The sequence below is a fragment of the Tursiops truncatus genome, chromosome 7 (genome assembly GCF_011762595.2).
Source record: "Tursiops truncatus isolate mTurTru1 chromosome 7, mTurTru1.mat.Y, whole genome shotgun sequence".
In the NCBI taxonomy this organism is placed as follows: Eukaryota; Metazoa; Chordata; class Mammalia; order Artiodactyla; family Delphinidae; genus Tursiops; species Tursiops truncatus.
This window is the reverse complement of record NC_047040.1, coordinates 102,215,488-102,286,492: the sequence shown is the minus strand read 5'-3', so window position 1 is coordinate 102,286,492 and position 71,005 is coordinate 102,215,488. Positions and strand designations below refer to the sequence as shown.

General features: G+C 49.1%; 1 protein-coding gene across 3 annotated transcripts; it reads right to left on the bottom strand.

Annotated features, from left to right (window-relative positions):
• Window positions 1–15,560: 15,560 nt before the first annotated feature.
• STEAP3 (STEAP3 metalloreductase) lies at window positions 15,561–58,955 on the bottom strand. Of its 3 annotated transcripts, none has more exons than XM_019931896.3 (5): window positions 58,550–58,955; window positions 34,592–35,091; window positions 32,128–32,655; window positions 26,710–26,874; window positions 15,561–18,188 (listed from the first exon to the last, which is right to left on the bottom strand). In XM_019931896.3, the coding sequence occupies exons 2-5, from the start codon at window positions 35,069–35,071 to the stop codon at window positions 17,907–17,909; spliced, it is 1,455 nt and encodes a 484-aa protein (XP_019787455.2). In that variant the 5' UTR covers window positions 35,072–35,091; window positions 58,550–58,955; the 3' UTR covers window positions 15,561–17,906. The 3 variants fall into 3 exon arrangements, with proteins under 3 accessions (XP_019787455.2, XP_073663894.1, XP_073663893.1); XM_073807793.1 differs by lacking the exon at window positions 58,550–58,955 and adding an exon at window positions 54,082–54,453 and having other exon boundaries at window positions 15,561–16,583; XM_073807792.1 differs by lacking the exon at window positions 58,550–58,955 and adding an exon at window positions 54,082–54,450.
• Window positions 58,956–71,005: the final 12,050 nt, after the last annotated feature.

Here is a 71,005-nt window from a genome sequence, read left to right as displayed (position 1 = left end):
CCCAGAATCCCCATGAATATTTTTATAGAGTTTATTGTTGTATACCTATAAGAATTTTTCTGAGTATACTTATGGGAGAAATTACAGGTTCTTAGGGCAAATATCTGATATTACAAGGTAATTGTAAATTGTTTTCTAGCGATGTTGTATCAATTTATGCTGTCATTGTCGGAATACAAAAGTCCTTGTTGATCCACATGCTTGCCAATACTTGGTATTGTCAGACTTCTTGATTTTTCATATTTGCTAGATGGAAATGGTTCATCTTCGTTTGCATTTCCCTGAATCATAATGAGGTCAGACATCTTTTCATATGTTTATTTATCCTGCATTCATTTTTTTCAATGAATTGCCTTTCATGTCTTTTGTCCAGTTTTCTTTTGGGTAGTCATTTTTTAAAATTAATTTTAGTTCTTAGAGAATATACTTTTCTCTGTTTTTACTTCACATATTTATGGTGCCTTTTGATAAGAGTTCTTGATATTTTACTCAGGTAAAATTCATATAACATAAAATTCACCATTTTAACATGTGCAATGCAGTGACTTTAAAAATTTTACTCTAGTTGAATATATCACTATTTTCTATTATGCTTAGTGCCTTTTGTGTCTTATTAAAGAATCTTTCTCTGCCCCTTTGTCATAAAGATGTTCTGTACTTTCTCCTTTGAAACTTGAGTCTTTATCTGGAATTGTTTTTAGTAAGTAGTGTGAGGTGGGATTCGATTTTTCCCTATATGTGTAACCAATTATCCCAGCACAATTTATTGATAATTACCTTCTTTTTTCCAGTAACCTGTGATGCTACTTCTGTCATACCATATTTCACTGACTCTAAGAAGCTATCCATGTAAGATGTAACATTATTTTGGTGCAGCTAAAAAAGAAAAATTGCTGTCAATTAAAAGATGACATAATGCTTTCTTATTACTTAACATGGTCTATTTTATCCTTTTTTGAAAAGTATTTTTATCATTTATCACTCTTTTGAATCCACATAAGTAAAATATATGTGAATTAAATTGGTTAAAGTAGTCCTAAAATTTATTCACATTTACTTCTGAATCACTTTCTTTTAATTGGGATATAATTCACACACCATGAAATTTACCCTTAGGGCTTCCCCTGGTGGCGCAGTGGTTGAGAGTCCGCCTGCCGATTCAGGGGACATGGGTTCGTGCCCCGGTCCGGGAAGATCCCACATGCCGCTGAGCGGCTGGGCCCGTGAGCCATGGCCGCTGAGCCTGCGCGTCCGGAGCCTGTGGTCCGCGACGGGAGAGGCCACAACAGTGAGAGGCCCGCATAACGCAAAAAAAAAAAAAAAAAAAAAATTACCCCTTAAAGGGTACAATCCAGTGGTCTTTCAGCACATCACAAGGTTGTATGACCATCACTAACATCCAATTCTAGAACATTTTCATCACCCTGAAAAGAAATCTTGTACCTATTTGCAGTCATTCCCCATTCCCACTCCCTTCAGCCTAGATTTCCATTCTGGACACATAATATAAAAGGAATCAATGTGATATGTGGCATTTTGTGTCTGGCTTCTTTCACTCAGTATAATGCTTTTTAAGGTTCATCCATGTTGTAGCATGTATCAGTACTTCATTCTTTCTTATGGTTGAATAATGTTCCATTGTACGGATATACCACATTTTTGTTTGTTTAGTCCATTTGATGGACATTTTGGGTGATTTCCACTTTTTTGCTATTATAATGCTGCTATAAGCATTCATATACAAATTTTTGTATAAACATGTGTTTTCAATTTTGGGGGGTGTATACCTAGGAGTGGAATTGCTGGGTCATATGGTAACTCTGCGTTTAACTTTTTGAAGTACTGCCAAACCGTTTTCTAGATGTCTAGGTCTTTTGCCTATTTAGATCCAAAAAACTGGGTTATTTGTCTTTTTATTGGTGAGTTGTAAGAGCTCTTTATAGGGGACTCCCCTCGTGGTCCAGTGGGTAAGACACCACACTCCCAATGCAGGGGCCTGGGTTTGATCCCTGGTCGGGGAACTAGATCTCGCATGCATGCCTCAACTAAGAGTTCACATGCCGCAACTAAGAGTCCACACGCTGCAACTAAGAAACCTGTATGCCACAACTAAAGATCCCGCATGCTGCAACTAAGACCCAGGGCAGCCAAAATAAATATAAATAAATAAGTATTTAAAAAAAGAGTTCTTTATATATTCTGGATATAAGTTCCACATCAGATAAATTATTTGCAAACATTATCGCCCATACCGTGGATTGTTTTTTCACTTCTTGGTGATGTCCTTTGAAGTACAGAAGTTTTTAATTTCAATTCATCTATTATCTTGTGTTGCTGTGCTTTACATGCCATATCAAAGAAACCATTGCCTAATCCGTGGCCATGAAGAGTCACATGTATGTTTTAAGAGTTTTATCGTTTAGCTCTTTTCTTTAGGTCTTTGATCCGTCTGAGTTAATTTTGATCTGTGATGTGAGCTAAAGGTCTAATTTCTTTCTTTTGTGTGTGACTATCCAGTTGTCCAAGCACCATTTGTTGAAAAGACTATTCTTTCACCATTCAATAGGCACCCTTGTTTCAAATCAATTGACCATAGGTGTATGGGTTCATTTCTGGATTCTAAATTCTATTTCACTGCTCTGTATGTCTATCTTTATGCCAGTCTTGTTTACTGTAGCTTTGTAGTAAGTTTTTGAAAGTCCTCCAACTTTGTTCTTTTCAAAATTGTTTTGGCTATTCTGTGCTCTTTGCATTTGCATATGAATCTTAGGATCTGCTTGTCAATTTCTGCAAAAAAAAAAAAAAGCTGGATGGAATTTTGATAGGGATTGCATTGAATCTGTAGATCAGTTTGGGGAATATTGTCATCTTAAAAACGTTAAGTCTCTAATCCATGAAGATGGGGCGTCTTTCTGCTTATTTAGGTCTTCTTTAATTACTTTCAATGATGTTTTATAGTTTTCAGTGTACTTAAGTGTACTCACACCTTTTTGCTAAATTTATTCTTAAGTATTTTAGTCTTTTTGGTGGTATTATTAATGGAATTCTTTAATTTTTGTATTGTTCATTGCTAGGACATAGAAGTACAACTGATTTTCACATAGTGATCTTATATCCTATAACTTTGCTGAATTCATTTATTAGCTCTAATTGTTTAGTGGATTCCTTAGGATTTCCTATATACAAGATCATGTCATCTGTAAACAGAGGTAGTTTTACTTCTTCCTTTCTCATCTGGATGCCTTCTATTTCTCTTCTTGCCTAATTGCCCTGGAGAGACTCCAATACAATGTTGGTAAGAGTGAACATCCTTGTTTTCTTCCTGATCTTAGGAGAAAATCAAGTAGTCTTTCACCACTATGTTAGCTATGGGTTTTTCATAGTTTCCCTCTATCAGGTTGAGGAAGTTCCCTTCTATTCCTAATCAATTGTGTGTTTTTTTTGTTTTTTGTTTTTGCGGTACACGGGCCTCTCATTGCTGTGGCCTCTCCCGTTGCAGAGCACAGGCTCCGGATGCGCAGGTTCAGTGGCCATGGCTCACGGGCCCAGCTGCTCTGCGGCATGTGGGATCTTCCCGGACCGGGGCACGAACTCGTGTCCCCTGCATCAGCAGGCAGACTCCCAACCACCGTGTCACCAGGGAAGCCCAGTTGTGTGTTTTTATCATGAAAGGATGTTGGGTTTTGTCATATGCTTTTTCTTCTCTTTATATCTAGTGAGATAGTTATGTGATCTTTGTCCTTTATTAATATGGTGTATTACACTGCTTTTCCACTTGGTCATGATCTATAACTCTTTTTTATACGTTACTGGATTCAATTTTCTAGTATTTTATTGAGAATGTTTTGTGTCTATATTTATAGAAAGGATACTGGTCTGTAGTTTTCTTGTGATATCTTTGTGTGGTTTTGGTATCATGGTCATACTGGCTTCACAGAATGTGTTGGGAAATATCGAAGTTTGCTAGAGCTGCTGTAACGAACTACTACCAACTGGGTGGCTTAAACAATAGACATTTATGTCTTATAATTCTGGAGGTAGAAGTCCAAAATCGAGGTGGCAGCAGTGTTGGTTCCTTCTAAGGGCTCTGAGGGATGGGTCTATACTAGGCCTATTCCTTGGCTTGTAGATGACCATGTTCTCCCTATGCCTCTTTATATTATCTTCCTCCTATGTGTATAACTATGTCCACATTTCCCCTTTTTATAAGGACACAATGATATGTTACATACAACTATAATAAGTAATCCATACATATTGGATTACGACCCACCCTAATGACGTCACTTTAACTTATTACCTCTGTAAAGACTATATCCTAATAAGGTCATATTCTGAGGTCCTGGGGGCTTAGAAATTCAACATGTGAATTTGGGGGGGACAGAGTTCAACCCATAATAGGAAGTGTTCACATATTTTTTTAATATCTGGGAAGAGTTTGTGAAGGATTATTGTTAATTTTCTTTAAACATTAGGTAGAATCCACTAATGAAGCCTCCTTGTCAGGGGCTTTTTTTAAAAAAAACTTTTATTTATTTATTTGGCTGCATCAGGTCTCAGTTGCGGCGTGTAGGATCTTTTGTTGCAGCGTGCGGGCTCTTCATGGCGGTGCGCGGGTTTCTCTCCAGCTGTGGTGTGCAGGCTCCAGAGTGTGTGGGCTCAGTAGTTTCAGTGCGTGGGCTCTCTAGTTGTGGCGCAGGCTGTAAAGCACATGGGCTTAGTTGCCCCTCATCATGTGGGATCTTAGTTCCCCGACCAGGGATTGAATCTGCGTCCCTTGCATTGGAAGGTGGATTCTTAACTACTGGACCACCAGGGAAGTTCCAGGGGCTTTTTTTTTTTTTTTTGTAGGAAGTTGTTTTGATTATTAATTCAATCTTTTTACTTGTTACGGGTCTGTTCAGATTTTGTTCCTTCTTGACTCGGTGTCAGTAGTTTGTGACTTTCTAGGAATTTGTCCTAGAAGGCTATCTAATTTGTTGGCATACAGTTGCTTATAGTATTCCCTTATAATTTGTTTTATTTCTGTAAGATCAGTAGTAATGTCCCTGCTTTCATTTGTGATTTTAATAATTTAAGGCTTCTGTGTTTTATTTTTGATCAGTCTGTGTTTGTCGATTTTATTGATCTTTTCAAAGAGCCAATTTTTTGGTTTTGTTGATTCTATTGTTTTTCTATTCTCTATTTCATTTATTTCCACTCTAGTCTTTATTTTTCCTTCCTTCTGCTTTCTTGGAGTTTTGTTTGCTCTTGCTCTTCTAGTTTATTCAGATTATTGATTTGAGATCTTCTTTTTAAATATAAGTATTTGCAACTATAATTTTCCTCTAAGCACTGCTTTAGCTATATCCTATAAGCTTTGGTATGTTATGTTTCTATTTTCATTCATCTCAAAATATTTTCTAATGTCCTGTGTTATTTTATTTGACTCATTGATATGTTATTTAATTTCCAGATATTTGTGAATTCCCAAAATATATTTTTGTTATTGATTTCTAATTTCTTTCCACTGTGGTTGGAGAACATACTTTGTATAATTTTAGTCTTTTAAAATTTATTGGAACTCGTTTTATAGTCTACTGTATAGTCTGTCCTGGAGAATATTCCCTGTGTACTTGAGAAGAAGGTGTACACTGCTGCTGTTGGAGTGTTCTATAGATATGTGTTAAGTCTAGTTGGTTTATAGTGTTCAAATCTTGGATTTTCTTATTGCTCTTTTGTCAAGTTTTCTATCCACCACTGAAAGTGGGCTATTGAAGTCTCCAACTATTATTTTTGAATTGTCTATTTTTCTCTTCAATTTTGACAGTTTTTACTTCATGTATTTGAGGGGTTGTTAGGTGCATATATGTTTATAGCTGTTATATATATTTGATATATTGACTCTTTTATTGTTTTAAAATGTTGTCTCCATTAACTAATTTTGTCTTAAATCTATTTGTCTTTTTTCAGAGAGTCATGCTAGTTCACTTCTGGTTACTGTTTGCATAGAATATCTTTTTCTACCCTTTTACTTTCAATCTATTTGTGGTTTTGAATCTAAAGTATTTCTCTTTCAGCCAACAGATAGTTGGGTCATTTAAAGAAAATCCAGTCTGCCTTTTAAATGGAGTGTTCGGTCTTTTTACATATAATGTAATTATTGATAAATTAGGATTTATGTCTCCATCTGGCTGTTTGTTTTCTATATATCTTCTTTTTTGTGCCTCAATTTCAGCATTATTTCTTTGTTTTGTGTTAAACAGACATTTTCTAGTGTACCATTTTAATTCCCTCGTCATTTCTTTTACTATATATTATTTTCTTACTGGTTGTTTTTAGAATTGTGATTAACATATTAACTTATAACAATTTAGTTTGGGTTAATACCAACTTAATTTCAGTATTATACAAAACTTTGCCCCTATATGCTCCTTTCCATCCCCCCTCCTTTGTGCTGTTATTGTTGTATAAATTACATCATTATACATTGTGTGCCCATCAATTCAGATGATAATTACTGCTTTACACATTGTCTTTTAAATCAGATGGGAGAAAATTACAAATAAAAAATACATTTTTATATTTACCTCTGTAGTTACCTTTATTGGCGTTCTTTATTTTTCATCTGGGTTTGAGTTACTGTCTAGTGTCCTTTCAGTTCAGCCTGAAAAACTTCCTTTAGTATATCTTGCAGGGCTGGTCAGCTAGTGATGAATTATCTCAGTTTTTACTACCTGTGAATGTCTTCTTTTTTCCTTCATATTTGAACATATTTATAATGGGTATTTTGAGGTCTTTTCTGTAAAATCTGATATCCAGTTGTTTCCAGAGGCAGCTTTTGTTGCTTTTTTCCCATGGTGTATGGGTTACATTTTCCTGTTTCTTGCATGCCTCATCATTTTTTGTTGGAAACTGGACATTTTAGATAATATACTGTAGCAACTCTGGGTTCTGGGTTCCCCCTTCCCACCACCAAGATTTGTTATTTTTGTTTGTTTTTTAGTGACTAGATTATTTTAGTGACATTTATTTTCTCCCTCCCATAAAGTGTGAAGCCTCTGACATTGCTCCTCAGGCAGTGAAACCAAGCAGGACCCTACAGGGCTCCTGGGCTCAGAAGCCTCTCTGTGTCCCCCATTCCTTGTTTGTAGGGAACAGAATCCAGCCTCCATGACCTTCCCTGAGTCCCAAAGGGCAGATTCAAACAGTTGCTAATCAGGGAAGGGAGGGGATGCAGAAACAAGGGAGGAACAGAAAAGAAACAATAGTGCAGCCTTGGGGCAGGGTCCTCAAGAGATACACATAACAATATCTTTATAGAACGGAAACCCCCAACAAATGGAAGATGTCAACATTCTTCATTCCAGAGAAGACCACCTGAGGCCAAATTAAAGGAACCAGAGAAGCTCATCAAGAGATTATCTGAGACCAGATTAAAGGAGGGCAGGCCCTGCACACACCCTAATCTTGTCAGGAACCCCACCCTTGAACTATTTCTATAACACTCCTCACCAAATCCTCCCAGGTTGGGACACACAGTTTTCAAGGGCAGGAGCCCGCTGTGTCCGCCTTTGCCTGGCAAAGCAATAAAGCTATTCTTTTCTACTTCACCCCAAACTCTGTCTCCAAGATTCAATTAGGCACTGGTGCACAGAGGCTGAGGAGGCCCAATTTGGATATTCCCACAGTCACCTTGGGATGATAGTGGTATTGGTAGGGTTCTCCTTCTCTCTTTCCCTGACCACACCCAGTTGTTAAACCCCACTCATTGCTAGCTTATTGATCTATTGTTTCCAATAATGCCCCAGGGCATAAATGTTCTACAAACTAATCCAATCAAAGTGTGGCTCCTTTGAAAGAATAGTTTCTGAGGTCTGTGTTTGATATTTGTTCTGACTCCAAGAGGGTTCCTCCCAGCAGTCTTATTCCATAGTTCTCTCGTAAACTAGCCACCCTACAGTCTAGGTTGTGTTTTCTTTTAATTTTTAAAAAAATATTTATTTATTTATTTGGCTGTACCGGCTCTTAGTTGTGGCATGCAGGATCTTTTTTTTTTTTTTTAGCTGTGGTATGCAGGATTTTTTTTTTTTAGTTGTGGCATGAAAGCTCTTTAGTTGCAGCATGTGGGATCTTTCTAGTTGCAGCATGTGGGATCTAGTTCCCTGACCAGGGATCGAACCCAGGCCCCCCTGCATTGGGAGCACAGACTCTTAGCCACTGGACCACCAAGGAGGTCCCTAGGTTGTGTTTTCTTAAAAATCCATGAATCTCTCCCTCATTGCATTTCACCTAAACCTTCACTGTTCTTGACAGTGCTCTTAGGTTTGAAGTTTTCCATGCTCTGTTGAAAATCAGTTCCTTTGGGAAGAGATTAAGAGCTACCTATTTTACAGCCTGCTTCTCCACCCAGGCAAAATCTCTGAGCCAGGGCTCTAGAGCTGCAGGTGGGGATGATGACAAGCTTCTCTTTGATCATACCCCTTCTCCAGGAGCTGAGCGATCACTGGAATGTGATGGCGGCAGCCTGAAATCCCTTTGTCTTGTCTCTCCTGGCATGAAGGCACCCACCTCATCAGTTGGGGCAAGGGCAGTTGGGCCCCAGTGTTCTCAGCATGCCACAACCAAGGTACAACCTCTATTCTATAAGTGGGGGCTGAACAGAAGAAGGGAGCTCCCACCTCTCAACGACACTTGCTTGGAATTAGCCTCAGCAATAGGCAGCTGGGGATAGGATTAGAAACACTGAAGTTCCTTCAACTGAGCTTGAGGCGGGGGAGCCCTGAGTCCTTGGCTGCAGGAGTCTGGAGTCTTTACCTCACTAAGCTGGGAGAGGGAGGGAGGGAGTGGTCTTCATTCAAGGACTGCACATTCTTGCCTTTCTTACCAATTTTGGGGGGAAGGTTTTCTTAAACATATGCTTCTCCATTTGCTATTTGCCTTTAGGACCATTTTCAGAGGCTTTACATGCTTGTTTAAATAATTTTCACAGTTTCACTGGGGAGTGGGAGCTCCTCACACTGATGCTGGAAGTTGATCTCCTTCATTTTTCAAGGATAGTTTTATTGGATTTAGGATTCTTGGTTGACTGTCTTTATCTTCCAGCAATTTAAATATATCATCTTTCTGCCTTCTTGCCTCCATGGTTATCTCAGTAAGGTCAGGCTTCCATAACAAATACCATAGACTGGGTGGCATAAACAATAGAAACTAATTTTCTCATAGTTCTGGAGGCTGGAAAGTCCAAGATCAAAGTCCAGTATGGTCATTTTCTATCTCTTTATTGATACTATTTGGTGAGATACAATTCTCATGCTTTCTTTTAGTTATTTAGACATAGTTTCCCATTAAAAGAGAGTTAGCTATTAAAAAATAGCTAAATTCTCTTATTATAATTTGTAGATTCTTTTGGGTTTCTAGTATATGCAATTATATTATCGAAATAATGACAGTTTTGTGTCTTCCTTTCCTGTTCTATATACCATTTATTTCTTTTATTATTTTCTTTTTTTGCACTGGCTAGTACCTCTGGTACAATCTTAAATAGGAGCGGTGATAGCAGACATCCTTACTTCTGATTTTAAGTGAACTGCTACTAACATTTCACCATTAAGAATGATATTTGCTATAAGTTTTTAATAGATTACATTTATCAGGTTAAGAAAGTTCCCTTCTATTACTATTTTGCTAAGAAATTTAAAAATTAAATCATGAATAGGTATTGAATTTTATCTTTTTCTGTATCTATTGAGATGATAAAAATTTTAATGCAGTGAATGATATTTATAGAATTTATATTAAACTATACTTGTATTCCTGGAAAAAGTCAAACTTAGTCATGATGTATGACCTTTTTATATATCACAAGGTTAAGTTTGCTAATATTTTCATTTAGGAGTTTTGCATTTATGTTTAGGAGTGAGACTGACCTATAATTTTTCTTTCTTATATAATTCTTGTCTATTTTTATTATTACTCATTCCCTCTTAGAATAAGTTGGGGAGTAGTTTATCTTTTTCTAATATTTGGGAGGGTTTATATAAGATGGAATTATTTGTTCCTTGAAAGTTTAGTAGAATTTTGCTGATAAATCATCTGGGCCTTGGGTTTCTTGAGGGGTTTTTTTGGTGGGAAAATTTTAAACTACTGATATGAATTCTTTAATGACTTTAGGAATATTCAGACTTTCTTCTTTTGGTAAGTTATATTTTGTCCATTCTAAGTTGTCCAATTTAATCACATAAACTCTGTAGTATTCTTTTATCATCTCTTAAATTTCTGTTTCATCTATAGTTTTGTCTTTTTATACTTAAAATTATTCCTTTGAGGCTTTTCTGTTTTCTTTTTCCCATGACCAGCCTTATCAAAGATTTATCTGTTTGATTAGTTTTATCAAAAAATCAACATTTGGCTTTGTCAGTCCTCTTTAATGATCTTTGTTTTCTATTTCACCAGTTTCAGCTCTTATATGTAGTATATTTCTCTTTTTACTTTTTCTGGGTTGGATTCTTAGTGCATTATTTCCTATTGAGATTATTGATTTCCTTCTAAGTAATGTTTTTGCTGCATCCTCAAATTTTTGGTATGGAGATATTTAATTACCATGTAGTTTTAAATTTTTGAAAAATTTCCATTATAATTTCCTCTTTGATTAATGATTTATTTAGAAATGTAATTTCAAAATGTGTGGGTATTTAAAATATAGCCTTTATTCTTGATTTCTAACTTTTTTGCACAATGTTTAGAGAATGTATTCTATATGATATTTATTCTTTGGAATTTATTGAGATTTGCTCAGGTCTAATATGTTTTGAATTTGTTTTCTTGAGGGGAATATAAGTTCCCTATTTTTTATATGAAGCTTGTTGTGTTGTACACACACGTACACACATAATTTTTTGTATGATGATGGATTTGTCCACAGTGTTTTTCTTCTTTATGATTTTGAAGCTATATTATTAAATGCATACAATTATAAAATATTTAATTCTTCCTTTTATCATTCCATAGTGACTCTTTCTATCCCTAATAATGTCCTTTGTCATAAAGTATAATTTATGTGATTATAACCTAGCTACCTCAACTTTCATTTAGTTTGCTTTTGTCTTACATCTTTTATTATACCTTTATCTTTACCTAAAGATAAAAATAAATAGCATATAACTATATTGAAAATTCAATCTAGTCATCTCTATCTTTTAATTCAAGGGTTTAATTCATTTATATTTATTGTGATTATTGATATATATGTGGATTTGTTTCTAACACCTACTTTTTGATTTCAACATGTCCTGCCTTTTCTGTGCTATTTTTCTCTTTTCTTGATTTTCAAGAATTGTTTGTTTGCTTTCTTACTTCATTTTTCCCCTCTTAAGGTTTTGGATGTTATATTTTTAGCTTTTTAGTGATTTCCCCTGACATTTTCCCAGGCTTATTGAACAAAATCTAAATTAGTCCATAATTTTCCCCTGCTCCCAAATACAAGGGTCTCAGAACATTTTAACTCAATCCTTTACTCAATCAACTTACACATCATTGTTATCTGTCTTTTAGTGTGCCCTTAAAAAAAAACTACATAAATAAACATTATTATAATTTAAATAGATAAGGCTTATTTATATTTACCTTCACAGTCACCATGTCTTTACTCACCATAGCTTCTTGCTTTTCAGATTCCCCCTTTAGGATCATTTTCCTTCTACATGAAGTGTACTTTTTAGAAGTTCTTTAGGTAAGAACTATTGGTAAACTCTCTAAATTTTTGTATTTTTCCTTCTTTCTTGAAAATCAGTTTTTCTAGATTTACAATTTTAAGTTGACAATTATTTCCTCTCTGTACTTTCAGGATATTAGATTGCTATTTTCTGATTTCCATTAATTTGTTAAGAAGTCTGTTATAATTTCACAATTTTAAATGATCTGTCATTCTTCTCTGGCTGCTTTTAAGGGCTTCTTAGTGTGTCTAAGTGTGGTTTTAGTTTTAAAGTTTGCTTTCCTGCTTGGTGGTATGCATTGTTTTTTCTGGTTTTTTGGATTTCAGTCTTTATTACCTTTGGAAAATCCTTAGCCTTTATTTTTTAAAATTTGCCTCTCCTCCATTCTTTCTTTCTGGAGCTCCAGTTATTTTCATGTTAATCTTTTTATTTTAACCTCTGTCTTTTAACCTTTTATATTTTTTTAATCCATTTGTCTCTTTTTTGCAATCTGGGTAATTTCTTCAGCTCCGTTTTAGAATTCATTAATTTTCTTTAGTCTGTTGTTAAATCTCTCAAATTAGGTTTGTTTCCAACAGTTTTTCATTTCTGAAGGTTCTATTTTTCATCATGCCTGGTCCTTTCATAGTGTCTCATTGCTTACTTATTTTCATGACTCTACTTTTTAATTCCTTAGATATTTAGTATATCATTATTCTATTTTGATAATTCTTTTCCTTGGAGCTGTGTTTCTGCTGATTCTCCCCTGTGGTTTGTGGATCTTAGATACTGAGTTCCTATTTGGTTAATCTGAACTGAGTTTGTTTTTCTCCAGAAAGGACTTAAATTTGCTTCTGCCAGGAGCCATGGAGAGCATTGTTTTGTTCATTTATTTGCATGTGCATGTGTATTCCCATTTATTTTCTGCCTGGTGATTTCCCTTACCTCCTGAGAGTTCAGCAGTGTATTAAAAAGTATGTTTTGTTTTGTTTTTTTGTCCAGGAACTAGTTGCTTTATAACAGATAGACTCTTCAGGAAGTTAAGCACTAATAAATTCTTTAGTTGGGGAAAAGTTTCAACTGTTGGGTAAAATTAGATTTTCAAGAGTAGGCTCTGCATATGACGGATATTATAGAAATAAGCTAGGTTTCTGATCCAATAAATAAAATCAACACTCAATAAGCAAGGGGTTGATTATTCACTTTATGGGAGAATTAGCAGTGGAAGCTTTTGGTTGCCAGGTACATCAAAGGTTCCATTTATGACTGTTCATTTCTGAACAGAGAAAGCAAAAATGAAGCCAAAGCATTTTGAGTAACTATTGGAGATCAAAGTGAACTAAGATAAACTGTCTGGAACGATTACAGAAATTGGTGGGGGAAAATAGAATTTAACTGAACAAAAATTCTACTTTGCACACTCTCCAGGAAACACAATTAGTATGTTTCATCTTAGACAAAAACTGTTCTAAACAAGGTGTTTTGTTTTAGGTTAATCTTACCATGTTTCTCTGGTCAGGTCCCTTTCACTTTCTCCAACAATTACTTTTAAACTTCTCCTCCCTCTTCAACCCTCAGGGCCAAAACAACTTCCTTCCCTGTCACTCTCAACAGATGGCATTGACTACTTTTCTACGAAGGGTATAGACATCATCAGAAGAGAACTTCCACACCTTACATCACCAGGAGTAAATCCTTCCCTCATTGGCCCCTATTCTTTTCTCCTAATTTTAAAAGACAAGCTGGCACTCCTCGCTAAAGCCACCTGTTCTCTGGACCTCATCTCTTCCCATACCTTCTAGGACTTTGATCTTTCTCTCTCTCTCTCTCTCTCATCTTCAACCACTCCAGGTCATCTTTCTCTCTCTCTCTCTCTCTCTCTGTCTCTCTCTCTCTCTCTCTCTCATCTTCAACCACTCCAGGTCATCTTGTTCTTTTCCAGAAACATTTAAAACAGGTTCAGGTCAGAACCATGGGAAAAAAATAACCAGCTCTCCTTCTAACCCCCTATATCTACAATCCTCTCTTCCCCCACTTCACAGCCAAATCTCAAAAGAGTATCTAGAACTAGCCTCCATTTCCTTACTTCTCACTCATACCCAATCTTGATTTTATCCCCAACATTCCATTGAAATTCTTACCCTAAAGTTTCCATATTTCAAATTCTGTGGACATTTACTGGTCTTCACCCTACTTGACTTCTCCATAGGATTCAACACTGTTTCACACACTCACGTGAGCACACACACACTCTCTTACACTTCTTTAGCCTTTATTTTAAAACGTCATTTAAAAAGAGGGTCAACAGTGTTTAGTTGAATATCGTTGTATTTCTCTCAATACCAACTTATTTATTGTAAGATTATTACTTATAATAATTACTACTCATTATTAGTATTATATGCATGTTAGTGTAAATTAGACTTTGGATTTATTTATACTTTATATTTGAATCAAGACCTTATATTGATTAAAAGAACTACACACATAAGTAGGTTATATTATTTCTGAATTTCGTCTTAGGTTAGTAGAAAGGAATTTTCAACATATTTGTTAGAAAAAGTTGGTGCTAGTCTGGTGGGATTGAGAGTTTCTGCTCTAGTGATGCCAACTTCCTCTTTCTAAAGAGATCCAGGGCAAGTGGGCTTCTGTACTTCCAAGGGTCCCCCTTCATCGCTTTTGAAACAGATTCAGCTTTTCAAGTAGCTGAATGATAATTCTTCTCTTTAACTAATATGAGTTATTTTGGTTGTTCTTTAGTTCTTATGTGAACTACCAAAATAATGGATACTTTTTCATTGATTTTATCATTTCTTTTTAAACTTAACTCTCCCAGCATTATGCGTGGGAGGATGCAGAGTAGAAAAACAAACCTTCAAGCGCAAGATTTTGTTTTCTTTTTGAAAATTATTTGTTGTGAAGTTTTTTTCTGCCCATGTTTCTTATTTTGGAAAACTCTTTCCATGGGCTCAACATGGCAAAACCATCTTTTGGTTATTGTTCCCGAGAAATGGTTTTTAGTCACTAGGCTGCTTTCTGCATGTAGGTTTCCTTCTTATTTCCCAGTACAGTACGACACTTCTGGTTGCTTCAGTAGAAAAGCAACTGACTGCATGACAGGTGGGTGTTCTGTGAAGAGTTCCTGTTTTCCTGATGGACCCAGGGCTGATGTGTGGGTCTACCTGGAGGCATCCTACCTGGAGCACACGGAGTGCAAGGCTGTGGCTCTGGTGGAGTGTTTTCTCCCTCTGCCTTTAAGAGAACAAGGGGCTTGCAGCAGCATCAGCAGTGTACAGAGGCATATCTCACCAGGGCAGCCAGGGAACCAGAGTCCAGAGGAAGCTTCATGGGGCAGAGATGCACTGGTCTGTGGGCCATAGACTATAGCACAGCAGAGACAAAGGAAGCTGTCTAAGCCCTTGTTACTCTGTCTGAGGATCAATACCATGTGTGTAACCTGGGAACTTATTAGAGATGCACAGTCTTGGGCCTCATCCCTGAGCCATGAATCCAAACCTGTGTTTGAACAAGATCCTTATGCAACTCCTGTGCGCATGACAGTTTGAGAGGCACTGCTGCTGTAACCTACGTTAAAGCCACAGCCTTCAGACCACAGCACAGACGCTGCTCCCTCCAGGAAGCCTTCCTGGTACTCCTTTCACATATCTTGGCACTTCGTCACCTGGATCTCGTCCATATCCTTCCTGGCCTTGTCTCTGCGGGTCTGCATGTCCCTTCCTCAGAGGTGAGCTCTAGCCCAGATCACTCTGTGCTCACTTTGCACGCTGCCTGACTCAGAGCAAACGCCGATCAGGAGGCTCACCAGGCCAACGAACGAATGAATGGGCGGGTGATCAGTGCAACAGAAATAAAAGCCTGAAACTCACGGGAAGTTAGGTGTTTATTTTCGCTGCTTCTCCGACAAGCTCTACAAGGTAAAAACAAAATACACAAACAGTTCCAGTAGCATAGATTTTAAATGTTCAACCTCAGACCATGGCATTTAGGGTTTCCAGAGCACTTTGGTTCAGGCACTTTTGTACCCAGAGGCACATAGAATGTCCCAGGCTGTAAGGGAGTGACTTGCTCTCATGGGGGTGCTGTTGCCAGCTGCCTGATGAGGTAGGGGACAGCAGCAGACACCAGGTCAAGGCCAAGCACACAGCCCACCCTGCCTCTCACGAGCTGACTGTCCAGTTTGGGGGTGGCCAGGTCCTCTGCTGCACCTGTCCCCGCCTGAGGAGCACCTGCGGCAGGGGGTGGGCGGGGAAGGGAAGGGAGCACATTAAACTTGGCTCTGTGTCAGCATCTTTGGTATAAGGAAACATCCTGGGCCTGGGGAGGGCCAGAGAAAAAGGGCAGCCAATACCGACCGGGCTTGATAATCCTTGGTGGGTCCCAGCTGCCCATGTTCTCCCTACTTCCTTTCCAGCAAGCCTCTCTGAGGCCAAGGCTGCCACTCCATCAGGGCCCATCTGGGAGGCAAGCTTGTGCCGCTCAGCCTTTGAGCTGCAGATGGAACGCATCTGCAGGAAGCAGGCAGCTTTGCCTGCACTGCCTCGCCTCCATCAGTCACTGGCCCAATGAGATATGCTTGCACTTGGCTCTTTTCCCTTTTCGCTAAAGGACCCTAATGCGCTTCACAGCCATGAGCTAGTGCAGTCTCTGTGGGGAGGCAGGAGCATCCTCTCCTGTGGCGCTCTTGGGTCAGCTTTTGCCAGCTGACTCTATTCCATCCTAAGATGCCCTCTGGCCCAGGAGACCTAAGAACATAAGCGTGACCAACACCCCCATCCTGGGTACGTCTCACTGATGTCCTCCATCAGGGCCGCAGCCCTCTGTGTTCAAAGATGACACATCATCCTGATTCTGCCATGGGCTGGGGGCCCAGCCGAGAACAGCTGATTCTCTCTACAGGGGAAATAGAAAGAGTTTCAGTAGGAATCAGTGAGGGATGGCATGTGATTCAAGGATACACGTCCTGCAGCCTCTTGTGCTTTGGAGCAGCAGGGTTTCAGATTTGTGGCTTTGGAGGAAAAGACCCTTCCAGCTGTTTTGAAACATAACCCTGCATTAGGAGGAACTTGGAGCCAGTGTAGTTTTCAGGGTGCTTGGAAGGCAGACTCTCTGCCCGGTAGCAGCAGAAGGTATTTGAAGAGGTCCCCAGTGTCCTTCCACAGGACCGGTTCAGTGAGGACAAACCATCCTTCAGCCCTCTGGATGGGGTCCCAAGAAGGGCGGGGCTGTCACGCTCAGCGCTCTGGGTCTTGTTTTCCCCTCCCCCTGAACCAACTTTTAAAGGGTCTGCTCTAGGCCTTCCTGGGAGACATTCAAACTAATGATTTACAAGGTGAGAAGGCACAGCGGTTTAAAGAACGGGCATCACCAACTTAAAGGAAGGAAAGAAATTACACTTGTTCTCAAGACAGGGTTCATTAGTGGTTCTGGCAAGGAGGTGACTTCAACACTCCCACAGGAGGATCAATTTGCAGCTGCCGTGGTGACTTCCGACTTTCAGGAAAAACATCTCCCAGCTCCGGGAGAATTAGGGGGAGCACGCTCAGCTCCAATCCCTCCCCCTTCCGATCCCCCAACCTGGCAAAGGATGGACCTTCAGGTGGCACCCAGGACAGACACAGGCTCACCCCCAGTGCCCTCAATCCCGCCTGGCCTCCTGCTGCAGCCAAAGAAGGAGCTGCACCCGCTGCTCACTGGTGACTCGTCAGCCCTGTGCACCCAAATTGGGCTCCAGGCAGAGCTCCTGTCTGTCCTGCCACCTTGGAGCCCCAGTTCTGCAAAAGCCTTGGGAAAGTAGCAAAAAGGGGCAGGCGGGGAGGTGCACAAATGGATGGAAGCCACCAAAGTGCAAGCCTCTCACTGCCTTTTCTGTGCAAAAAGTCTGTGCATCTCTCTGTCAATGTCACAGTAGTGTGAGCTGCTGTTCTCCTAACATCTGACACTTGCTTTTAAATCTACAGGTTGAAATCTCAGGGACTCAACTTTTTAGCTAAGTAAGTATAATTGCAAATCCTGTTATATATATGAAATACATATGGACATACCTATCACACACAGGTGTGTCATTCTGAATATTACCACACACGTCCCAGGAATTCAGACCTCAACCCACCAATCCGTGTGTAATTCTGCTGTCCTGCATGATCAAGGCGAGAAGTCCTGAGAGACTCTGGGCACTGTCCTGCCTGTGTCTGGCAGGTGCCTGTGTCAGGCACCTCACACATGGCTTGTCTTCTGGGCCAGGGCGCAGTCCACTGGCAGCGTGAACTTGACGGCGCCATCCTTCTCCCAGCCCCTCCGGATCCTGGAGAGTCTGCGGCTGAAGCAGGGCAGGAGAAACAGGCCTTTGGCCAGGATGACAACACAGGGCACCAGCAGGGTTAGTGTGAAGGTGGGGGGCAGGTAGAACTTGTAGCGACTCTCCTCGAAGGCGCGGGTCCAGCCGTAGGTGAGCGTATGCAGGGTGCTCAGAACCAGGCCCACAAAGCCCAGAGTGGACTGCCGGAGAAAAGAAGGCTAGAATGAGGGCCAGGGTGAGGACGGACACAGCGATCCTACCAATGGCTCGTCTGCTTATCTGGCAGAGGGGAAGCAAGGAGGGCAGCTTTAGTGGGGCTCTGTGTTCAAATCCCAGCCCCGTCACTCACTCTCTGTGTGATCTTATTACTGTCTAAACTCTCTGAGCCTCAGTTTCCCCAAGAGAACAATGCTCATATGTCAAAGTATATAAGGACTCATTGATTCATAAGAATGCTATAAAATAACAATGCTTGGGGACTTCCCTGGTGGCGCAGTGGTTGAGAGCCCGCCTGCCAATGCAGGGGACACGGGTTCGAGCCCTGGTCCGGGAGGATCCCACATGCCACGGAGCAACTGAGCCTGTGTGCCACAACTACTAAGCCCTCGTACCACAACTACTGAGCCCACGCGTCTAGAGCCCGTGCTCCGCAACAACAGAAGCCACCGCAATGAGAAGCCCGCGCACCGCAATGAAGCGTAGCCCCCGCTCGCCGCAACTAGAGAAAGCCCGCACGCAGCAACAAAGACCCAACGCAGCCAAAAATAAATAAATTTATTAAAAAACAGAAACAAAAAAACCCAATGCTTTTCTCCAAACTGTATTATTCATAACTCTGGTGGCTGCCAGAGGACTTAAGATGGAATTAAATTTAAAGAAGTTTAAAAACATGTTACTCGTTTTGTGTATCTTTTCATGTGTGCAGAGTCATGTGTCTGCTAGCATATCAAAATCATAATTTCACAGATAATATTTGGCACAAGATACAGCCAGGTAAAAAGTGAGTGGATCTTAAGTTGGTTTAAAGATAAACACAAAGGGGCTTCCCTGGTGGCGCAGTGGTTGAGAGTCCGCCTGCCGATGCAGGGGACGCGGGTTCGTGCCCCGGTCTGGGAGGATCCCACATGCCGCGGAGCGGCTGGGCCCGTGAGCCATGGCCGCTGAGCCTGCGCGTCCGGAGCCTGTGCTCCGCAACGGGAGAGGCCACAGCAGTGAGAGGCCCACGTACCGAAAAATAAAATAAAATAAAATAAACACAAAGGAAAAATTTACTTGGCACATGGATTTGGCACCAATAGTGAAGGTGGCTCACAAGGGCTTGCAGGCTAGTTGTCCTGACGCTGTATATCAAGCCCACAGCATCACAAAGATGCTTTCTGTGGGTGCCGGTCCCTCACCTCCTGCCCATGCTCTGAGCTATGAACACCCCAGGTACAAACCCCGCCAGGATTACTCTCCTGCCCGGAAGGAGATTAGTGATGCTGGGGAGATCAAGACCGTCACAGATCCAAATGGAAATGGTCCAAGCCGTCGAGCGGCAGAGCATCTTGCCCCTTGAGCCAGGTGTGGGCTTTTGTGGGTCACTTCCAGCCATGAGCAGCTCCTTGTCACCCCAAGTGCTATACAATCATGACTTTCTATGGGAAGTGTGATGTGAAAATAGCCAGGAAGTGATGATCTGTAACTCTAGCCTCTGGGAAGCTTTTGCACGTAGGGCTTCTTGCAAACTACAAATGATGCCTTCCGGATTCTACTGTTGGCGCTAGTCTCAACTGACACTGTGACCCTCAGCAAGTTGCTTAATAAGTCTCAGTGAGAAGGAAGTGATTACAAAAGTAAAGTCAGAATTGTAGGGAAAGTGCTGTATAGATGCAGCATTCTCCAGCCCCCAGACCCGGCAGGCGGTGGTGCAGAGCAGAGGGCAGCCAGGGTTAGGACTTCGTGGAGGGTCGAGAGGAGGGGCACAGGGCACCGAGAGATTCCGGGCGGGAGAGACCTGTGTTTATTACACAAGGAATGAAGAGAGCAGTGACCCATCAAGCGATGAACACATCTGCATTTTCTCCAACGAGACACGGCAAGGGTTTAATTGAAACGTGGCAGCATGACGATGCCTCAGGGTGCTCTTTACGGGTTGGTTTTGAGCTTTCCACAGAGAAACTGTAATCAGGCCTCTTGGATTTCCTTCCAGCCCAGCTTGTCAGCATCAATCCAGGGGCTTGGCTGGGGGACACTGTCTTGTTTGCACTCCCCCAAGACATGGCTCTCAGTGGGTCTGATTCTGCTACCATGTCTCATTCTCACTCCTCCCTAGCATGAGGGTCGCTTTGCTGCTTACACCTTCTCCAGTATAAACACCAGGGTGGTGAACCTCAGTAAGTGGAAGAACGTGGTTCAGAAGAATTGTTTGTAATGCTTTTACTAAAAATAATAATGGCTATACATACAAGTTCACAGACAGGTTCACAAGTATAACATTTTTGACCCTAAACAAAATGCTCGCTGGCAAAAGATCCCCAGTCTCTATCCTTCCTAGCCATCTCTGGTTCTCTTTGGCTTTGTGACCACTTAAGGATATGTTTATTACATCCTTAACAACTTCCTGGCTCAGCACAGCCTGTTGGGAAAGGCCATGGTTGGCTCCATGCTCCTATCCACGGCTACTTCACGTGTCATGTGCAAACGGTCAGCCCCCAAATGGAAGCCTCTTTGACTGTGAGTCACGTGTAACCAAATCCTTGTCACCTCCAGTCGTGTCTATCAAGATTCCAAATCTCGTAGCAACTTCTGAACTACACCAACTTTTTCTAAGTTCTGATCTATTGAAAATGAAGACTGGGGTTAAAAAAGTCCCCAGCATTGAGAAAATATTTGGGATTAATATCCAGACTGTATAGAGAACTCTTAAATTCAACAACGACAAAAACAAACAACCCAATTCAAAAATAGGCAAAGGACTTGAATAGAAATTTCTCCAAAGAAGATATATGAACGGCCAAGAAGCACATGGAGAGATGCTCAACATCGCTCATCGTTAGGGAAATGCAAATCAAAATCACTTCACACCCATTAGGATGGCTACTGTTAAGAAAACAAGTGTTGGCGCAGATGTGGAGAAATTAAAACCCTTACGCACTGCTAGTGGGGATGTAGAAGGGTGCCGCTACTATGGAAAATGGTAATGGAGGATCCTCAGTGAATGAAAAATACAATCACCGTGTGCTCCCGCAATCCCACTTCTGGCATACACCCCAAATAACTGAAAGCAGGGTCTTGAAGAGTTATTTATACACCCATGTTCACAGCAGCATTATTCATAATAGCTCAAATGTAGAAGCAACCCCAGTGTCCACTGACAGAAAGATAAGCAAAATGTAGTATCTCTATACAATGGAATACTATTCAGCCTTAAATAAGAATAAACTTCTGTCACAGGCTACAATATGGATGAACTTTGAGGACATCATGCTAAGTGAAATAGGCCAGTCACAAAAAGACAAGTACTGGATAATTCCACTTATATAAGGTGCCTGTATGAGGTAGTAAAAATCACTGGCCCAGAATGTAGAATGGTAATTGCCAGAGGCTGGGAGAAGAGAGGAATGGGGAGTTAGTGTTTAACGGGGACAGAGTTTCAGTTCTGCAAGATGAAAAGAGCTCTGGAGATAGATGGTGGTGATGGTTGCACGACAAAGTGAATATACTTAATATTACTGAACCGCACACTTCAAAACGGTTAAGGTGATAACTTTTGTTATGTTACTTTACCACAATAAAAAAAAAAATTGGGGGGCTTCCCTGGTGGCGCAGTGGTTAAGAGTACGCCTGCCGATGCAGGGGACGTGGGTTCGTGCCCCGGTCCGGGAAGATCCCACGTGCCGCGGAGCGGCTGGGCCCGTGAGCCATGGCCACTGAGCCTGCGCGTCTGGAGCCTGTGCTCCGCAACGGGAGAGGCCACAACAGTGAGAGGCCCGCGTACCATAAAAAAAAAAAAATAAAAAAAAATTGGGGGGAGGAAAGGCCCCAGCATTGACCATCAGGAATAAATCTTGAACTAGCCTGACAACCACCTTGTTATTCCCCCACCAGCTTCCAAGTCCCAAACTGTTGCTCCCCTCACTCAGGTGAATTTACTAGGCTTTGCTGAGATGGCTGGGACGTGCCTTTTTACCCCTGAGAGTATAGCGGCCTGAGGCGTGGTTTTCAAATCTGGCTACGTGGTAAAATCATCTGGGGAGCATGGGGAAAATCTTAATGCCCAGGCCCCGGTCCCAGAAAATCGGATTAAATTGGATAGCGGTGGAGCTCAGGCATGGTAGCTTCTATAAGCTCAGAGATGATGCTGACATGCAGACAGGACTAAGAACCACTAATTTAGGAGACTCTTATCACCTGAGCCCTTCTAACTTCAGGTTGAGAAGTCTTCAGGGTCCCTCTGCCCAGGCTATTTGACTGGGGTGGACCCGGTCCTTTCTGTTCCTTAGACAAAGACCCATTGAGGGCCTGAATGGGCTCACACTCTGCATCGTGAAGCTCTCCCAGATGCTGCAGCAGTGAGAAGCCACCCAGGCCTGGGAACTGAGTCCTGGTGGCCCCAGGAAGGCCTTAGCACTTCCCTCGGTGACATGCCCTGGGGCTCCAGTGTTTGGCCCATGTTCACCGCTGTCCCCTGCCCTAATCTGGAGAGCGATGGACTGTGCTGGGCAAACAAGACCTGCCCTGGGAGAGTATGAAGACCTTCTCCCGCCCATATATCCGCTTCCCTTTGCCATCCAGAATCCCGTGTGATTCCAGATGGCAGGAGGCCCCAAAGACCAGCCAGTAACAAAGGGCCTTCTGACTTTCCAATCCCAATGGGAAGCCTGGGTGATTCCAGCAAGTTTGTTTCCCTAAAACTCTCTCTCCTTGGGAACAATTTTTAAAATCCCATAACAGTCAAAGGAAGCCAAAAGAAAGGGAGGCATCCTCACGGGGCAATTCATAACGCCCACAACAAGCTAGGGCCATTTTTATTATATGTAAGCTTGTTAGCAAAACAGAGACAGCCAGGTTGTTGTTGGCTGCTGGTGGTGATCCATTACCATGGCGGGAAGGGGCTTTGGACAATTGCTCACAAAGCTGGAGTCAGCACAGGGCTCTGTTATTATCTCAGGCAGGTGGCAGGAGTGGGCAAGGCCCCAGGAAGCTCCTCTAACGGTGGGGCAGAACCAAGGTGCTAAGCGCCGAACACTAATTTCTCTGTCCAGGGGAGCTGCACCGACCCGGGTATTTGGCAACCTAAGAATGTTTAACTGGCTTAATTAGGAGCAGTTAGCACAGCCGAAAGCAAACCAAAACAGTAGGAACAAAAACACCCAGACAAACAAAACCCCAAATTAAAAACTTCGAAAACAGCCTCAGGAACAAAAGGATACACGCAAGCACAAGTCACGGCTGTGGAATCCACACCCTGTTTTGATGGCTTTCTAGCTCAATAAATCATTACAGACCCAGGGGTCAGGCCAGGCCCACTGAGAACCACGGTGTCTCCACAGCCACTTTCTAAGTACTGGTGACCTGTCGCAGTCATTCGTGGCTGGGAAAGGAAATGGGGTCCAGGTAGTTCCTTGTTCTAAAGCAGCGCTCACCTTACAGGAGAAGGTTGCAGCTCACCTCAAAACCTGTACGGCCACTATTGGGTGCATGTATACATGTCGTCAGCACAAATCGTCCCAATGACTACAGGAGGTGGATACAGACAAGTCAGGATGCAGATGCTTGGAGACGCTAAGGAACTGTCTAGTGGTGCAGGGCTGGTAAGTGTGGTCTTGGGACTGAAACCCAGGTCTGCCGGCTCCACAGCCTGTGTCCCCCACCCCAGAGATTGTCACCTACTGCATCACGTGCACTTAAGTCACCCAAGGAGCCTATAAAAATAGACTCCAGAGCCGACCCCGGGCATCTGAGTCCACAGGTCAAGGGTAGTCCTGGGTATCCGCATTTCTCCAAGAGCTCCGTGACTTCAAACTTTTCGATGGCGGCTCCCATTAAGAATCACATTTTCATTACTGCCCAGTACACAATGAAGTATGCCCACATATGTATATATAACTACTGAATTGATACAACTGAAAAAATGTCTGTGCTTAGAACATGTAAAGAACTCTGACATTTTTGGAGACATTCTACTCTATTTCATGTTTGAAAAGCTTGTTGTGGGCTTCCCTGGTGGCGCAGTGGTTGAGAGTCTGCCTGCCGATGCAGGGGACACGGGTTCGTGCCCCGGTCCGGGAAGACCCCACATACCGCGGAGCGGCTGGGCCCGTGAGCCATGGCCGCTGAGCCTGCGCGTCCCGAGCCTGTGCTCCGCAATGGGAGAGGCCACAACAGTGAGAGGCCCGCGTATCGCAAAAAAAAAAAAAAAAAAACTTGTTGTGGTCCACAAAAATTGATTTCATAACCCACCAACAAGTGTCAACTGCAGTTTGCAAACACTGCCCCGGACCATTCTGCGGCTCTGGGTGGGAGTCTCTTGCCTGTCTCCTGCTGCCTCCTACTGACTCAGAAATGGGTGGCTTAGTCAGAGATCATGGAAATGTGGCTACATGCCCCGAGAATCACAGCAAATTGCTTTGTATGTTTCTTTTACACGTAATCTTGCACAGTGGCTCACAACACATCTGTAGGGAACTAACTCCATTTTACAAGAGCGTAAAGTGAGGCTCGGGGAGCGCACGTGATCTGCTAATGGTTACAGAGCTGGGATGTGCCGGTTCCTCCTCTGTATCAGCACTCCAGGGAGATAGAGCATTTGTGGACAGAATGTGGGCATTTGATTTCCTTATGTAAACCCCTGTCTTTCTACCCATCTCTCGGCTTTCCACATCCCTCTTCTTGCAGCAGCATAAGGACTTTCCTATTTGTATTTCGACTCCTCAGTATGTAAAGTAGAACAGCTGCTGAATCCCAGTCAGCTTTTGCTAACAAAACCAAATTCTCCGGCTTTCTCTGGCAGCTGGAGCTGGAGCTTGTAATGTACAGCTGCTTAAGGGAGCAACTTTCCGGTGAGGGGAGCGAACTGCAGTCTGTTTTAGTTGTGGATAAACTATGCACCCCAGCATACTCCAGGCAGGAACACGAAAATCCCAGATTTGGGTGTGCGACACGTGAGGATTAGTGGCAGATAAATAAAATTCTTTCTTCCCCCTTTTGCCAGCATGTGTCAGGCCTGAGCACACCTCCAGAGACCTTCCGAGATGAGCAGAGCCAGTGAGATTCAGAAACAGACACACTTAAAAAACCCCAAAAAACCCACAACTCTGTTTGTTCTAGGGTACGTATGCATCCCCAATGAGGGATAATTAATTGGATTACATAAGAGCACTGCCCTGTTGGTGTCCCTCTTGGAATCCCGTCCTGTGTCCTTGCTGCACAGAGAAGATAAGGGACAGATTTTTTGTTGACATTGGGGGTGGGTGTGATATCTGTTCCCTGCCCTGATACCATATGGATGGCAGAAGCCAGTATTAGTCAGCACCCATCAATGGAGGGGATGAGTTAATCCGCCAGCACCTGGGGGCTGAGCACGTGCTGTGTGTGGAGAACAGTGGGAGATGCCAAAGGAATGTAAAAAACGTCCCTGCCCCAGTGGTCCTTATAATTAAAGCGTGGCTATACCTGTCTCGTTCCCTCTTGCATCCCAGGTCTAGCATGATGCTGGGCATGCAGTATGTGTTCAATAAACACTGAGTGAATAAATGCATAAAGAACCTTTGCCACTAGTAGCATCTTCCAAAGTGTTCTGTGGAGTGTAGACAGTGAAAGAAAAATGGGGGTGGGGGGAGGACGCCAATACCGAAATAAGTCTGCTTAACAAGGTTTGCTTGCTGTAGACAGTACTTGATGTGCCAAAGTGCATTGTGACTCGCTGAGCAGGAAGCAAATCTTTTCCCAGATTTATTTTATTTATTTATTTATTTATTTTTTGCGGTACGCGGGCCTCTCACTGCTGCGGCCTCTCCCGTTGCGGAGCACAGGCTCCGGACACGCAGGCTCAGCGGCCATGGTTCACGGGCCCAGCCGCTCCGCGGCATGTGGGATCTTCCCAGACCGGGGCACGAACCCGTGTCCCCTGCATCGGCAGGCGGACTCCCAACCACTGCGCCACCAGGGAAGCCCTCCCAGATTTATTTGACTCTATGTGTCCTTTTTAATATGAATGGTGTCCTTTGGGAAATGCTGTATTTTATTTCCTATAAACTGAAGGTCCTAATCTCACCTCCCATCCACCCTGCATGAATCCAGAGGTTAAAGGAAACAACAGGGCCGGGTTCAGCGGAGGGTGCTGGCTGGGCAGTTCGGCTCATCCAAGGGCTCACTGACTGCCCAGACAGATCAGCGACACGTCCAGGGACTACGTATTATGGGATTTGTTTGGGAAGCCCAAGAATTGTAGATACTGAGAATGTGTAGTCCAGGGTTCAGCATTCTGCTGTCTGAATTTTACACATGCCTAAATCTGGCATCTCCCGGTGTCACGAGGATGAGCTCGTCCCAGGCAGCCCCTTTACCAGGAGACGTGGGTGAGCCTGCCAGGCGTGGGGAGGCCCGGGCACCTGACTGGGCGGTTCTGTTGCACAGATTACGAAAGCCCAGGTGGCGCGTGGGTGGGAAGGTGCTTGCACGGGAGAGGCAGGGCCAGGGCCACGCCGAGGCTCACCAGCAGAGACAGAACTACTTTACCTGAACAAAGCTGAACTCCCTCCAGTTGAGTGAGTTTGCGATGGATGGCAGTGAGGTGACAGCCAGCAGGGACAGCGTGCCGAGGGCGAGCACTCCCAGAGACAGGTAGATCTCCATCCGCCAGACTTCCTCCTCGATCCAGAGGTGACTTTTATTGGTCAAGACCTGGTGTGGATGGAAAGGAAACCATGAACACTGTGGCCAAGGTCGATGCCCTGGGATTTGGGCGAGCAAGGAATTTAGGACGGGAAAAACGCGGTAACGACCAACGTTCCCAATTTCCACTCCGTGTAACGTGTGTCTGCCTCTGGTTTAAGCGCTTCTCAGGTATCAGCTCACCTGAGCCTTACAGCAACCCCGTGAGGCAGAGGTCACTATTGTCCCCATTTTCCAGATGAGGGAAATGAGGCACAGAGATCAAGAAACCTTTCCATGGTCACACACAGCTTAGGAGATGGCAGAGCTGAGATCAGGACCCAGGCAGCTGGCTCGGAAGACAAGGCTCCTCCCTCCCCACGGCTTTCACAAATCTGTCTGGGGCCAGTCGACCAGAACAGTCACAATCCAAGCGTAAGGAGCCAGAGAATTTGACAAGACATAGAGAACCTTCAAATATGACCATCTCACAAGGTTTTCTGGTGCCCAAATCCCCAGCAGGAAGGAGGCGCTCTCTTAACTCAGAATCCCTTCCGCCAGACAGGCTGCTGCCTCTGCTACCTTCAGCCTGTCTCACCCTGGATCCTTGGTCCCCCAAGCTGCCCCTGTCACTGGCTCATATTCCAGACACACATACGCCAAACCCCTCAACATTTCCTAACGAGCCCCCAGCTCCCATATTCCCACCCAGCTCCCCATTTCTGTCTGAGGAATGTAGCTTTGAGTCAACCACTGCCAGGCAACAGAGGCCGACAGCCATTCGCCAAGCAGGCCCATGAGCACTTACGAAGCACCCAGCACACAGTAGGTGCTTCATAAGCACCTACTGTGTGCCAGGCCCTGGGCTGCAGAGAGCAAAGATACCTGCCCTCACAGAGTTCTGGAATCCCCCAGTGAGCCCCAGGCACGCACCAATGGGGGAGCCCCTGCAGGCCCAGAGGTTTCCACCCCCTCCCTCTCCACTCAGAGACCCCTTGCACCTCAGTCCCACCTTTCCCCCTCAGCCTGGCCAACGCTCACTCGTATGGTGCACACGAGGAAGAGCTTTTATCAAGATCCTTCTGTCAGAACCATCATTTCCGAACCAGACCACATTGCAGAGTTCCTGGACGTCAAGATGTTTTCTGAGAAACACCAGGAAACGCTGCTGCTTCAGTTCTACCCACACAACAAGGAACAGCATTTCCATTAGGATACGTGACTAGGCTTTAGTAGGGAGGTCTCTGCTTTGCAAAACAGAGTGACTCATACAGGTTTTTGAGAAACTATTTCAGCAGGAAAAAAATAACCCAAGTGCAGTTAGGAGGTAAAATATTAAAAATGAATCTAGTGGTCTGAGCAAAAATGGTTGAAAGGCTTATGAGAGAACGTTGAAAGGAACTGAGAAAATGCCATCCACTGGGTACTTTTCCTGCAATTTGAGAGAAACGAGGCCTCTGTTCTATTTCAGGGCAGGCTGGCTCTCACTGGTGCCTTTAAGCTACAAAAGGACCAGGAGTCTCACCCTGACCATGAGTCCTGTGAGACTCTGGGCAGCTCCATCTCTGGGCCTCCGCTTCTCCACTGACAGAGCTGGAAGAGGTCACGTCTAAAATCCTGTGATTTTGCTGTGTGCCAAGCAAATGTCAGCACTAATGAGAAAGGCGGGGCCGACGGTACCCTGCAGGGGGCAGGGGGGTCTCCCACGTAACTGAGCCCAGAGAAGGCTAACTCGTACGTTCCCTGCACTAACGACGGCCGCTCAGTGGGTCATCCCCGAGTTGTAAGTTGTTTGTCCTTCAAATATACTTCATTAGTCGCTCCCTTCTGCATTTTGGTAAGATCAGGAAGTTAATGTCCCAAGTCAGAGCTTGGACGATTACACACACCACATCTGCTTGCAAAATGTCTTGTCTTTTCCTCTAATATTTCCACTCAGCCGCGACACTGGGAAGGGGTGGGATGAGGTACCTGCATAAGCGTCTGGCTCCCGGCCACCTTCGGTAGCCTGTGGGAGTCTCACCCCACTGACTGAACTACAGTGCTGTTCTCAGGGCTCCCCAGCGACCGGCGTCACAGACGGCAAACTGGGACGTGGGTGAAACAGCTCCCCACTCCCCTACTGATGCTCTCATGTTCAGAGCTAATCAAGCCGGCTGCCTCGAGCACGACCAGGACAGCGCTCGTCAACAAGAGATGGAACGCTGCCATCCCCGTTTGGGGTTTCCTTTCCCTGTAGGTTGCAAGCTCGAAGCTGAAGGGCCCAAGGGCAGGAGGCTCAGACGTGAGATTTAGACGGTTCTCTCCGACAGCCTGGACTAGATTTGGGGTGACAGGGCGGAGAACACAGTGTGTGGGTAAAACACTTTCTTTGATCCTTATTTGATTTCGGATTTTGATCTTGACATGCGTTTCTAAGGCACCATTGATGTACTTTTTGGCCGCCCACCCCTCTTCTGGGCTGCTCTGCTCTGTTAATCCCTCCCCCCCATTTCCACGCCCCTCCCTGACAAGCCGCATCAGCCCTGGCTCTGCCCTCCAGAACTCTGCAGAACAAGGTTCAGCCCCTTTGCCTGACAGGCCTTGCTGTGTGTCTCTGATCCCGTCCTGTGGGAGCGATGGTTGCCTGGCAACCTCCACGGGGGCCTGCAGCCTTACAGGGCTTTGGAACTCAGGGAAAATTACCTCACACGGGCCTCAATGTGCCCTGGTATTTGCATCACGGCAAAACGATATTAACGTAATATCAAGGAGAGCCTTGACAGGGTGGAGAATTTGGAGAATGGCAGTCAGAGGGTGGGCACGGGGAGGAGAGGGCAGGAGTTTTGCCTTGTGCTCTAGTGGGGAGGGGGCGTTACCTTCTTCCCCATCCACTGCCTGAAACACCCCCCACCTCCTGGGCAGCAAACATTGCTCCACTCTCCGAGGAGCCACGCAGAGCTTCCTGCCCAGCAGGCTGACTCTTCTTAGGAGTAAGAAAATATCATGAAAGAGCATCAAAAAACATTAGCACTGGGTGAGACCTCCATCTACACCAGGGCCCTGAGGACCAAAGAGGGGTTGTGACTTGCTTATTAAGGTCAAGCTCTTTGTTCCAGTCAGTGATGCTGGAGGACAAGAGTCTAGGGCTCTGGCCTGCAGGCCTCCACGCCACCCCACGCCAGCTGAGGTGAGGGACGAGACTGTCTGATTTCATCCCGTGGCCTCAGGGCCTGGTAGAGTAGAACTCAGAGAATGAATGAGTTCCGGGATCATTCATTCAACTGTTAATTTGGACTTGTTTTCCCCGTAGAAAGCAGTACGGGCATGAACACGGATTTGGAGGAGATTGGCTGGACCTGGATCCCAGCTCAGCCACTTACTGGCTGAGTGACTTTGACCAAGTTACTTAACCTCTCTGTGCCTCAGTTTTATCATCTGTAAAATAAGGTAGTACAGCACCTGCCTTATAGGGATAAGAGTTCAATGAATTCACACTGGGTATGTAAAGCTCTTAGATGGTACCTGGAACACACTAAGCGCTTTTTAAGCGTTAGTGACTGTTATTTTTTCCCTTCCTCTCTCATTTCCAGCAGGTGTCTTGCTGCTTTGCCTGAAGTCTGGGGTTCCTCCTTTCTCTTATGAAAGCCCAAGCCTACAGATGGAATGGTGCCAGGTGTCCGTGGGCAGGGAATGACGAGGACATTTGAGGAGCTGCCAGCAAGGAAGCAGGAACTAGAGTGAACAGGGACTGAGGTCTGTGATTCCCAGGAAGTGGCCCAGCCTTGCCTCCTGGCTCTGCTCTGGGAAGTGGTCAGGCCTCCGAGGGGATGGCCGCATGGTGGGGGCACCTGGGGAGGGCCCAGCCTCAGTAAGATCCCTGCTTCCCAAGCAAGAACAAAACGGCAGCTGGAACCAGGGGTAGAAGAGAAGTGTCTCATTGGGCGGCTGAGTGTCCTGGAGTGGGTAGGACCCTCGCACCAGGCCAGAGGCTGAGGGCTAGAGGTGGAATTAGCAGGTCGGGGAAAATAAAGGCAGGGTTGCTTGCAGACCTGAGCTTGGGACTCAGAATCAGGCCCCGTGAGCTTGTGAACCCGGAGGAAGCATCTGGGGGGACTATTTCTGTGGGTACAGGTGCCAGGGGCTGCTGCCTGCGATACCACCTGGCTTGACCCAAAGGCCCTCCATTCCCAGGAATTCCGCTGGCAAAAGAGCACCCTACGGCTTTCCTAAATGAATAATTACTGTGCCCTTCCACCCCCTCAAAATACACATGCTGGGCTTCCCTGGTGGCGCAGCGGTTGAGAGTCCGCCTGCCGATGCAGGGGACACGGGGTCGTGCCCCGGTCCGGGAAGATCCCACATGCCGCGGAGCGGCTGGGCCCGTGAGCCATGGCCGCTGAGCCTGCGCGTCCGGAGCCTGTGCTCCGCAACGGGAGAGGCCACAACAGTGAGAGGCCCGCGTACCGCAAAAAAACCAAAAAACCCACATGCTCCTGCAGCCTTTCCCGTCTCAGGGGATGGCAACTCCATCCCTCCAGGTGCTCAGGCTGAAAACCCAGAGTCGTCCTCCACCACCTCATGAACCCCATGTCTATTACAGCAGTTCTGTGTACCCTGGCTTCAGAATACGCCTTCAACACCTTCTTGTCTCTCTGCTGCTCCCAGCCCACTCCAAGCCTCCGTGGCCTCTCATCTGGGTTCCCGCACTGCCTCCTAACTGGTTTCCCAGCATGTGCGTTTGATCTTTGATTGTCTGTTCTCCATCTGGCAGCAGAGTGAGCCAGTTAAAACCCCAGACGGCGCATCACTCCTCTACTCAAAACCTTTGCTCGGCTTCGAGTCTAAGGCCCAAGCCCTTCCTCAGCCTTTAAGGCTTCTCTGGTGTGGCTTCCGCCTCCCAGGCCCCGCCCACCACCCCGTCCCCTGGCTCCACCAAGAGGGCCTCCTTGCCGATCCTCAAAGGTGCCAGACAGCTCCTGTCCTCCTGTCCTTCCGACCTGGGCTCACATGTCCCCCGCTCAGCCAGGCCTCCCTCACCACCCTTTAATACTGCACCCCCCACCCCCCGCTTGATCTTCCTCCTTAGCACTTCGCTACCTTCTACATACCCTCTGTAACTCACAGCTGCACTTAAGTCTCCCTGGCTTGGGGGCAGAGCGCTTTTCACGTTCTGTTCGCTGATACGCCAAACCTCGGACAGCAGGATGTGGGCGTGATCCAGTCCGGGCAGGATCGGCAGGTGACAACTGGCGGGCTGCACCCACGGGCGCCCCCACCCCGGCGCTGTGATTGGCACCGTACCTGCTTGACGGCCTGGTTGACCAGCTCGTAGCGGTGGGAGCGGCGCAGCGGCAGGCAGAAGCTGTAGAGCGCGTGCAGGGCGGCGCAGAAGAAGCTGAGCAGCCCCATCTGCTTGCGGTGCTGCAGCCAGTGGTCCAGCCAGTCGGGGAAGCGGCGGTACTTGGTGCCGCGGCGCAGCTGCAGGGCCGCCGCCACCACGCCGGGCAGGTACACCAGCGACAGCAGCACATAGGCCACGCAGGGCAGCGTCGTGTTGACCACGGACACGGGCAGCTGGTAGAACTTGTTCTTGCCCTCCTGCAGGTAGGGCTGCAGCACATCCCGGATGAAGTTGTAGGTGTAGAAGAAGACGAAGAGCCCCAGGGCCAGGAGAGCAGGCACCTTCCAGCCTGGGAGGAGGCGCAGGGGCATGGCCTCCACCTCCCGGGCCGAGGCCAGGGACCCCATGTCCACGGGGGTGAAGCCCATGGCCTGCGCCAGCTCCAAGACGGCGCGTTTGGCTTCTGGCTGGTCACTGCAGATGGGCACCTGCGGGGAGGAAGGTGGGGGGGGGTCAGGTGGGGTCCCCGGAGGGTTGAGCGGGGCCTCGGAGAGCATCTTGGCCAAGCTCCTCACGGAGCAGCTGAGGAAACTGAGGCCCAGCGATCTGCCAGGTAAGGGTACGGCTGGAGCACAAGGAGGCCCTGAATCCCGGCCCGGGGCCTTTCCTCGGCTCCCTGTGGGCTCCTAGTCTCTGGCCCAGCAATGCCCGCTTCTCGAGGAAAACAGCCAATGCTCACCCAACAGTGAGCATCTCGCCCAGTTCACTGCCATCAGCATCCACAAGCAAAACGCCCATCTGGCGGCCCCCAGGGGCCCTTGGAGTAGGTGCCTCAAAGGACTGCGGCCTGCCCTGGGGGTCGTTCAGCACCTGGGCTTTGCATATGGCCCAGAAAGTGCAGCTGTGGCTGCAGCTCTGTCCCTCAGTCCAGAAGTGTCCCCTCTGACCATGTCCTCTGGCCCCTCACAGCCCTCAGCCACCACACAAGGCCTTCCACAAGCCAGCCCCAGCCTCGTAGCCCACTGCTCCCCTCCCCGCGCCCCAACGCAGGCCCACGGGTGTCCTCTGACCCCTGAACACTCCACGGGTCTTCCTGACACCGCTGTGGTCAGGCGGTCTACCAACACTGACTCAGCACCCGCTGTGTGCCAGGCGTTACACATGTGAACCCTCCGCCTCGTCACAAGCCTGCAAGTAGGTCCTATTGTCCCCATGTGGGAACATCGTTTGGGAACACTGTTCCCCACCTCTGTGCCTCTGTGGGTTGTCCCCTCAGCTTGGAACGCCCTTCATGTTCCCTGTGCCTGACAACTTAAGGTAGGGCAAAGGCCAAGGCTGATCTCAAAGTCTTCCCCAGCCAGCCTCTAGCTCTGCTCCCTCCCAGGCCCTGCTACCCTACACTCCCCCACTGTTCTTGCCTGTCCAAATGTAGGAGTCCCAAGATGCAGGCTGCATGGAGGGCCCTCCAGTCACGGGTGGCTGGGTACCTGTGGGCTCCCCACAGCCTGGCATGGAGCTGGGCAGACAAGGCATCTGAGCTGGACTCATTGGTGGAAGTTCTCAAACACATGTGGAGCCTAGCATGCTTCCCTGAGGCAAGTACAGGTTGCCTCTTGGCATTAAAAACCACCTTGTCGGGCCTCCCTGGTGGCGCAGTGGTTGGGAGTCCGCCTGCCGATGCAGGGGACACGGGTTCGTGCCCCGGTCCGGGAAGATCCCACATGCCGCGGAGCGGCTGGGCCCGTGAGCCATGGCCGCTGAGCCTGCGCGTCTGGAGCCTGAGCTCCGCAACGGGAGAGGCCACAGCAGTGAGAGGCCCACGTACCGCAAAAAAACCCCCACAAAAATACAAACAAAAAGACCACCTTGTCTTGGTTAGAGCTCCTCCTGCCAACAACAGTATGCAGCAATGGCTGTTCTCTGGAGCCATTTTCCGCCCTCAGAAAAACCTGCTGTTGACTATGCTGAGAAATCCACACAGTTTTTGGAAGCCCCTGGAATAAATGAGATAAAGTTTGGGACATGCCTGCTTCCTTAGGACCTGGCACATGAGTGTGTTACCTTCGTCTTTCTAAGTCCAATCCTAAAAGCAAAATCTCTCCTCTTCTTGACTCCAAATAGTAAAAAGAAAGCCATCAACCTTTTCCTCCCTGTCTTCTTGGAAATCAAATTACCATAGAAGAAAGAACATGATTTCAGGTTCCTAGGAACTGGGTTCAAATCCCAGCTCACCAAGCTGTGAGACCTAGTGTAAGTTCATTAACATCTCTGAGCCTCAGTTTCCTGCTCTGTAAAATGGAACTTTGCAGGGCTGTGAGATGAGCTGAGATAATGTACATAAAGAGCCTGGTACACCAAGGGCCCTCAATGGAACTTAGCCATTTACATTTATTGTTATGTGACTGGCATTCCTCCAGCACCTACCTGCCTGTTTCCATCCCTTGGGCCAGCCTGCAGGGTCCAGGCAGAGATGACATTGAAGGCCTTGACCACTGTGCAGGTGGGGAAGAGGGAGGCCAGGTACTCAGCATTGGACTCATGGTGCCGAAGGTGCTCCTGCTGTGTGGGGTTGCTCACGTCCACCAGGATCTTGCCGGCCAGCTGGTCACTGAGACCACATAGTGTGGAGTAGTGTTCCCGGAACATAGCCACGAAGATGACCTCTGGGGACCCCACTGCCTCCTCCTGGAGAGTCACTTGTGCTGCTGAGGGGAACAACCCAGCCATGCGTTTGGGGTTGCGGCTCCCCACCACCACGCTGAAGCCGGAGCCCACCAGGCGTGTGGCCAGGGAGCGGGCAAAGTCCCCGCTGCCCAGGATGCCCACTTTGGGAACCTCCCTGGGGGCCTCGGCAAGGCTGCCGTCACTGTCCACCAGGTGGCGGCTGATGAGTGGCTTGTCCATCTCTCCTGATGTTCTGGTGGCTAGAAGAGAAAACAGGAACTTGATCAGTGGAGGGCTTCTGGACTGCCCCTCCTACCAGCTCCCTCTCTTGTCCGCTGGAGCTGCACGGGGGTCCAACATTCACCCAACAGGGCTTTATGAGTATTAACATGTGCGAGCACGGGGGCACAAGCTGAACAAGACCCAGCCCCTTCCTGAGGAGGACACAGCCTCCAGAAAAGGAGAGGAAAGGACCTCTGCCCTCCACACTCTGTCCTTTGTCCTGAGTTATTTCCTTGGTACAAATCTGCAAGCGTGAGAGTGCTGAGAAAGAAGGGTATGGAATTTCTGTGATCGATGCTATGCAGGGCCATACGTCTTCTCAAAAGGCTTATGTAATGGCCGGTGTTACTACCCAGGAGTGACCCAACCTCAGCATCACTGGGTTTATCCGATTACCAGGAAGGGTAGACATGTTCCTGTGTTTGTTTACATTTTGCATTTTGGGATGGTGTCTCTGATGCTCTTCTTTAAGTAGATGACGAGCAGCTTAAAGGCAGGGACCTCATCTTATTTGACTTTGGATCTCACCATTTGTCCCAAGGCCTGGCACAGAGCTAGTGTTCAATGTTTGCTGAATGAATGAACACTGAAATCCTACTGTCTGAGGGTGGGATTGGAGTGGGACATGACAGTGAATGGGACCCTAAGATTGGGTGGGTGCCCTGGGAGCTCCTTTACTAAGTCTGAGATATGAGGGGACATGGAGGAAACCCTGGACTTGGGCCACGAATTTATAGTAAACTTGGGTGGGAAAATTATTTGTTTTAATGGTCACCAACTTCTAACTGAAAGTTGCTATTTTCTTCAAGTATGAATGTGAGCAGCAACACAGTAGTATTAGCCTACCTGTGAGTTTGTCACCATTAATGACCAATGTCACATCACAAATTTAATTGTGAAAGAACTCTACAAATACAATTTAAACTCATCATTATTTCAAAATTATGGTACGTGCAACACTTAAATACAGAAAGCAAATATTAACATATCTGAAGGGAAAATAGACAACTTTATAAATAACAGTAGGGGACTTCCCTACCCCACTTTCAACCATGGATGGATCAGACAAAAAAAAAATCAGTATGGGAACATTGAACTTGAACTGTACTTTAGACCAAATGAACCTAACAGACATATAGAGAACGTTCTATCCAATAGCAGCACAATACACTTTCTCCTCATGTGTCACAGAATATTCTCCAGGACAGAGCATATGTTAGGTCATAAAACACATCTTAACAATTTTAAAAAGACTGAAATCATATCAGGTATATTTTCTGACCACAATAGTATGAAACTAGAAATCAATAACAGGAGGAAAATTAGATAATTCACAAATATGTGGAAATTAGTACACTCCTGAACAACGAATGAGCCAAAGAAGAAATCAAAAGGGAAATAAAAAAAAACTATCTGAAACAAGCAAAAATTGAAGTACAACATACCAAAAAGTATGGGATGAAGCAAAAGCAGCTCTAAAAGGAAAGTTTATAGCTTAATGGCAAAATGAAGAAAAAAGAAAGATCTCAAACAACTTAACTTTACACCTCAAGGAACTAGGAAAAGAACAACAAACTAAGTCCAAAGATAACAGAAGGAAGGATATAACAAAGATCAGAGTGGAAACAATTGCAATAAAGGCTAGAAACACAAGAGAAAAAAAAAATCAATAAAACTAAGACCTGGTTTTTTGAAAAGGTAACACTGACAAACCTTTAGCTAGATTCACAAAGAAAAAAAAAGACTCAAATAAGATAAAAAAAGAGAGACATTACAACGGATAACACAGAAATACAAAAGATCATGAGACTATTATGAACAATTATATGACAACAAACTGGACAACCCAGAAGAAATGGATAAATTCCTAAAAACATACCATCTACCAAGATTGACTCATGAAGAAATAAAAAATCTGAACAGGCCAGTAATGAGTAAGGAGATTGAATCAGTGATGTAAAACACTCCCCCAACAAAGAAAGGCCTAGGACTGGGGGGCTTCACTGGTGAATTCTTCCAAACATTTCATGAAGAGTTAATGCTAATCCTTCTCCCACTCTTTCATAAAACTGAAGAGGAGGGAACACTTCCAAGCTCATTTTATGAGGCCATCATTACTCTGATATCAAAGACAGATAAGGACACTACATGAAAAGCAAATTACAGGTCAATATCCCTGATGAACATAGATGCAAAAATCCTCAATGAAACACTAGCAAACTGAATTCAACAGCACATTAAAAGGATCCTACACCATGATCAAAGTGGGATTTATCTCTGAGATGCAAGGATGGTTCAACATAAGCAAACCATTAAATGTGAAACACCACATTAACAGAAGAGGGACGAAAATGATATGATCATCTCAATAGATGCAGAAAAAAACATTTACCAGAATTGAACATACTTTCATGATAAAAACTCTCAACAAATTAGACACAGAACTAGGAATGTACTTCAGTATAATAAAGGCCATATATGACAAGCTCACACCTAACATCACACTCAATGATGAGAAGCTGAAAGCTTTTTCCTCTAAGATCAGGAACAACACAAGGGTGCCCACTCTTGCCGCTTCTATTCAACATATACTGGAAGTCCTAGCTTGAGCAATCAGACAAGAAAAAGAACAAAGGCATCCAAATTGGTAAGGAAGAAATAAAATTATCTTTGTTTGCAGTTGATGTGATCTTATATATAGAAAACTCTAAAGACTCCACCAAAAAACTGTTACAACTAAGAAATTAATCCAGTAAAGCTACAGGATACAAAATCAACATACAGGGCTTCCCTGGTGGAACACTGGTTAAAGAATCTGCCTGCCAATGCAGGGGACACGGCTTCGAGCCCTGGTCCAGGAAGATCCCACGTGCCGCAGAGCACCAAAGCCCATGCACCACAACTACTGAGCCTGCGAGCCACAACTACTGAAGCCCTCATGCCTAGAGCCCGTGCTCCGCAACAAGAGAAGAATCAACATACAAAAGTCGGCTGTGTTTCTATATGCCAACAATTAACTATCTGAAAAAGAAATTAATAAAACAATCCCATTTACAATACCACCAAAAAGAATAAAATACTTAGGAATAAATTTAACCAAGGAGGTGAAAGAGCTGTACACTTAAAACTACGGAACACTGATGAAAGAAATTGAAGAAGACACAAATAAATGGAAAGACATTCAGATCCAAAGCAATCTATATAAAACTCCCAATAGCATTTTTCACAGATATAGGAAAAAAATCCTAAGATTTGTATAGAACCACAAAAGACCCCAAAGGGCTGAAGCAGTCCTGAGCAAGAAGAACAAAGCTGGAAGCATCACACTTCCTAATTTCAAATTGTATTACAAAGCTATAGTAATCAAAGCAATATGGTACTGACATAAAAACAGACATAAACCAACGGAACAGAATAGAGAGCCCCAGAAATAAACCCATGCATATATGGTCAATTAATCTTCAGCACAGGTGCCAAGAATACCCAGTGGGGAAATGACAATCTCTTCAATAAATGGCATTGGGAAAACTGGACATCCCCATGGAAAAGAATGAAACTGGACCCACATCTCATGTCATACACAAAAATCAACTCAAAATGGATTCAAGACTTAAACTCAAAAAAAAAAAAAAAAAAAAAAGGTAAGACCTGAAACTGTATTACTGTCTTAGAAGAAAACACTGGTCTTATCAATGACTTTTTTTGGATTTGACACCAAAAGTACAGGCAACAAAAGTAAAAGCAAACAAGTCTAGTCTGACTTAAGTCAAACTAAAATGTTTTTGCACAGCAAAGGAAATAATCAACAACATGAAAAGGTAACCTATAGAATGGGAGCAAATATTTGTAAACCATATATCCAATAAGGGGTTAATTTCCAAAATATATAAGGAAATCATATAACTCAATAGTTAAAAACCCAAATAATCCAATTAAAAATGCAAAGGAACTGAACAGACATTTTTCTAAGGAAGACATACAAAGTCTGAAGTACTGGAAGTCCTAGCTTGAGCAATCAGACAAGAAAAAGAACAAAGGCATCCAAATTGGTAAGGAAGAAATAAAATTATCTTTGTGGTCAACAAGTATTATAAATGGTCAACAAGTATTATAAAAAGATGCTTATCATCAGGAAAATGTAAATCAAAACCTCACACCTTTTAGGATGACTAGTGTCAAAAAGTCAAAAGATAATAAGTGTTGGCACACATGTAGAGAAAAGGGAACCCTTGTGCGTTGCTGGTGGGAACGTAAATTTGTACAGCCATTATGGAAAACAGCATGGCGGCTCCTCAAAATATTAAAAATAGAACTACCATATGATCCAGCAATCCACTACTGGGTATTCACCCAAAGGAGATAAAATCACTATCTTGAAGAGATCTGCACCCCATGTTTACTGCAGCATAATTCATAGTAGACAAGATAGGGAAACAACCTCAGTGTCTGTTGATGGATGAATGGGTAATGCAAATGTGGTGCATACGTACAATGAAATATTATTCAACCTTAAAAAAGAAGGAAATCCTGACATTTGCATCAACGTAATGAACCTGGAGGACATTACACTAAGTGGAATGGACATTACACTAACAAACGCTGCATGATCCCACTTACATGTGGTTCTGAAAAAGTCAAACTTAGAAGCAGAGAGTGGAAAGAACGGTGACCAGGAGAAAAGGGGAGATGTTGGTCAAAGGGTACAAACTTTCAGTTATAAGATGAGAGATCTAATGAATATTATGGTGACTACGGTTGATAATACTGTATTACATACCTGAAATTTTCTAAGAGAGTAGTTCTCAAGTGTGCCAACACACACAAAAATGGAAACTATGTGAGGTGACGGATACGCTAATTAGCTTTATTGTGGTAGTTAGTTCACAGTGTATATGTATATCAAAATATCACATTGTATACCTTAAATATACACAATTTTATTTGTCTTTCATAACTCGATAAGGGTGGGGGGAAATTAAAAACTAAAATTATAGTAAATAATAGATTCTGTCACTAGATCTTGTGACTTAACATAAAGAATCATGCATGTTACTGTTACACGTCTTTTAAAAATATATTTTAGGGACTGTGTTTCAATATAGTAAGTATTCTTTGTAACCCTATGTAATTTTATGTATGTAAGAAGCGTGTTATTCTGAGCAGAAGTTTAGGGGCTTCACCAGTCTATGAATTCATGGGGGTCCTCGGCATAGGAGGGTTAAGAATCCCTGCCTGGAACCAGTGGAGCTGCAGGGATGGCTTTTTAACACCCTCTTCCCACTTTCCACAGAAGCCTCCTGGCACGCGCTACACACCAGGTGAGGTGGGAGGCACAAGATCTAACACAAGGGGGTGCAGGGGAACCAGGAGGCTGTGTCCTGGCTCTCCCACGAACCAGCTGTGTGTCCTTGGACAAGCCCCTGTGCCTCTCTGGGCCCCAGCTTCCACCTTTGTAAATGGAGGTCACAATCTCTGCTCCGAGATGGCAGACAATGCAATCTTAAAAGGCTTTGAAAGCTGACCTGGACGTTTTACAAGGGGGCAGCAGCAGCTCCTAGCTATGGGATGGCCACCACGTGCCAGGCACTGCTGTAGGTGATGTGTGATGCGTTGACGAGTGGCGGTCATCCAGTCCTCACAGAACCCCATGACGTAGGGCCATTATTATCCCCAACTGAAAGAAGACGAAATGGAGGCTCAGAGAGGTTGAGACACCTGCTTCAGGTGGCACAGAGGGGAAGCGGAGGAAGGAAGAATGGGACACAGGTCTGTCGGCCTCTGTAGTCTGAACTTCCCCAAGAGTCTTACTGCCCAGATGGAGGACAGTGACCTGTCCAGCAAGTAGCAGAGCTGGGACCACTCTGGCTAAGAAGAGAGGGTCAGTGTGGAAGCGGACGCAGTGACCGAGAGTCAGGGACACGTGTTGCTGTCCTGCGTCCGCCAAATACAGGCAACTCCCCTAGCGTCTCGCGCCTCTGAAGTGGTTTCAGAGCATCGCCCTGTCTCTATCACAGACACCAGGGACCAGCTGAGCTAAGCCCCTTCAGGGTCATTTTTTGGGGGGACACACAAATGGAGGGGCCATGACCACACAGACATACAAGCACCAGCCAGGGCCTCCACGCTGCTCAGGCCAGGCTGACTGTGGGCTCAGACGGGGATTGCCACTCCCTGAAAAACGGGAAAGAGCGTTTTCTGCCTGGTCTGGGTACAGGATATTTTTCCAAGTGGTGATGATCTATGCTTTGTAGACGCAAATGGGCCTCCCGAGGATCCCCAGAGCCCAGGCTTAGGGTCGTGTGTCCACGGGCTGCCTTAGCACCTGACTGACCGTCGGGTAAGCCTGGGTTCTAGTTCTCACTCTGCCACCTTGGGCCTGTCAGTGCCCCAGTTCCCCAGCTATAAAAGGGAGAGATCACAGTACCTTCCTTATGGGGAGGTTGTAGGAATGAAACCAATGTGGGTATAGCACTCAGAACAGAGCTCTCGGTATGTCGTAAGCACTGGGTGGATGGCTGTCGGCAATGACGCAGACACTCGTTGCCAGCACTGTCCCAGCAGCGGGGATGAGGCAAAGTAAGGATGTAGAGACCCTGTCAGCACCTCTGCAGCCCTGGGAAGAGGGGCGAGTGGTGACAGGGGCCTTGCAGGTGGCCTCAGACTCCCAGGTCAGAGCCAGGGATTTGGGCCAAGGTAACTGTAAATCCCTCCCCAGGGACTCCAGCCTTCCCTATGGGTCAGTCATGACTGGGACAGATACCCCAGGGCTTTCCCCAGTCCCTGCCTCAGCCACGTGGAGACACCAGTCCTGGGGCAGGTTTTGTCCCTACGGGGAGGGAGAGTCGCCACGCTGAGGCCTTCAGGTCGTCTTCACATTTGCTAGCAATTTGGAGGATCCCAAGTAGATCCCCCCCTGGACAGAAGCCTCTCCTCCGGCTTTGCTCTCTCTCTTCTCCCTCCCATCTCCTGGGCAACTACCACGTGCTGAACACTTAGGAACATAAGGATGAACAAGATGTGCTTCCCACTTTCGGATGGTTTATAATCGTGTGCGTGTCGGGTGGCGTGTCCACCCATGAGTGGATGCAGGGAAGGAAGGGATGCGGCTGCCAAAGGGGCAGCCAGGGAGGGCTTCATGGCACACACAGCATCTGCTGGTCCTTGCAGAGCCCCGACTGATTCACAGCCTCACGGCAAACCTGAACCAGCCCAAAGAGAAAGTCAGTGAGACCTGGACTTTGCATCCTGTCCTCGTTTATCTCGAGACTTAGCATCACAACGGGGGGAGGAAGGGTTTGGGGCTGGCACTCAAGGCTCACTGCTGAGAACCTCATTCGGTCCCCTTTTGGGGACCCCAGACGAGGCAGCTGCAGCAGAGGGAAGCCAAGGGCATGGGCCTGACGGCCTGGGGCTTGTCCCAGCTTTGCCCCAAACTGGCCCTGGGACATGAGAGCATCTGGGGACCCTATTAAACATCCCAGACTTATGGTCCTACAGGGCCCTGCTTTTAGCGGCAGGGTAAATGGAAATTAAACGTAAAGCACCTCTAAAGTGCTTGCTACCAAAATTCGATCCTTGGGACAGGAAAACGCCAGGTTGTAATGCCTCCTTCCCCTCCAGCTCTGACGCAGGGACACAGCCACCTGGGCAGAGGTGCTGGGTTCTAATCATAGCCACGCCCATCACTCACTACCCAGGTGCCTCTGCACCTTAGTCCCCTCACGTTTAAAATGCGGACACGAATTGTACCTCTACCATGCCTTGTTGTGAGGATGAAACTAGTTAACGAGAGCTCAGAGCCACCTTTTCTGGCTAGTGCTATGTGTACACGTGCGTGTGTGTGTGTGTGTATGTGTGTGTGTGTGTATTCTCTGAAGTGCTTCACGGGCCTTTCAAAATTCTTCCACCCTCCCAGTGCCCAGCACAAGGCCTGCTGCTGGCGTGATGCTGGCGAGGGTAGGACAGGTGGTAGAGTCCTGGAGGCCCCAAAGGTCCAGCAGAGTCCTTGTTGACTGTCCATGTGGCCCAAAGGTGAGAGTGCCTAATCCTGGCTGGGCCCTGGCTCCCTGGCTGTTCTATTTACAGATCTGGGGGTGGGGGGAGGAATCCAACAGCCGCTGGGCTCGGGGGGCCTGCGGCCTGCACACACAAACCTGCCCGTTTCCCCCTCCCAGGTTGCGGACGAAGCAGCACGGAGGCCCGGGTGTGCAGGCACTGGCACCAGCTACGGTTCCCAGTCCTCTCTGGGTCTCTGCCTGCCTTGCCCGGTCTCGCCTCCTTCCCGGCAGGGCCCTGACATGGGCTGTTTGTGGCTGGGAGCCGCGCCTGGCCCACTGGCCTACCTGCCAGCTCCCGTCCGCTCTTGGGCAGGCCGGCGGGCCAGGCGTGGCCCCCAGGCACGTGGGCAGGCAGGGCGTGGACAAGCCCGCAGCCTGTTCTGCACGGGCAGCACGCAGCCCTTCAGACCCCAGTGGCCGGAGCAGGCCACGGCCGGGAAGGGATCACCATGGAGTTGGGTGTGGGTAGGTGGCGGTGGGGTGACCAGCTGGGCAGCCGGCGGCCGGATGGTCTACAAGCCAACTGGGGTGCCGCCCACCCCCTCCCAGCCAGAGGCTGACTCAGGTAGCACTTCTGGCCTCGGGGACTGACAGAGGAATATGGCCCAGTTCTTGTCCTCAAGCAGCCCACAGTTATCTTCAAACTTTAGTTTTAGATTTTAACATTAAATTAGGGGGACACATTCCTATTACTGCTCTATTTATTTATAAATATATTTAAATATGACTGGTGCACTATAATGTTATATACAGAATAAATCATATATAAACAAATATAAATGTAAAGAGATAAGTCTAAAATTTAAACACAGACAGAAGCTCTGAGCTTTCTTCCTGCTCCCGGGGATGACCCCTTACCATCCCTGGGGAGGTCCACACCCTCCTAGACACCTGGGTCCCTGCGGAGTGACAGGCGCAAGACGCAATTGAACAAGGTCTCCTGAGAGAGGACGCTGCCTTCAGGCAGGGCAGCTGGGCGGCTTCCTGCAGGAGGTGGGCCTGAGCTGAGCCTTGAAGGATGTGAGAGGGAGCCTGGAAAAGCCTTCTAGAAAGAAGAGCCTGTGTGAGCAAAGGCCCAGGGGCCGAACAGCAGGTGTCCACGGACAGCTTGCGGCCCCGGGGGCAAACTGGTGCGCGCCTACAGCCGGCACCCGGGAGTTGGCAAGCCATAAATGAAAACACAAATTCTTGCCCAGAACTTTTTTTTAAACCTAAAAATTATAGGGATGAAAAGAGTATGGATCCGAGAGGCTGAAACTCTGGGTTCTATCCCGACGATTTCCTCACCAGTAGACGCTGGACAAGTTACATCTTCCCCCTAACTTCATCATCTGTAAAATGACCGAGGGCTGCCCGGCCTCGCTCAGTGAGCATGGGGTAGTTAAGGGCCTGGGGCTTTGCCTGTGGTTGGGGGCTTCCCCGGGTCCTTTGCCTGTTGGCTTCTCTGTGCACCCCTGCGCCGCCCCACTCCCAGTCAGCTTTGGGAGGGTAGATAGAGATCACCATGCTTGTTCCGTGGCCCGACTCCAAAACCCAGCTCTGTGCCTGGCACACTGCAGAAGTTCCGTGCATGTCTGTGGCCAGAGATACACATCACGGGAGCTTACAGCTTCAAACCTTACTCTATTTTGTCCTTTGGGGGCAGAAATCCTTCCAAAATGCAGTGCATATTTCAAGAGAAGGCAGTCAGGTCCTCACCCAGAACCCAGAGATCAACCTGAGCTGCAAGAAGGGATGTTCTTGAGTCTCGTCTTGTTTCCATAGGAAAGTTCTATAGCCTTATATCCTCCCTCACTGTCAGGATATTTATCACAGCTGTCAGCCTGCTGGCCTCTTAATTAAAGCCCTCCCGGGTCCTGCTCACTTGCTGTGGACAAGAAATACAGATAACACACTATCAAGAAAGTGAAAACACAACCCACAGAATGAGAGACCAATTTTACAAATCATATATCTGGTAAGGGACTTGTTTCTAAATATATAAAGAACTCTTACAACTCAATATTAAAAAGACAACCTATATAAAAATGGGCAAAGGATTTGAGTAGACATTTCTCCAACAATATACTAGCTGTCAATAAGCACATAAAAGGATGCTCAACATAACAGCCCCCAGGGAAATGCAAATTAAAACCACGGGATACCTCTTTACACCCACTAGGATGGCTTCATCAAAACAACACAGAGAAGATAAGTGTTGGTGAGGATGTAGAGAAATCAGAACCCTCATCCGCTGCTAGTGGGAAAGTAAAATGGTGTAGCCACCATAGGGAAAAGAGTCTGGAAGCTCCTCAAAAAGTTAAACACAGAGTTTCTATATGCCCCAGCAATCCCACTCCTAGGAACATATATAACCTAGAGAAATGAAAGCATATGTACACACAAAAATACGTGCACCCGGGCTTCCCTGGTGGCGCAGTGGTTGAGAATCTGCCTGCTAACGCAGGGGACACGGGCTCGAGCCCTGGTCTGGGAAGATCCCACATGCCACGGAGCAACTAGGCCCGTGAGCCACAACTACTGAGCCTGCGCATCTGGAGCCTGTGCTCCGCAACAAGAGAGACCGCCATAGTGAGAGGCCCGCGAACCACGATGAAGAGTGGCCCCCGCTGGCCACAATTAGAGAAAGCCCTCGCACAGAAACGAAGACCCAACACAGCCAAAAAATAAATAAATAAACAAATGTGGGGTTAAAAAAAAAAAAAAAGCTTGGCCCAGTTTAAAAAAAAAAAAAAATAGGTGCACCAATATTCCTAGTAGCACATTCACAATACCCAAAGAGTGGAAACAACACAACGACCGTCAACTGACGGATGCATCAACAACATGTAGTTTATGCACACAATAGAATAATATTCAGTAATGAAAAGGAATGAGGTACTGATACATGCTACAACACGACGAACCCTGAAAATATTACGCTAAATGAAAGCAGCCAGTCACAAAAGGTCACCTATTGTATGATTCCATTTACAGGAAATGCCTAGAAATAGGCAAACCTATAGAAACAGAAAGTAGAAGAGAGGCTGCCAGGGAGTAAGGGGAGAAGGGGTGGGGGGAAATGGTACAGGGTTTCTTTTTGGAAGGGATGAAAATGTTCTAAAATTGACTGTAGTGGTGGTTGTACAGCTCTGTGCACACACGAAAAACCACTGGTTGTTTACTTTAAATGGATGAATTATATAGCATGTGAATTATAGCTCATTAAAGTTGTTACAGAAAAGCTGAGAGCTTCCCTGGTGGCGCAGTGGTTGAGAGTCCGCCTGCCGATGCAGGGGACGCGGGTTTGTGCCCCGGTCCGGGAGGATCCCACATGCCGCGGAGCAGCTGGGCCCGTGAGCCATGGCCGCTGAGCCTGCGCGTCCGGAGCCTGTGCTCCGCAACGGGAGAGGCCGCAGCAGTGAGAGGCCCGTGTACCGCAAAAAAAAAAAAAAAAAAAAAAAAAAAGCGGAGATACCACACAGCCTGTTATTAATGTGTGTAAACTAAGAATAAACATGCTTTGGTGAGAGTTTAAGGACTCTTCAGTGAGCTTAATGCGTGAATTTTGTGACATCAATGCTGGTGATTCTGCAACCTTCCAAAGTTATTTCTTAGCTGTTTTCCAAAATTTGAGGTTTCTAAGCCCCAGGACCTCTAGCAAAGTGAGGCTTATGTTGGTGTAGGGGAGATGGTACCATGGGCTAAACAGCCCTCTTGGCTCCTGAGTGGGCCCTGCAGCTTCTGCCCACACGGCTACTTCTCTGCACTCCACCCCATGCCAGCAGACAGCTGTCCTAGAGCCACACTGGACGGCATGCGAGGAAGGGTACTGAGGCCTGCGGCCCACCCTGCCAGCTCCCAGGGTGGGTCAGTGAACAGGACAGATGTATTCCAGTGAGAGGGGACTGGCAGGCATCTGCTACCCATCCAAGTGGCTGAGGGTTTATATAAAGACATATGGCTAGAAACTGGCACACCACTGCAAATCTGCTTGCGTTAGGTCCGATCCATTCGTCTCTCCCCACCAAACGCATTCCCTCCTTAACGAGGCAGCAGATCAGCCCCCGAGAGCCATCACTGGTCATGGGGAAGCTCGTCCAGCAGAATGTGGTCTCGGGAAAACATCTGGATGCTCTGGGTTTACTCAGGATCAGACGCCTTCGTAAACTGCGAGACAGGCCAGCAAGAACCCAGGCAGCTATGGGGTCATAGTTCAGCTGCGTCCCTTATGAGCTGGGTGGCTTTGGCAAGTCACTTTACCCCTCTGAGCCTCAGTTTCCTCATCTGTACAATGGAGCGATGTTACTTACCTGAATGAAATGTAGGAAGGATTAGATGAGATGAGCCAAGTGCCATGGTCTGAGCCCGTTAAAGTCACACAATTTTCAAGACGTTCCTTTCTGCCCAGGAGTTTTAAAAACCTTTGGTCTGTGTAACGCATACATAGAAGCGCCTAAATCAATACACGGTGTTCTCTGCTGAATGGAAAAATTTACTCTGAAATTTTCTAAAAATAAGCTCTGAGATAACAGTCTGGGGATCTGCACACACTTCTCACCAAGACAACTGGAGGAAAAGACTTGCTACTCTTTGGGACTCGGGAAGAGCTAAGAAGAGGGGGGCAGTAGAGCAGGGAGGGGTATAGTAGGAAGAGGCTGGTGGTCAGGGGCAGGGCACCAGGGTGGTCTGGGACTGGGCAGTGAGCCCTCTAGGGGTTGCTAGTCCCAACACCGGGCTCCCTAATGGCTCCTCATGCCATTGAGGTCCCCGGCCACCCTTCCTCACCAGCATCCCCAGCTCCTGGATCAAACCCTACTAGCTGCCTCTCTGCCTTCCCACCCGTTGAGAACAGCCCTTTCCCACTGACAGTATTTCTCTCCTTCCTGCCTGTCTCCTCCCCGGACTCCAAGTTCCTTGAGGGCGAGAAAAGAGTGAAACTCCCTTCTGTAATCCCAGCACTTAGCCCAGGGCCATTAGGTCAAGCCTGAGCTACACTGGAGTCATCTGGTGGGCCTGTTAAAACATACTGCTGGGCTGCAGCCCCAGGATTTCTTTTTTTTTTTTTTTTGCGGTACGCGGGCCTCTCACTGTCGTGGCCTCTCCCGTTGCGGAGCACAGGCTCCGGACACGCAGGCTCAGCGGCCATGGCTCACGGGCCCAGCCGCTCCGCGGCATGTGGGATCCTCCCGGACCGGGGCACGAACCCGTGTCCCCTGCGTTGGCAGGTGGACTCTCAACCACTGCGCCACCAGGGAAGCCCTTCCCCAGGATTTCTGATGCTGCCGGTCATAGGACCCCCGGCTGAAAATCACTGCAGTAGATGTTCACAAAAGGTCTATGTGAGGGGTGAGTGAATTAATGCATCACTTCTCTAATTCTTATAGTCAGGCCCAGCTCTCCATAAAGCCCTCCCTGACCCACAGGGCCCCTGGTATCAGTATCTCCCCTTATGTTCCTCTTGGTCTTGAGGGTCAGGTGTGTGTGCCCCATTGCTGCACACCCTGGCCTCCCAAAGCTGGCTCCTTCTGGTAAGGAGAAGGTGGTCCAGGCCATGGCGGCATTGCCCACTCAGCCAACGAGGCAAACCCTCCAGGAGAATCGCTCCCACGGTCCCCTCCCCTCCTGTACGTGGGTCACCAGGCCCACTGCAGGCTGAGGGTGAAGGGAGTAGTAGAACTGGGAGACCACACAGATCCTGGGGACCCAGGAGCCCCCAACACAACAACTGGGGTGATTATCCCAGAGTACGAGTTTCCTGGATGACCTAGAATTCAGACAGCCTGACACCATATTCATGACTTCCTTTCACTAAGATTTAATAGCCAGGCCTGGAGCAAGTGCTCACGGGCACAGAGGCAGGAGGGTGGTCAGTGCTGGTTGCGAGGGGGAGGGAGTCGGTGGTCAGCGCCAAGACCAGGGGCGCAAAGCGGGAAGATGCTAGGGTCCCCATGCTGCCCAACCCCAGGGGCGTGATTTACACTGTGATCCGTGTGAACAGGGCCCTCTGGAGACGTACAGTGCACAGCCTGTACAGTTTGATGCAAAGGTTGGTCCTGCCAATGCTCGTCTGAAAAATCTCCTCATTTGTTACTCCCTGAGTACCTGTACCCAGCAGGTGTTCTGGCAGGTGGCTAGAAGACGGCTTGTCCTCTCGGGACTCTTAGGGGAAAGGCCAGCTACACCCCGCAGCTAAGAGAGAAGTGCTTGCAAGACGGCATGCCCAGCTCTGCGGCAGCCAGGGAGGAATGCCTGTCTCTGCCCAGGGAGGTCGGGGTGCTGGCGTGTGGAAGCAGCCAGCTCCCTGGACCCCTTAATCCCACCAGGCTAGAGGCTGTCGGCAGTGGCCGCTGAACCTGCAGCCTTAGCACCTGGGGTTGGGTGGCTTCTTGCTTTCCAGGGACACCCGCTGCTGCAACCCGTGGGACCAGATGGGTCTCATGGGATGTTGCTGTCCCCACCTTCCCCCTTGCCGTGGCGTAAATCTGCGGATTCAGCAATGGGCACCCTGCTCCCGGTGAGGCTGGAGGACGGGAAAGGGGCAGAGGCAGGCAGCCGAGCCAGAGAGAGGCAGCTCCCGGGGCTCCTGCCGAGGAGCTCAGCCCGCCTCACGTGGCCAGTTTCTTGGGTTGCGGAGCCTAGGCTTCCCCAGCTCCGCCCTGCTGATGGGCCACCTTTTCCAGGTGGCCTCCGCACTCCTGTCACATTACCACTGACTGCACACACCGGTTCACTCATCTGTCACCCCGCCAGACTGGGGGCCACTTCCAACTCATTTCTGTGTCTCTAGCATCCAGCCTGGGGCCTGGCACCATGTAGGTGCTCGATCAATGTTTGTGGCTTGAATGACTTAACTGCTAGATTCTGTGCCTGAGGGCACAGTGCGCTTGAGTGAGTCCTGGCTGTTATCTCCAGAACCTAGCCGGGGTCCTCCTGCACCCAGTGGGGATTCAATCATACAATGCGTTTCGAGTCCCTCCGGTAGCCTGGCCATACTGTTAGAACTGGCCAGACATTTCACTATTTGATGAACTTTGTAACACAGACCAATGCACAGCTGTGCTTAAACACTGCAAACAAACAGAATAACACAAATGCAGCTTAGGTTATGCAACTCTGGCAAAAGTAGGAAATCAAACCCCATAGCCGAGGCACATCAGGGTGCAGCCTGGTAAGTGCATACCCAGGGAAGGAGGCTTCAGGGATGCTGGGTCGATGGCTCCAGGGCCCAATGAGCCTCTGAGCCAGGGGGTAGAGCGGTCTGCCCAGTCTCCATCAGGGAGAAGCGTCTGGGGCAGGTGAGGCCCAGCTGTGGCTTCCGGCAGATGGCCTCCGTGGCTTTTCCCAACCAAGGCCCGCCTGATCTATAGTCTCGACTCTGGCCATCCCCCCTGATGCTTTTTTCCCCCCCGCTCAAGTCATAGATTTAATCTCTGTGCCTGGAAATTCCTTTTCCTCCAAAGGACAAAATTCACAGTGCAGCAGAAAGGCCACTCCTCTGTGAAGTCCTCACCCTACCTCCCCTTCAAGGCAGGATGAATGCCCCTCCCCTAGTTCCCTTGGCTCTCTGCAGCACAGGTAACAGGATGGAACCAGCACACGATGGCAGGTACTTTCCTTAGTACCTACTTGGACTTAGAGGTCCAAGGGGTGGTTGGCGGTGGGGTCCCTAGCCCCCTTTAATCTCCGTCACCCCTCCCTATGCGCTAATGTTAGTATGAAAACGAATACCCTTGGTATGAATAATTTACATTTCCCAGTCAGGTAAAGTGAATAACACCTCCTACAAAATCGTTCCCATTTTATAGATCTGAAACAGACAATCTAAGTAAAAAGCCGGCTACTTGCTATGCAAATAGAAGCAGCTTTCAGGGAAGTCCCCTAGTTCCCCCTTCCCTCCACGTGACTGGCCCTGAAGCCACATCATGGAGAAATCCCGGGACTCCCCGGGGCTCTGAGGTTCGCCTGCCCTCCCCTACCGGGATGCAGCTGGGAGGTCACATGCCGGCACCCAACTAGTGCCTGGCAGCTGCCACATCACCGTCGATCAGGAGTCAAAGAAGAGGACTTACCGTGAGGCGGGGCCCGACTCAAACGGCGGGGAGACTCTGACTGTGGACTTGTACACTCAGGGGATCATTACTTCCATTTTACAGATGAGAAAACTGAGGTTGAGGCCCCACTGTTGGCTCTTGCCCTAGTCCCGTCCAGTCCCTGCATTCAAGCTGCCTCTGGGGCAGTGAGGCTGGGCAGCTCGTGGTCGTGGGCATGAGTCGTAGCCGGTTACCTGATCTACGTGGGGCTCTGAGGTGGTCTTGGCTTCCTTGTGGTTCTCCCTCTGCCCTGCTGAGTTGCCCAAACTCATACTTTCCAGCCTCTCGTTCTCAGGCTGTATCTGCAAATCTGGGGCTGCCCTCTTCTCCTAGATTCTAAACCAAGGCAGTGCAGGCCCTCCCTCGCTGATCTCAGATGAATGGGTCCAGGGGGCAAGAAGGAGGTGCTACCTGAGTCCAGGTGCCCCTCACACACACACACCCTCCCCGCCGACAGCTGACTTGAGGGGAGACAGCATAGAAGATGCCAGTCTCAAATCCAGGTTTAAAAGCTGGGTCATAGCCACACACATCTTAATTGGTGCATTTCTATTTTCTCTGTGGGCATTTTGCCTTTCTGATGGACTCTTACAAACATTTTACTGTTACATTTCTTGTAATACTGCCTGGAATCGTTATTTAGACATCATTAAAAAATCATTACAGTTTTAAAAAGAAGGCTGAGGAGCTCCTACAAAAGAGAATACGAGAAGCACGGGTGCGTACACGCTCATACAAGCCTGTACACACACAGATACACGCATGTGCAAGTTTGGTTGGACAGAAAAGAGGTTTATCACCACACCGCTTGCAAAATAGAAGTGAATGAATAATTTTTAGGGCTTTATACAGACACTTAGATTTTTGAAACATTCTAGAAAAATCCGGTTTGATTACTTACACTAGTCGTTCTCTGATAAACCAACCCAGAAGTGGTTACCGATAAGTAAAATTTACAATTCCCCAATGGACCTGCCTTCCACAGAAATACATCATAAACATGAACCTTTTTTTTTTGTAACACACCAGAACCCGCAAAGCTCTTGTTCTCATTAACTGAAGGCACTGTGTGTGATAAATCCTTAAACCCCTTATTCTGAAAAGGTTCCTGACTTAACGTGCACGTGATAAGATCTCCCATCTTGGCAAGAACTTCACCAGACTGTGCTCTTTGGTGCCAGTTGCCAAACGGGGGCTCCCTGAGGTGCCGGGGTCCACTTAAGCAGGCCAGGGGCTCGTGGGGCTGGAGGGAGGGGCCCACACACTGCCCAGGCCACCTTGGCTCTCACCGGACTCACCCACGACAGGCTGATGTGAGGGTCTGAAGCATGGGTCCTTGACAGCCCCACTGTGATCTGGCCACCCGTTCCTGCTGGGGTCTCCCTCTGACCTGCGAGCAGCCTGACTTTGGTTTTGAAGACAGGAGGATGCTGAGGAGGCGTGGGACCTGCCACGGGCCAGGCTGCCGGCCCCCTCAACCTGCACTCCAGTCCCTGGCTGCAGGGAGTGGATGGGGTAGTGACTGATGCTCGGTTTCAGAGTGCACTGCGGGAGAGTGGCTCTGTCTTCATGCTTCCTGTTTAGGGAGGAAACCTCACTGGTGGTAATTAGTGGCTCAGAGTCAAGTCTCTTTGCTACAGGAACTGAGGCGGGACAGACAGCAGAACCCAGGATACATAAAATGAATAAACGTCATCCACTGCAGGGCGGACTGCCTCACCACAGGGCTGTGTGTATGTGTGTGTGTGTGTGTGTGTGAGAGAGAGAGAGAGAGAGAAGGAGAAAGAGAAAGAGAAAGAGAGGGACGCCTTTACTTCTCGGATACAAAGCCGAACGTAATGGCTGCAGACAATGGCAATCTACCAGTTGCTGGGTGGGTGACGCATTGCAATCACTGTGGCTGTCACTGGCTTAGTGATAACTCGTTACGTTTTGTACCAGCAAAGGCTTCACAGTCGTCTTTACTTGCTAGTCTGTGCCCATGGTGCGGAGAAAGACAGACAGACAGGAGGACCCACAGAAAGACAACCCCGTTCGGAGGGCAAAGCATGGATGGGGTGGGCCTGCCCGTGCCGGTGACCCTGCTCTGCCAGCGACCCTGGAGGCCACGCCAACAGCACAGAGGGAGGCTAGAGGTTTGGAGGCTTTCGTATCATTGAAGTTAATTATGCCAAGTTCAGTCTCACGACAGGTGTATTTGATTGTTTTCAACTGGTTGGAAAACTGGCGATCTTGGGAAACTAGCTCTGAGTAAGCCTGGGCATCCGGGCCTTTGATGACCAGAATACATCACCCTGGGCTCCTGACAGGTTTACTCTTATTACCAGCAACAGATCAGGGCCTGCACGGTTCTCCGCTGTGGCTCCTAGGACCTGTCACTTCTACTCGAGCGCACCCGCCTGTGGGCAGGGGCATTCTGGCATCTTCTGTAGTCCAGCCTAGGCCAGCACGTGCAGACCGACTTTCTCCTACTCAGCTCACCCTGCCTCCTTCAGTCCCCGCTGCCCCCCACTTCTGCCAGGGCTGCTGCCTCCACCTGAAGTCCTGACAGCCTCATGGCCATCCAAATGCCCCTTCCCTAAAGACCCAGCCTGGGCCCTTGGTCCTGCCAGGTACCTCCCAGCCCCCCAGAGTCCTGAAACCCTCTCCCCCGCTCTGAATACAGAGGCAGCTGTTCAGGTGGGAGATCTAGTTAGACAGACCTAGGTGTGAATTCAGGTTTGGCCGTGTACCAGCAGTGTGACCTTGGGCAGGCTATTTTCCTCCTCTGTTCTGATGGTTAAGTGAGACAGCGAACATGAAAGCCCCAAACCCACATCTTAGCATTGCTCTTACTTACGCATGTCCTGCGTTCCACTGTGGGCCACCGGCCACAGGCAGCCCTGGCCTCTTCTCCCTCTGCCGCCTGGTAGCATTCTGCATCTTCACTCAGCTTCCCAGTTGACTACAAGCTCCCTGAGGGCTCTCCACTCCTGTGTACCTACCCAGCCCCCAGCCTCAGTGAGGCTGGTAGACGCCTGCGGGCTGGGGGCTCTCGGCAGTGCTCTAGAACAGTGAACACCAAATCGCCCAGGAGTTTCGGCAGCGGACTTCCGGGCAGCTCTGTGCGTGGAGCCGCTGCCTGATGCAGTAGTTGGGGTGGGCTCAGCACGCTCTGTTCCCATCAGAGCTACCGGGTGGTCTCCTAGCCCCTTGGAGAAGCTGCACAGTCAGGAAACCGCACTTCCTTCTGAAAGCAAACCCGCCAGGTATGAGCAGACAGGATGTCCTGGCACACCCCCATGGCTCCAGCTCTGATGTCCTGTCCCCTGGGGTTCTGCCTGAGCTCCCCCCAATCTTGGGATGCCCCCTCTCCCCTCGCTTGCCACACATAGCCACGCGGGATCAGAATGTTCAAGAAGAGTTGTAGCAAAAGTTACGGGAGGACAAAAGGCAGCCAAGCCAGAGCTTACAAAGCAGTCAGGCCTCCAGCCTCCAGGCTTCTAATCCAGCAACACCAGGAGGGCGGGGCTTCCCCGATGGAACGCCCTGAGCCCCCGTCACAACCCTTGGCCACCTGGCCCGGCACGTCTTGCTTTCTTCCCTTCCAGTTCCAGGCGCCACCTGACTTCCAGCCAGAGTGGAGCCATCTCCGCAGACCAGCCGCAAAGGGCGTGCGTTCCCTGACCTGCAGCGGCGGCTCAGGCCGCGTCCAGTGCGTTACCGACCCAGGTACACGTCCGACTGGGCGCCCGGGCTCAGCACAGGCCCCTTGGATCCCAAAAGGCCCGTTTGGGTGACTCCACAGGCCCTGCGTTTGGCCGTCCTGTCTTTGCGCAGACTCCCCCTGGGGGGCCCGTCTCACAGGGCCACCTGAAGCCCCCTAACATCCTCAGCTGTGAGCCCTGAGTCATTCAGCTTCAGAGAGACCTTCACCCCGACTGCAGGGCATGCTGTCACCCTCCCAAGCCCGCCAGTCAAATCACAGGCCTACCCTTCCCACAGCCTGACGGCCACCATAGGCATCGGACGATCCAGTAACGGGAACGGTCCTCCCGTCACAGACCCGGCACACCGGCTCTGGGAAACCTGCTGTCTACACGTGAACCAAGAAAGCTTAGGCCCACTCCCCGTGGAAAGCTTAGGAAGCCCATTCACCAGTCCCTAAATTCCTCTCCATTTGCCTGTGACTGATTTGATAGTCTTGGGGCTGCATTTTTCACTGTTTAATCTCCTAATCCGAGAGCTCCAAAAGGCTTAAAACTGTGCTGTGCTCCGACCCCACCTGGCTCTCGTTAAGCAGAAGAGGGAACAAGGAGTAAGTTACTGCCTGATTGTAGGACAATCAGGGCTCACCCGTCGCACGTTCTGCCCGGTGACTGTGGTGACCGATGAGGACAGACTGATTGGAAAGAGTAATTCTCTAGTGACAGTTTTCCGCACCTGAGGAGGAGGGAAACATTTTGCTCTGGGTTGGAGTGCCAATGCAGGGGTTTAGGATCCTGCATAAATTAGCAGCCACCGATCCCACCCTGACAGCAGGCACAGCGGTCAATACCTCCAGCTAGGCGGGAGCCGTCTCCGCTTTGGAATCCTGACTGGCATTAGCTGTGGGACCTGGGCCTCAGCTGCCCCACTTGTATTCAGACATAAGTGGAGGGCGTGGGTTTTCGTGGGATGATAAATGGCAACGGACACTCATCCTGCCAGAAGTGGGACTCGGCCAGGTCCTGAGTGCCTGGCACCAAGTCAGTGCTCAGTAAATGCTGAAAGAATAAACGATGAGGCAGAATTTGGACAAGCATAGAGTTAGCGGTTAGGAGCACAAATCTGGGCTCAAAAGAATGGAGTCTCGTGTTCTTGGGAAAGTTACATGGCTGGGAGAACAGCACCGTCTACCTCGTAAGAGAGTCGGAAGGTTTCAGTGTGCTCACACACATAACATGCTTGGCGTGTGGGAAGCGGGACGTTCAGTGATGGTGACAATTGCCACTTCAGGTGTGAAGGAAGAGGTGCTCACGGCACGCCAAGGATGTGAAGGGCTGACATGCAGAGGTCTGGGAACAGCGGGGCAGGTTGGACAGGCAGGTGGGTCCAGCTGCAGCGAGCAGGCAGAAGGAAGTCAGACTTGAAAATCACCTAGAGCGCCCTGTCCCCTCAACCCTTGCCTCCCCACCTCCAAGTTCTGTAATCTCCACAGCTCCCAAATTGAGGCCTGGGCCCGAGGTCAGGTCTGCAACAGAGAAGGGGAGCATGGAGGCCACGCTCTAGTGAGCCGAGGGATTCAGAGCAGAAGAGCAATGAGCCTGGAAGGTCCCCAGCCGACTTCAACACAAACTCTGGGGGAAGGGGGAGGGATCTGATATTTACTGCACTCCTAAAACCCAGCACTTCACACAGTGCACATACACCACCCCCGGCAGGCATTATTGTTCCTGTTTTACAGGAAGATTATGTCCCAAGCCCTTAGCAAGTTTTCGTAGACGAAGCAGGTTCAGAGAACTGAGGACTTGGCCAAGGCCACATGGTAAAGAGCTGTGATTCAGACTTGGGGGTCCACCTGACTGCAAAGCCAGGTGCCCTCCCCTGCAGGCAGCCTCTCCACTGCTCAGGTGTGCGGTTGGGCTTTAGTCCTTAAATTTCCCTTTTCAACTACCTGAAGCCCTGCCCAATACTCTGAGATGTCCGGCGAGGGAAGGGCCCTGAGTTAAGGACAGGAAACTTGAAGGGGAGAGGAATTTACCTGTTCGGCATCTCTAGGCTGGAGAGGGCACACCTATGGTCCCCGTGTGACCAGGCCTGGTCCTGGGGAGCTCGGCGGGCTTGGGGCTGGCTGTCCAACCCTCTAGTGAACAAATGGCCCGGCCTGAGCTCCCTGCGAGCTCTGAGGCCAGGGTCACCCCATGCCAACTCCAGGCCTTCCTCCCCCAGGCCTGGCTGAGGCTACCTGTCTACCATTCAAGGCCTCCTTCGGGGAAACCTTTCTACCCCAGTGATAGCCCCTGCCCCACTACGTCCATTCATCCATCAGACATTGATTAAACACCTGCTCCAAGGCGACCCCTCTGCTGGCCGTTGTGGATAAAGTGGGAATAGAGATGAGTTAGATACAGTGCCAGCCCTCCAGGCACTCCTGACTGGATGTAGGAGGGGTTCACTCTGCAGAATTGGATTCAGCCAGCTGCGGGTAGGACCTAGGCACCTGTTGTTTTTTTTTTAAAGAAACCATGCAGGTGACTGAAGGGGCACACCCAGGTGAGACTCTTTGGTCATGTGGCTATTCTGACCCCCACTACTGCATCCTTCAGGCTGCCACAATCCTCTGAGAACATGGCCTGTCTCTTCTCCCACTAGCAGGCTCCTCTGGGCTCTCAAGTCAGATAAATCCTACTTTTGCAACTTGCTACCCGGGTATCCTTGCAAAATACCCATGCTCTCTGAGGCTCAGTTTCCCCGTCTTAAACGAGATAATAGGTGCCTTCCTATGCTGAGGATTAACTGGGATATTGTGTGCAAAGCAAGATGTCTGGCACAGATGAGCGCACAATAAATGTCTGCTATTAATTATATCATCACTGCACTCTGATGGACAGAAATATTTCCCTGTGGGTATTTCCAGAATCCCTACTTCTGGAGCTGGAGAGGTGGCCCTGGAAACCCGCAAGGCCTCTCCGCGGAGTCCTCTGCCGGGGCTCCAACGAGACCTGTCTGCATTTTCCCCGTGGACCCAGCCTCCTGGCCCTCAAAGGAAATATCAGCTTGTCGTACCCTCCCCTTCACCTATACAGAGTGAACAAAGTTCCAACCACACCTCTCTGGGCAGCCTGCCCCCGATTTCGGGGAAACGGGCAAGGGAAATGGGGTAAGTCTGCCAGGCTCCGCGGGCAGAGCACACTGGTGCGTCCAGCCGCCTCCCGATCAAGGTCCGGAGCCCCCGCCCCTGCCGCCTGCCTAGCCCGCCCACCGCTCCCCCCCTCCTCGGAGACCGCGGGCCCGGAGCTGCGGGGAACCGGGGGCCGGAGGACTTGGCGGGTCCGCGGGCTGGGGCGCGAGAGGCAGCAGCCCGGGGGCTTAGCGTGGCCCCTTCAGTCTGGCCCCCGGCGCAGGCCGCGTCCGGCCTGCCCGGCCAGAGTGGTGCCTGAGGTTTGCGTCCCTGGGGAAGGAAGGCGCCCACGGAGTGGGGGACCCAGGACCCAGGTTCGCTGCCGCCGGGCACACGTGGCTCGGTCCCAGCGGCCCAGGTCTCCAGCACGCGCGCGGCGGCGCGCGACGAGGGCGCTCCGGGGCGGGCTCCGGGGCGGGGGGCGAGCGGGCGACGGGTCACTCACCTCTCAGGCCCGCCGCTCGGAGCAGCGGCGGCGGCAGAAGGTCCGCGGCGGAGGCGCTGGCGCTGCCCGGAGGCTCCTCCTCTCCCCCCGCCCCGCCTGCCCGCGGGGCCGGACCTGCGGGGGAGGTGGCCGCCCGCCAGGCCGCTGCTGCTTATCCGGCTCGGCCGCCTCCCCCGGGGCCACAATCGGAGAGCCGCAGGGTCCTCGGGCGGCAGGCATCAACGATCCTCCGCCCCTCAGCCCCTGGCCTGAGCTTGGGACACGTGTTGATCGGCGTCCCCTTCCCCGATTTAAAGGGTGCAGAACTCCCGGACCAACTCTTAACCGGGACAAGGGGGGCGTGTGGAGGCCAGGGTAACTTCTGGAACCCACTCGCTCCCTTCACCTGAGGGACATCTCAAATCCACGTCCATTGTATAACCGAGGTTGAGTGGCAGGCCAAGTTCACACAGGTGGCAAGAGGCCAGGGCACCAGAGTCAACCTGGCTTCCTCCCTTCCTTCCTTCCTGCAAGGGGAGCAGGCAGTACAGTCCCCTCCTGGACGAGGCTGCATCCCGGCCTTTGGTTCCTTGTTTCTCCTCTGTCCCTTGTCTACCCTTAGGACAGAACTCTGACCCTCCTGAAGTCCTCAGTTTCAGGTCCTGGGAGCTGGTGGAGGGCCCTTAGGAGCTTGTCTCTATGTCTAGACTTCCTGGGCTTCAAACCACCCCTCTGCCCCTGAGAAAGATGACCTCCGGCCCTGGGCACTGTCCTCCCCTCCCCCATGCTAGTGGCATCCCGCACAGCAGTGAGTCAGGTGCAAGTTAAGGATATCTTTTGGGTACCTTTCTAGAGGTGTGTGCCTTCACCTGAAGCCCTTTCTCACCTACAACCTCACATCATGTGCTGCTGACAGTTCTACCTCCCCCTTTTACAGGTGAGGACATGGGGACCCCGATGGTTGTAGGGCACCAATGTCACTCATCTTCTGGGAGGCTGACGGGGGGTTACCTGAGTCCTGTGACTCTTTCTGGATTATTCCTGTAGTACATATTCCGCCAGCCCTTGATAAAGAGCTTCAAATTACTCCAGGATAACAACCTGTTCTGGAGAGATAAGTCCTAGGGAGGGGTTATCTGATCCCCGAGACCAGAGAGGCAGGGGGCTGGGCCTCGGGAATGGCCTCACAGCTAGACCACAATGGGGGAGGGGCAGACCTGGCGGGGTGGTGGCGTGAGGGGCCTCTCCTCCATCCTCCGACCCTGTGGAGACCCACCCATGAGCATCCAATGCTTCCTCACTTCCACAGGTTTCCTCCTGCCTAAAATACCTTCCTTCCCCAGCTCGCTGTTCTGCCGGGCCCCAAGGCCCAGGTCCGCTCCCACCTCCTTCGGTGACCCTCCTGCCCCACCCTGCCCCGGGACCTCTCTGAGCTCCTGTGGCAGTTCTCATAGGTCTTCATGCATTCCACACTCAGGGAACCCCACCATACCAGTGTTCCAGGTGCTGGGGACACAGATGCCCCATGCCTGGTTCTGGCCCTTGGATGGCAAGTTGCCTCTGCAGTGGGTTGTAGACTTTGGGGAGACAAGAATGAGCGCCTAGCCCTCTTTGGTGCCCTTAGCATGGTGCCCCGCACATAGTAGGTACTCTTTAAGTATCTGCTCTGGCTTATGGGGGAGTCTCTGAGCACCCTTCCTGCAACTCCAAAGGGAGGCACAAGGAGATAAAGCTTGGGAAATGAAGACACTGAGAGGTCTTCCAGCATTCTCAAAGGATCTGTCCAGAATCCTTCCAAAGAGACCTGGTGGGCCTCTGAGGGGCTCCCAATGAGTTGGAGAGCGAGCTGAAGGCTGGAGTGGCAGAGAAGCACCAAGGAATGTCCTAGTAGAGCATGAACTTCTGCAAGAGAACAATCAGGGCCTTGAAAGCCACAGCGAGGGAGGGAGGTGAACACCTGCTGAGGCCAAGCACTGTTGGGCCCAAGCACGCCGTTGGGCTTTGGTGCTTTGCCTGTCTGTCTCCCTATCTCGCCTGGCATAGGGCCTGGTAAGGGTGAGAGCTCAATACATGTTTCCTGGGGCCAAACTCCTGGGAGGCAGACGAGCCCTCTGCTGAGCAGGGAGGGAGAGTGGCACCGACAGTGGTTGAGCACTTCCTCTGTGCCAGACTCGTGTCCTTGGCCAGGCCAAGGGCAGAGCAGTTGGTGCCATCTTTCTGAGACATTTGTCAGATCATGTTACTCCTCGGCTCAAAACCTGCCCTGGCTCCCTGGTCTCTCGGAGTCAAAGCAAAGTCCTGGTAATGGCGACCAGGCCCAGTGGGACCTTGTGTCCGGTTCCCCTCTCTCTGATCTCTCAGCCCTGCGGCGCTGGCCTTTTCCCTCCCTCCTCTGGAGCCTTGCAGAATAACATCACCTCCACGAGACCCACGCCCCAATCATCCCCATCCGTCATCTGTGTACCCTGCCCTGTTTCGTTTCTTTTCACTCAGCCTTTTTTCCTTCGAACACACTATAAGACACACCTTCTCTGTTTGCTGTGTATTAACTGTCTGCCCCCACAGAAACGCGAGCTCCCCCAGGGAAGGGAGTTTTATCTGCTTCCTTCACGTCTGTGTTCCCAGTGCGTGGATCAGAACCTGGCACAGTGCTCTGTAAATAGCTGTTGAATGAATGCACTGCCATTCTCAACCTTCTGCATCTCCCAGCATCTCTGGGAAGCTGCCCCAGGGCTCCTGCCCACCTCTGGTCTCCCCCCTTGCTTGCCCCAGAGCTAGCCCACTGCAGGCACACAGGAGGCGCTCAGTACACGCACTGGTGGATATCTGGACCGGGAGCCCCTGGGTGTCAGTCTCCTGAGATTGCCCTTTTTCCTGAAGACAAGGCTACTCCTTTGGCTAAGAAAATGAGAGTATTCAGGAAGAGAATCTAGATTCGTCTCCTACTTGGGCCAGAGAGAAGGACGGAAGCTCCGCTTCTTGGATTGATCCCGCACTTATAAGCTGAGACAGAGCACATCCATTTCACAAAATAAATACTCTAAATGACTACTAAATCAAGATGGTCACGAGTGCTGGATGTATTCTGACAGCCCGGCTGGGAGCCAGGCGACCTGAACCTAGCCCTGCCCAGGCCGGTCTGTGGGCCCAGGGAAGGTGCCCTGGCCTCCACTGCCCAGCCCAGGCCAGGTAAGACTCCTCCGACCAAGCGTCTGGGCACAGGGAGCTGCTTCTTCCTGTGAAGGACGGAGAGGGGCTGCGGCTTGGAGTAGGGATTCTGAGGGAAAACGGAGGGGTTGTCTCTTCTTCCTCGAAGACCCAGTGGATGAAGCCATGTCTAAGGCGCCCAGAGGTGAGGCAGGGCAGCGGGCGACGGGCACGGTCTGTAAAGGGCAGGCACCGGATGGGGAGGCAGGCTGCAAAAGTGTGCTCAGGGCCTGGCGTTTAAGCCTAGACCCTTGCACGTGGCAGTTTACTTCGAGCCAATACTGTAAGGCGTTATAAGGCATGGCTAACAGAGCACCGGGCACCGCCCCTGCCCCTGCACCCCAGGGCTTGGTACTCTGCTTTCGCATAAGGCTCGCCCTCCTTCTAGTTCTCTATTGAAACATGAGCTCTCTCCAGAAGAAAAGCCCTCTGAGCTCAGTGGGATGAGAAACTGCGCATCCACAAGAGATTTATCTGTGGCAGCACTGGAGTGTGGACAAGGTTTGAAAGGCAGATGCTTTCAGGGGGAGGGGTGGGCAGATAAAGGACTAGGGGAGGGGTGGGCTGCAGCAACCATTCTGCTAAGGAAGCTCTGGCACATGGTAGGTTCTTAATCTCTGTGTGAGACCAGGCATCTTGGCTTGTGACTGGACATCCCTGGCCAGCGGGAACTGTGGTAGCCCTGCGTTGCCTTCAGTTGGAGGGAGGTTGCACAGGTGCACAACTAGAGAAGTCTGGGCTTTAGCCCCTTGCTCCAAGGGTGGTGCACGTGGTGGCCTGGGAGGTTTTTACAATGGCAGAGTCTCAGACCCACCCCAGATCTGAATCAGAAATGCATTTTCACAAGACCCGCCAGAGACGGTATGCACATTAAAGTTTGAGAAATCAGGGTGTACAGCACAGATGAGAAAACGGACAACTCCCTGAACACCTGGGCCAGGGCAGATCATCAGAACCCTGTACTGGGCTGCCTTCACCCTCACTGGCTGGTTCTTTAATATCATCCCCTTTGCTTTCTCAAAGGTCCTTGTGAACCAAATAACCTGATTTCATGTGCTTCTGAATTCTTATAAATATGAAGTAAGTGACCTGTCCTGCACAATACTCAACGCCTATTATACAAAGCTCTGAGAAAAAAGTATAAGACTAGTATGCTTATTCCTTTCCAATTGCTGATCTTATTTCCCTTTTTTTTTTAAACATCTTTATTGGGGTATAATTGCTTTACAGTGGTGCTTAGTTCCCTTTTCACCATGGTGACTAGGATACTCAGACTCATATTCATGACTATATTATCCTTACTAAATGTATTTAAGTTCTGCTTTATTTTCCCCCAGCCCATGATTTTCTGTGTCTAGTTTACTATTAACTGTATTGTGAAGCTCTTCGTTATAAGGGGTTCTAAGTTGCTTTTGGAAAAAGCCAATTGTTTAAGCAAAATAAATAGGTAACATCTGTGTGCTACAGTGGCAAATTCTTTTTCCCCTGGGTGGCCATTACCCTTTCATGGCAAGAACAGGGTCATTCCTATCCTCCGCTGGATTTTTGAGAAGAGGACGGAGGGCTTGGGAGAAGGATGAGTCCATGGACTTCTGCCCAAAGTTACTGAGAAAAGAAAGCCCAAAAAGGTAGGCGACACTGGGGAGGTGGCGGTGGGGCATCGTGACACTCACCCTGTGCTCCTGCCTGCTCTCTCCCTGCCAGTCAGTTCCCAGCTCACCTGATTGGGGGTGCAAGGTGCTGTCCTCCATGTCAGGCGACTTTTCCCAGCCCGGGGCAGGGGCCCTGCTCACCAGGGGCCCCAGTTGCAGGCTTTCCATGTGCTGCCTCTTCTGCTGCTAGGTCCCCTATTGGGTGACCAGCGCTCACTCGGCATGGCGTGGGGAGAGTCAGCTGAGGCGGCTCAAGGGCAGGAGGGTCAGAGCCCGGCCCAGCCCAGATGGGCGTCACTGACCTCAGGGTTATCTGCAAACACACTGTGGTCAGCAGCCCAGATAGGCCCTCCCTCCAGCCATGGGGATGTTTTCAACCGCCTTAACTCTCCGCTTCCTGGATCTTGGCTCCCAAGGGGAGGAGGGAAGTGGCATTTTTGAAGACCCACCTTGAGTCAAAGACTGTGCTACGTTTAAATCACCTGCTTTAAGCCCCATCCAGACGTTGTGAGGTGAATGGAATCAGCCTCATTTTCAGATGAGGAAAGCATCCTGCAGTGAGGAAATGGTAGAGCTGGGACTCGAACCAGGTCTGCCTGACCACCGGGCAGGCTACCTCTGCCTCACGAGGTGGACGGCTCCTGTGGGCAGTGGCCAGCACACCTCGTGCCAAGGACCGGGGCCAGCTCAGTGTGGGGGGAGAGCAGGGGCGGTCCATGCAGCGTGACCAAAGGGGAGACGGACCTGGGTCACTCCCAAACGCTTGCAGCCCTGTCCCACCTAGGTGAGAGCCTATGAGCCACACCTCCCCGGCCTCTCAGAGGCGACGGCTCCACCAACCTGTCTACCTGAGATCTGCACAGCCTGGAAGCAGGTCTGTGGAATGTGAGGTAGGATTTCAAGAGTCTGGTTCTTTCCAGTGTACTGCCTGACTTCATTGAGCCATGCACAAGCGAGCCATCATCTCAGAGTCATGTGTAGATGTTTGCTGGTCCCTGGCAGCATGTGAGAAGCCAGGTCCCTGCAGGACAAATAAGGGAGATAGTGGGCCAAATCTGGTACATGTGCCAAGGGCCACGGCCACAGTCAGCCAGGTACTGGGGCCTCCAGGGAGGAGAGGGACCAGGCCTTGGTCTTTGGAGGAATCTGCAGGGTAGAGCAGCATACTGACCTGGGTCCCAACGTGGTCTCTCCACTGAACCTTGGTTTCCTCAGCTGCAGGATGAGCGTATATACCTCCTCAGGTGGTTGTGAGAAAGAGGTGATAAACTGCCAGGAAAGTGCCTGGCGCTTAGCAGTTGCTCAATAAATGTAGTCAGCCATTAAGGAAGAGTGAGAAGGGCAGACGGCTGGAAGAGCCATTTCCGTAATAGCTGCACCTATTGTCAGGCCCCTCTCTTCCCCCTTCGAAAAGTCTTCCTTCTGTGTGCTGATCTAAACTCTCCCTGCCTCTGAGAAGCCCTCAGGGAACTGCCTCTCCTCTGACCCCATGTCGAGGACCCCCAGGGGGGCAATGAATACCAGCTACGTCTGCCCCGTCCGGCGGTCAGCGGGCACGTGGGCCCCCTAGTCAGCCTCCGGGCCGACTGTAGAATCTTCTTCCTGGGTCTTCTGCCCCTGTCAGCTCGAGGTGTCTGAAAACATAGTGTCTGAAAGTTCCCCCACTGCCTTGAGAGTCCTGTGAACAGGCCCTGCCCTGTGCATGATCTGGGGGTCTCTGAAAAGTGCTGCAGCAGATGGGGCTGAGGACGAAGGGGACAGATGAAGAGAGGCCTGGTTTGCCTATGGGTGAAAATCGAGGCTTTATCCTGCTGGCCCCGGGGGGCCAGGAGGATTTGAAGAGGCATGAGTGTGTGTGATAATAATAGCTAACAGTTTTTGAGGCATCCTGTATACCAGGCACTGTTCTAAGCATGTTAACTGTATTAACTCATTTAATCCTCGTATGGTCAGGCCATTCAAGATGGCTGTTCTCTTGTTCTCTGTATGTCCCCTCCTCAACCAGGCCTGCTCCACTTACATGACTAACTAATCGTTTTAATTATGGGGCTTAATTAGTCCCTGGTAACTGATAAGCCCACCTGACTTCAATTCCCCTATAAATGGTAGCCTCCTTCTCCCCTGAGTAGCAAAGACTGCTGTCATGTCCCTTCTACCATCTGCCACATGTGGTGGGGTGTCACTCCAGGACCCTTTGTGTAAGATCCCCCTGTCCAATAAACTATCTTATTTAATTAATTTGTTTTTTTGGCTGCATCGGGTCTTAGTTGCAGCACGTGGGGTCTTCGTTGAGGCGTGCGGTTTCTTTCATTGCGGCATAGGCTCTTCCCTGTGGCGCGTAAGCTTCTCTCTAGCTGTGGCGTGTGGGTTTCCTCTCTCTAGTTGTCGCACGTGGGCTCCAGGGCGCATGGGCTCTGTAGTTGAGGCGCTCGAGCTCAGTAGTTACGGCACATGGTCTTAGTTGCCCCGTGGCATGTGGGATCTTAGTTCCCCGACCAGGGATCGAACCCACGTCCCCTTCATTGGAAGGCGGATTCTTTACCACTGGACCACCACGGAAGTCCCTGTCTAATAAACGATTGATATCTCTGTTGCTGTCTCTGGGCTCTTTCTTTGGTCTCGAGGCTGGGCAGCTGCAAGGCTTGCAGGCCTGCAGGGTGCAGCCCAACAGTCTTCATGGTACATTTTCCCCATTTTCAAATGAGGAAACAGGTATGGGGAGATTAAGTCACCTGCTGAATGGGAAACAGATAGTGGTAGAGCTGGGATTGAAACGCCGTGGATGTGTTTTGGTGCCCACCCCCTACCTCTACCTTCCTGTTGTCCGGAAGCTGTTCATTTCCAAAGCTCCTCTCTCTCTGGCAGCCGTGGGGCTGGATCATAAAAGGCACATGAGAGGCTCGGAGGGGCTGTGTTTTGAAGTCTACTTAGAGGACACAGTAAGTCTAGTAAATCTTGTGTGTTGGGAGGCCTAAGGGCTGCACATTTAATCAGAGTTCAGAGCAACTGCCCAAGTAGGCCTCTGCCTGGGGGTATAAAGGGGGTTCAGAAGGGTCATTTAGCCGAGGTCAAATCTCTTGCCTTCAGGGGTCCAGGAAGGGAAGTGACTGCAGGACCCGTGGTCCACCTCCTGACTTTGATACCTGGTGAGAACACAAGGCTTTTGAAGTGACAAGGATCTAGGTTTGATTCCTGAGCCTCAGTTTTCTCATCTGTAAAATGGAGACGATGACAGCAGGGGAGTAAACCAAGCGCAGATGGTACAGTTAGGCTTGAACACAGGTTAATTCCCCACCTCCCCTCACCTATACTCCTGGGTTCCTTATTCTCCTCTGCCTCAATCAATCCCCTGGATTCCAGTGCCTGGGGGGATGGAAGGCGGATGCTAGGACGCAGGCTACACTCTGTCCCTTGGCCCTGGCCCAGTCCTGGCTGGAAGGCCTGAACTGTGTGGCTGCAAGGCCCAGTCTTCCCTCAGCTCTCCCCTCACAATCTTTCCTGAAGTTCCAGGAACCCTCATTCTCCAAGGGTGGGAAGCAGGGAGGGACCCGTCTTTCCCCTTTCTGCTCCAGGCTCAGCTGGCTACTCTGCCTCTGGAACTGCTCTCTGAAGCCTGGAGCCTCCTGGGCATGGTCTCCAGCTCTGCTGGAGTTGTTGAACCCAAGTTCATGGGCCCGACACAGTGAGGCCAAGCAAATCAAAACGCCGGAGTTTGGAGCAGAGAGAGGTTCATTGCAGGGCCGAGCAAAGAGACCGGGGACTCGTGCTCAGAAGACCTGAACTCCCTGATTGTTTTCAGGGAATAGTTTTTATAGGCAACACTGGGGTGAGGGCTGCAGGGTGCGTGACTTTCTTCTGATTGATTGGCGGTGAGGTAGCAGGGTGGTGTTCCAGAATCTTGCGCTGAGCATGGAGTCACCATCCTCCACATGGAAGGGGTGAGGGCTTAGTTCCTGTAGGACACTCAAAGATGTGTATCAGGTCGTTATCCCTTGAGGAGGAACTAGGACTCTGCTTTATCACTGCACTGTTGTTTCTCGACTGCTTTTCCTCTGATTCTGCATTCCCTTACTTCTCTAATGAGTAACTGTTTGAATCTGCCCTTTGGAACTCACAGAAGGTCTAGAAGGCTGAAGCCTTTTTCTACAAATAAGAAATGGAGGACATGGAAAGGCTTTTGTACGCGGGAGGGCCCTGCAGGGTCCTGCTCAGTTTTTCAATCCTCCCTTTTCTTTCTTTTTTTTTTTTTTTTTTTTGCGGTACGCGGGCCTCCCCGCCACCGTTGCAGAATGCAGGCTCAGTGGCCATGGCTCACGGGCCCAGCCGCTCCGCGGCATGTGGGATCTTCCCGGACCAGGGCACGAACCCGTGTCCCCTGCATTGGCAGGCAGCCTCTCAACCACTGCGCCACCAGGGGAGCCCCCCCCTCCCTTTTCTTTGATACTCCTCCATCTTGAGGAGAACATGTGCAAGACGAGAAAGGGAACAAAGTCTTGGATGGAGAGGTTAATCATGAACTTGGTAGAGGAACTGGGCTTAGAGGGACTCAGTTTCAATGGGACCAGGCACGCCAGCTCCTCTGGTTCCGGTTCCAGCTCTGCTGCAGCCACTGTGACCTTGACTGAGACTCTTCCCCTCCTTGGGCCTCTGTTTGTCCAGATATAAAATGAGGGTGGGTTTCAAACGCTCTGAGGAGCCTGAGGTCCCTGCAGATGCCTCTGCGGGGTGAAAGACTAGTCCAAGGGTGCGACTCCAGGCTGCGCCCACCCTCTTCTAGAACAGGGCTACCGTTACCTGTCTCTGTGTGAAATCAAGTTGAATGCCCTTGGATTAGACATCCGGAAAGTCCCCTCCACATTTAAGATTCTAAGCTGGTTAAATTAGGGCTACTGAGGAGTGGGGAATGATTGGAGTTGCCAAGTCCTGCCTCTCCCAGGTACTGGGAACTTCTGGTGGTCACAGCTAAAGGCAGTGGGTAGTAGGCTCTGATGGGGGTTCGGGGCAGCAGGTAGGTGAGGGCGAGGAGGGGAAGCGCAGGCCCGTGGGAGACATTTTCTGCTGGAGGTGGGGCAGAGACTCTGGGTACCCTCTTGACATGAAGCCCAGGCGGCCACACCTCTGCTGGTGCCCTTTCCTGGAAAGCAGAGATGCAGGAATGAAATAATTGGCTACAAGGCACAGGATATGGTGCTTACGCAAATTTATGCAAATAACACGCGTATGAAGCTGGCCTTAGGCTGCGTTCCCTGGGATGGCAGCTGGGATGGGGTGCCTCCATCTTACTTCTGACTTTGCCTCAGGCCCCTGAGGACCTCACAGGGAGAGGCCCATAGCCTTCCCTTTGCACAATCCCACTCCTCAGTGGGCTTAAGCCAAAGACAAGCAACTATGGAGTGCCAACCATGAGTAGGTCTCACTGTGTAGGAAGGCACCAGGGCCACCGAGGGGGCACCGGAGAGGAAGATTGCAGACAGTCTGATTTGGGACAATGTCTTCATTCCATAGAAAAGGACAGTGAGGCTTGGAGAGGTGGGGTGAATTTCCCCATCACCCAGCTAGAAGTGATAGGACTGGAGTTCAGTCCAAGGCTGTCTGATTCTGACTCCATGCCCCTTCACCATGACCGCAGTCTACAGTGCTGTGCTACCTGACAGCTAAATACTATTCCATGTGTGCATACATGTGGGAATGGGGTCGCGTAGAGCCTCCAGATCCCTGCACTGGGACCCAGGCCCGCCTAACGTGGTAGCCCTGGGCCACGTCCCCATTCCCAGACTCGGAGCCTGGAGCTTAGTAGGTGCTCAGTTAATGTTTTCAGGAATGCCTGAAAACTTATCTTTAGTGTAGGTACTTAAAGTCTAGTTCAGCTACTCAAGGTATTTGTTGCCCTTAAGTCAGCCTGGTCCAGGCCCGGCCATACCAGGAGGATAGCTGGGGGTGGGGTTTTCTTGCTGCAGAGAATGGATTTCTATTAGCTGGTCAGGTCATGGGCAAAGCAGCTGTGGGAAAGTAGGGGCCTTTAGAATTGGGCAAAGGAGGTCCGTCCCGGGGCTGGAGAGTGTTGACCTGAATGCTCAGAGAAGGAGGGGCAAGGGTTCCAGCCAGTGGGCGTTGAGTGGCAACTTCCCTCGTCCCCTCTCCAGCCCCTCCGCATTCCAACTTCAGTGCTAGGGGATCACACGGGCATGGGCAAGAATAGAGTGGAGTTGTAAGGTCAGTCAATTGTAAGGTTATGAACTGAGTGTGAGTTGTAAGATCTGCGTGAGCTAGGAGTGCCGGACTTGGGTTAACTCCAAAATTTGAGGGATGTTTTCCTCAGAGTCATGGTTGGGCCTAGTTGTGCTGCGGGCAATCAGAGATCCCATTCCTTCTCCAAAGCCAGTGGGGTCATCAGTGGTCCCCAGTGAGACAGCTGTGCCCACACAAGTGCACACATGGCCATCTCATATGGTCATTTGCAACATGGTGGTCAGACCAGAGGCTGGAGGAAGGGCCTCATGGAGGAGCCCTTGGAGGCAGCTTTCTGGGAAATACTCAGAAATAATGGGGGGCGACAGCAGGTATACTTTGAGAGGGGATAACTTTCTGGGTAGATGATGGTAGAGACTTGTGGTACAAAGACTTCAGCCTAAAATGCAAGGGTATTTTCTTTTTGGGAATCGCAGGCTGATGGGCTCAGAAACCCTGTGGACTGGTCAGGCACAGCATGGATAGACACCCACGGAGGCCAGTGCCATGATGGCAGAAGGTGTGGCCAGAGCCGGCAGGGGCTGGGGAGTCCAGGCAGAACTGGTGGCAGCTCTGGGGTCCCTGGGCCCAGCGTCCAGCCCCCTTTTACTGCCAAGCTCTGAGCACTGGAATCTCCTCCCAAGCGGCATTTACTTCAGAATCTGACTGGTTCCCCAAGTGAAATAAGACACAGCTTTTCACTTTCGCAGGCTTTTCATGCAGGGACCAGGTAAGTTACTGGTAAAATAAGCTTCCAAACCACAAAGCAGGGGCTCAGGTCCTTGGCGCAGGGCAAACGGCAGCGGCTGGCAGTGTGGGGAGCCCGGCTTGGGGGCAGCGCTGGGCTTCTTGCCCAAGCAGGGCAGAAGTGAGGTGCCTGAGCACTTAGGTAGGGTTGGAGGCCCAGTCCGTTTCCCAGACCATTAGCAAGGCGAGCAACTGTTGAAAAATTAACCACAGGCCTAGGTAATGCACTTTGCAGAGGAACATCCCCTTAGGGGCTCCAAGGCACGACGTGGGCCCGAGAGGCGGGCCAGTGATGGGCAGGGCTTTTGGAAAAGAAGAGACAGTGGAAAGACATGGATTCTGCCGCATAGAGCCTTTCCCAGGAGTGTGGTTGAGGCAGTGACCCTGAGGACTGGGGCATCTCTTTCATGGTCCCCACTTAAGACTCAGGTCTGGGAAGCCATCCTCGACCCTCCTCCAAGGCTCTACTCTCTCACCTCGAGGGCGTTCCCCTGCGGCACACACTCTTAAGCAGGCCCACATTCCCCACTCAGCCCCCAACGGTGCTTTCTTAAGGCGGAAGTCCAGTCGGTTGGAAACACTCCTGGGCAGAGATCCTACCTGAGCTGGGGCAGGAGAAAGCCTGGGTGGAAGGCCAGGAGGC

Excerpts from the sequence above, each read along its gene's own strand:
- STEAP3 (XM_073807792.1), bottom strand. The coding sequence starts at position 54,157 with ATGCTACCAGGCGGCAGAGGGAGAAGAGGCCAGGGCTGCCTGTGGCCG. Across the intron at positions 35,092-54,081 it reads CAGTGGAACGCAGGACATGC|CCACCAGAACATCAGGAGAG; the intron begins GTAAGTAAGAGC and ends TTTCTCTTCTAG. Across the intron at positions 26,875-32,127 it reads TCAACCAGGCCGTCAAGCAG|GTCTTGACCAATAAAAGTCA; the intron begins GTACGGTGCCAA and ends CATCCACACCAG.